Source organism: Erythrolamprus reginae, chromosome 9 (genome assembly GCF_031021105.1).
Source record: "Erythrolamprus reginae isolate rEryReg1 chromosome 9, rEryReg1.hap1, whole genome shotgun sequence".
In the NCBI taxonomy this organism is placed as follows: domain Eukaryota; kingdom Metazoa; phylum Chordata; class Lepidosauria; order Squamata; family Dipsadidae; genus Erythrolamprus; species Erythrolamprus reginae.
Window position 1 is genome coordinate 10,299,382 of NC_091958.1, and position 71,800 is coordinate 10,371,181.

A 71,800-nucleotide genomic window follows, 5' to 3' on the forward strand; every position below is an offset into this window, starting at 1 on the left:
AGGTTGGCAGCAGTTGTTTTTTCTGCAGTTCTGATTCTCCTCTGAAGTCTGTGTCCGTTGCAGAACCAAATAAGACAGTTATAGAGGTGCGGATGACAGACTCAACGATTCCTCTGTAGAACTTGGGCAGTTTGAGCTTCCTGAGTTGGCGCAGAAAGAAGATTCTTTGTCGTGCTTTTTTGATGATGTGTTTGATGTTAGGTTACTTCCCAGCTTTTCTTCCTGCCTTGGTTAAATGACTTAAATAAGATTTTTTTTCCAGGCAGTGGACAGTAGACATACTACAGTAGACATACTGAAAGTCCTGTGAAGTTCAGTGGTCTCATCTAATAATGGAAGTAAATCATAGCCACGCACCAATTTCCACCAGTCTTACACGGAGTTTTAAACCTTCCTACATAAATATTCACCACTGAAATAAATCAGGCCCATTAGCAGGAGGCCTGCCAAATGAAACAGCAGAAGTCTTATCAAGCCAGTTAACAGAATAAACCTATTAAATAAATAAATTTGTTCTCTCCCCCCTCCCAATTTATGGCGGTGCTATACTTAAAGCGAAACCTTTTTAAATGAACAGATTTACTGTGCCCGGAGATCTCCACGGGGTCTGGATAATTATGCAAAAGCTAGGCGTTACTTTTAACAGGGAGGAATAGGGCTGGTACTTGTCATGATTTACGATCAGGCATTGGAAAAAAAATGGTAATGGCACAAAATAAGCTTTTGCAAACCTCTTTTGGCAGAGAGAAAATGCTTGATTTACCCAGGGCATCCATCAGGTTCTATGTTTTAGATTAAAGCAGATAGATAGCAAGGAATGTGCATGTGATTATCCTCCACGAATAGTTAAGGGCTGGTATTGCATTTGCTGTTCATATTGGTATGAAGAGGGAATTCTGTTATGTCTATGGAAGAGAATCAACCATGATAGGACAAGGAGCAATGGGTGGGAACTAAACAAGGAGAGAAGTAACTTAGAACTAAGGAGAAATTTCCTGACAATCAGAACGGTTGATCAGTGGAACAGTTTGCCTCTAGAAGTTGTGAATGCTCCAATCCTGGAGGTTTTTATGCAGATGTTGGATAACCATTTGTCTGAAGTAGAGTAGGGTTTCCTGTCCAAGTAGAGGGTTGGATTAGAAGACCTCCAAGGTCCCTTCCAACTCTGTTGTTGTTGTTATTGTTATGTCAGTACAACACAGCAAACGAGATCACTATGCTGGATTTCATATTTCATCATCAGTCGGGCGCTTCCCAAGCACCTAGGACTGCGTGATGTAGCGGCGAATTATGTTTGCTGATCCCAGTAAAGAGGCCTTTTGCAATTGACAGATGGAGATTTTGTCAATTCCGATGGTTTTCAAATGTCCACTGAGATCCTTTGGTACTGCGCCCAGCGTGCCAAGTACCACTGGGACCACTTTCACTGGCTTATGCCAGAGTCGTTGCAGCTCAATTTTTAGATCTTCGTATTTCACTAATTTCTCTAGCTGCTTCTCCTCAATTCTGCTGTCCCCTGGGATTGCGATGTCGATGATCCATACTTTCTTTTTCTCCACGATCACAATGTCTCGTGTGTTATGCTTCAGAATTCGGTCAGTCTGAAGTCGGAAGTCCCACAGTAGTTTTGCTTGCTCATTTTCGACCAGTTTTTCGGGCTTGTGGTCCCACCAGTTCTTTGCCACTAGTAAATGGTAGTTCCAGCACCAAAGAACTGGTGGGACCATAAGCCCGAAAATAATAATAATAATAATAATAATAATAATAATAATAATTATTATTATTATTATTATTATTATTATTATTATTATTATTATTATTATTATCTTCAAGCCTGGCATTGGAGAAACACGAGTTGTGTTCCATTCTGTCCTGTTAAACTGCAGGCCAGTTAAGAGAAGCAGCTGTTAGATGCAAGAAACCATATTCATTGCATGTAAGTATGAATGTAACTACTTTATTATATTCTGCCTGTTATACAGGGATCTTCCCAGGTCTCTGCTTTCTCCTGGGAATAGATAGATAATGTTCTAATCTAGGGAGCTTAAGCAGGGATCAGTCCTGGGTCTTTTGCAGCTGCACAAGGATGCCAGGCTAATTCGTTCCTTGAGTCTTCCTCTCTCTCTCTCTCTGTTTGGGTGTTTCTATCTATCTATCTATCTATCTATCTATCTATCTATCTATCTATCTATCTATTTATATCTACCTACCTACCTATCTATCTACCTACCTACCTATCTATCTATCTACCTACCTACCTACCTATCATCTATCCATCTATTTATTTATTTAAATTTCTAGGCCTCACTTCTCCGAAGACTCAGGGCAGCTTACAACATAAAATAGATACATACATATAAAACAGTAGAAATCGAAAATTAAAATTAAAAGTTTAAAAACTAAGTCCCTAAACATGCTAAAAACTCATTTATCAAACCTAAAAATCCCATATCATTTAAAACCATTCACTCATATTCATCCTTGAGTCTATCATCAGATGGGCTGGAACAGAGCATCTATATTCAACAGCCCCAAGCTTGCCGACAGAGATGTATCTTTAACATCTTCCGAAAGGCTAGGAGAATGGAAGCACCTGGTGCAAATCTCTGGGGGAGGGGAGTTGATTCCAGAGGGGCAGAGCTGCAACAGAGAAGGCTCTTCTCCTAGGGCCCGCCAGCCGGCATTGCTTGGCTGATGGGACTTGGAGAAGGCCAACTCTGAAAGCTCTGACCAGCCGCTGGGATACATGAGGCAAGAGACAGTCCTGTAGGTAGTCTTGTCCTAAGCCATGTAGGGCTTTATAGGTAACAACCAACACTTTAAATTGCATTTGGAAACTAATCGGAAGCCAATGCAACTCGCGGAGTGTTAATGAGGCATGGGCATACCTAGGAAGGCCCATGACAGCTCGCGCGGCTGCGTTTATTTATTTATTATTAATTATTCATTGGACTTTTTTTTAAAAAAAAATTTATTTATTGGATTTGTATGCCGCCCCTCTCCAAGGACTCTTGAGTTTTGGACTAACTGCAGTCTCCAAACATTCTTTCAAGGTAGCCCCATGTAGAGAGTAACCTTATATAACCCTATTGGATAAATAAATTTGTTTTCACCAATTTATGGCACTTCCATTGGCACTAACTATGGGTTTTTGGCCTCTCCATTTTCTGCTGCCCAAGTGGGACATCGCAGGCAGTGACAGAGTTCACTCATGGGGATGTGACATGCCTCTCTCTGAGAAGCTGGAAAGACCCTCATGTTGTATACACCATTCCCAACTCGCCTGGGACGATGTTAATCCTCTCCATTCATCGCACTGAATCTTCATAAGCTTCTAGAAGTGCACATTGTTGGCAAGAGAAACGGCAGGTCAAGTCATGGTTTGAGTTTTTGACAGTTTATCAAGGTTATAGAGTACAGATTTCCTTTGGGGGAAATTATTTCTTAAGTTTACAAAGTACTTGGCTGTAAATATCCATAAAAATGACAATTTGGTCAGCTATATTTATTTTCAAGTAGGTCAAAGGATGTTAGCATGTTCAGCTACATAAATCTGTTAGCCAGAGTCCAGAAATTCTCCTGCTTCTAAATTATATGGATTTTTCTTTCTTTGCCCTGAACTGGTATCATTTTATTACCGGTTCAGGCAAACTGGTCCGAACTGGTAGCAATTCACCTTTGACTACAACAGTGATGGGCTCCTATGGGTAAGGTCTGATACACAGAACCAGTAGAAAAAATTTGAATTTTTTTCTTTTTTTCCCTTCTGGGCTCTGGGTATGTTTTTCCTATCGCAGTAAATGCCTGTGTGTGTGTGTTTATATAGTAGATAATGTATATTTTTGTGTGCCTGTGTGTAATATGTATGTACACATATGGCATATATACATAGAATTAAATAGTATATTTTGGATGTTCAGTAATAGTAAATAGAGAGGGAAATTGTATCTCTTTGAGGCGACAAGAGGCCAGGCACCTTAACCCAAACCCTTAACGTGAGTGACGTCAAGTTGGCCACCTTTAAGCCAGTTACATGACCTTTAAGCCACCCCTCGGTCACATGATAATCAAGCCACTCCCACCTGGTCACATGGTCAGCAAGCCACACCCACAAAATAAGCCACGCCCACCCCAATTTTACTACGTGTGGTAGTAAAATTGCTTAGTGACCCAAAGAGAGAAAAAAGTTGTAAAATCAGATTCAACTCATTGAACAATTGCATCTCTTAGTAATGGAAGCGCCAGTTCAAATTTGTGGTTATAAATCAAGGATTTACCAGTACACATTGACAAAAAAACAACAACACTCCAGAGACTTACAGTCATGGCTTCCAACTAGGAGAGAAAAGAGATTAACCATACATTTTGGTTGATGATGTTGGGATGCTTATATCACGAGCTAGAAGTCATGGATTCAGGTTCAATTCCTTGGAATGACATGCACAAATGTTTTCTTTTCTGATTTACCTCTTGCAATAACTATAACTCTGCCAAGGACACACCCGTAATCTGTCTGATCTCGAATTGTTCGGCAGTCGATCAGTGGATTCCCAATTTAAGGTACTGTACAGTGCAACTTGATTTTTCACAAGGATGTAACAGACAAAATCGGAGTTCAGTCTCCAGGTTTACTGATAATCTGAAAAATATCTCTTCATTTTATTATGTACACGGATGACTCAAATTTACACAATAATTTTAAATGCAAATTATCAAATGTAAAAATAATCTAAGTATTTTTCCTTCCAATTGGATTATAAAGACTGAGGATTTATTGTTATATGGACACAGCAATTTTAATCAGTTTTTCATGTGATCTACTCTTATAATATTTTTCAGGACCGTTCTCCCTATATATTTTTCCTCCAGTGTCCCATCTAAAACAGGGGAGTGATTTTGAATTTTTTTTTTTTAAATCCTCTATCTTAATTATAAAAAGTCTTGGGAAATTGCAAGGTTAAAATATCTGGTGCAGTTTGTGCTTTGGTTGTAAACTCACAGCAGAAGCGAACACATTTACACTCTTACTTGGCCAATATAATCCATAAACCTCTTCACACGATCGAGATCGATGCCATTTGCCCAATGGCCTTCCTTCTTGAAATAGGAACCAATGATCAAGGCATTTGCACTTAAGTAGTCCTTCACATTATCCAAAGTCACCCCAGACCCGACCAGTACTGGAATCTTCACCGCAGATCTGACTTCTAGAGAAAGCAAATAAGAAGATTCATAATACAACTGAGAATGAAACTTGTGAGGCAGACTAGCTGAAGTTATGACGATTCTACATCAGGAGCATCCAACACTAGGCAACTTTAAGATTTTTGGACCTCAACTCCCAGAATTACACAGCTGGATGGGGAATTCTGGGAGCTGAAGTCCAGAAGTCTTAAAAGTTGCCAAGGTTGGACCCCCCTGCTCCGTTTCTTAACATCCTCTTCTTATACCAAGGAATAACTCTAGTATTGAGAGGGAGAGGGAGAGAAAAAGATGGAGAAGGAGAGAGAGAGAAAGAGGGAGGGAGGGAGAGAAAGAGGGAGGGAGGGAAAGAAAGGGGGAGGGGGAAAGAGAGAGTAAGAGAAAGGGAGGGAGGGAGAGAAAAAGAGGGAGAGGGAGAGAGAAAGAGGGAGGGGGAGAGAGAAAGAGGGAGGGAGGGAAGGAGAGAGAGAGAGATGGAGAGAGATGGAGGGAGAGAGAGAAAGAGAGAGAGAGAGTGCTGTCACTTAAACTGCAAATGAAAAGGCTGCACTTTCACGTTATTTTATTAACGTTTTACCGTCTCCAGCAAAACCACCAAGAACAGCCCGGGTGCGTTGACTCTCCTGCCCTGTGTCTAGTGCCAAAAACAGCATTAGCCATGCTGGAAACGAGATAATATAATCTCGCCCCTTTTCACAACGCAGCTCTCAAAGAAGACAAGCACGGAGATCAAAAAAAGCCCATCGGGCGTAAGCAGCTCAATGGGCTTATTCGGTTAGATGATGAAAGGAACCCAAACGGTCCACGCTTAAGCAGCTGCAGGAATTCTAAAGGCAGAGTCAGGATCAATTTGCTCGCGTAGAACGATTACATGGCCCTTCCTTTCTTTCCTTTTCTGAAAAAACCCTGGCCCAATAAGCCCTCTCTGATCTATTTTCATTGTATGGAATTGCAGCGTTTAGGGTTTCATATATTTTGGTTGCTTGTGAGATCATTCTTGTTGCTGAAGAAACAATGAATGGCCTCAGGCAGGTGTGTGTCTTTGTTTGTTTGTTTGTGTGTGTGTGTGTGTGTGTGAGAAGGGGTAAAATTCGATTCCCCCCCCCTCACCAGTTCTGTGGGTGCGGCTTGGTGGGAGTGGCAGGGAAAGGATAATAATAATAATAATAATAATAATAATAATAATAATAATAATAATAGAAGAAGAAGAAGTAGTAGTAGTAGTAGTCGTCTGCGGAGAGGGGCGGCATACAAATCTAATAAATAAATAAATATTATTATTATTATTATTATTATTATTATTATTATTATTATTATGTCAGTACAACACAGCAAACGAGATCACTATGCTGGATTTCGTATTTCATCACCAGTCGGGCGCTTCCCAAGCACCTAGGACTGAGTGATGTAGCGGCGAATTATGTTTGCCGATCCCAGTAAAGTGGCCTTTTGCAATTGACAGATGGAGATTTTGTCAGTTCCGATGGTTTTCAAATGTCCGCTGAGATCCTTTGGCACTGCATCCAGTGTGCCAAGTACCACTGGGACCACTTTCACGGGCTTGTGCCAGAGTCGTTGCAGCTCGATTTTTAGATCTTCGTATTTCACTAATTTCTCTAGCTGCTTCTCCTCAATTCTGCCGTCCCCTGGGATTGCGATGTCAATGATCCATACTTTCTTCTTCGGGCTTATGATCCCACCAGTTCTTTGCCACTGGTAAATGGTAGTTCTGGCACAAGTTCCAGTGGATCATCTGTGCCACGGCATCATGTCTATGCTTGTAGTCAGTCTGTGCGATCTTTTTGCAGCAGCTGAGTATGTGATCGATTGTTTCATCTGTTTCTTTACAGAGTCTGCACAGAGTCTATTATTATTTATTATTATTATTATTATTATTATTATTATTATTATTATTATTATTTATTAGATTTGTATGCCGCCCTCCTCCGAAGACTCGGAGTGGCTCACAACAACAATACACAATACAAATCCAATGATTAAAAACAAAACACTTAAAAACCCTTAATTTAAAAAAAACACTCATACAACCCAAACAAACCATACATAGAACAGGGCGGCCGAGGGAAATCAATTTCCCCATGCCTGGCAGCAAAGAGGGTTTTAAGGAGTTTTCAAAAGGCAAAGAGGGTGACGGCAGTTCTAATCTCTGGGGGGAGTTGATTCCAGAGGGTCGGGGCCGCCACAGAGGAGGCTCTTCCCCTGAGGCCTGCCAGACGACAGTGTTTGGCCGACGGGACACGGAGAAGGCCAACTCTGTGGGACCTAATCGGTCGCTGGGATTCGTGTGGCAGAAGACGGTCCCGAAGGTATTCTGATAGAATACCAAAGAAGCCAAAAAAAATGTTCTCCCACAGCCTCTGTTTCGAGGCAAAAAACATCTGGCCAGCACACACAAGCATGTTGGAGTTGAGCTAGGGCAACAGCTGGTGTGCCAGCAGATATGGCTCCACGTGCCACCTGTGGCATCCGTGCCATAGGTTGCCATCACTGATCTATGGTATCTACAGTATCTATGGTACCCATCTATGGTATCTATCTATCTATCTATCTATCTATCTATCTATCTATCTATCTCTCTTTCTCTCTCTATCCATCCATCCATCCATCCATCATCTAATTTCTATATATCCATTTTCTCTCTCCATCCCTATATCTACTTACCTATCTTTCTCTTTCTCTGTGTATCTCTCTCTTATCTCTTATCTGTATCTCTCTCTTATCTATCCATTCCCTCTCCATCCATATCTATCTACCTATCTATCTATCTATCTATCTATCTATCTATCTATCTATCTATGTATCTCCATCTCTCTTTCTTTGTATACTCATATGCACATGCATCTCTCCTAGCTACCTACTTACCTATATCCATCTATCTCTTTTCTCCATCCATCCATCCACGCATGTACCTATCTCTATCTCCATCTCCATCTCCGTCTCTATTTCTATCTCTATCCCTGTCCTCAAACAAGCATTTCCCTTATATATCTACTATCCCTTTCTCAACTATTTCAAAAGAAAAATAAACAAATACAATGAACCTCTAATTGAACTTGATCCATTGATGTTTAAATGCTGTTGCTGGAGCAACATGAAGATGTTGTTTTTCCTAACTGAGCATCTATTTCCGAACTTTATATGCTATTTTCCACCTTCTACACTTTAATGTTTTTATTAAGTCAAAACCTTTCACAAGACGGTTTTGAAAAAATTATGAATAGCAACGTTATTAATGCCTTACAGCTATTATCAGTAATTAAACCTTTCTATTTCCCCCCTTTTTATTTAATTAAAAAAATGAGAAATATATATACTCTATTATACAGTTATGTACTTCAAATTAAGTTCAAGCATTCAAAACTAACACAGCTGCCCCAACTGGTTATGGCCATAAAATGTACTAATAATATTTGTATTTAAATGAGCTTACCATACCATACCTATTATCTTGTAGACGTTTTGGCAAATAAATAAATAAAAATAAAATAAAGAATAACTACCAGAGCAGTGTCCTTTGAAGCAGGTGACATAGAAATGTCCTCATAGAATAAATAACCACCCAACCACCACCCAACCAATGGAATCCCTCTATGTGGTCTTTGCACTTCTTACCTTCTAGTTCTTTGGGGTCTGTCTCTGATCCAGTTGCAATTCCAGTCAACACAACCCCATCAGCAAGAAAGAATTCAGCAGCCTTTGCAGTTTCCGCCACCGTGACGTCAGCTGTCAGTGCATGAGCGCTGGGGAAGAACACGGATTCAGTCTTTACTTATTATGTCTTTCTTACATCAATTCACTATCATTTCCTTGATTTGATAAATCAGGGACAAATGCAAACAGAAACAACACCATACCAGAGCTTACAAAACTTTTGCCAGACCCATTCTCGAATACAGCTCATCTGTTTGGAACCCATATCGCATCTCAGACATTAACACCCTTGAAAATGTCCAAAGATACTTCACCAGAAGAGCCCTTCACTCCTCCACTCGAAATAGAGCGTAGACTTTCAATCCTGGGCCTAGAAAGTTTAGAACTAAGACGCCTTAAACAAGATCTAAGTATTGCCCACAAGATCATATGCTGCAACGTCCTGCCTGTCGGCGACTACTTCAGCTTCAACCACAACAACACAAGAGCACACAACAGATTTAAACTTAATATTAACCGCTCCAAACTTGACTGTAAAAAATATGACTTCAGTAACCGAGTTGTCGAAGCATGGAACTCATTACCAGATTCCATAGTGTCATCCCCAAACCCCCAACACTTTACCCTTAGATTATCTACGGTTGACCTATTCAGATTCCTAAGAGGTCAGTAAGGGGCAAGTACAAGTGCACTAGAGTGCCTTCCGTCCCCTGTCCTATTGCTCTCCTATATCTCCTATACCTTTCTTCTATTCCTATATCTCTTCTTCTATTCTTTCATTGATATGTTCTATTACTATACCTTCTTTTCTATTATTTCTTAGATATATTTTACTATGAGTATCTCCTCTATAACCTTCATCATGTATTTTACTATGTGTATATAGATATATACCCACTAAAACCCTCATTGTGTGTTGGACAAAATAAATAAATAAAATAAATAAATAATAGTAGTGCAGACTTAGTAAAAGGTTTGAGAAAATTATTTGTTTAGTAGGGAAGAAACTGTTCTTGTGTCTAGTTGTCTTGGTGTGCAGTGCTCTGTAGTGATGTTTTGAGGGTAGGAGTTGAAACAGTTGATGTCCAGGATGCAAGGGGTCAGTAAATATTTTCACAGCCCTCTTTTTGACTCCTGCAGTATACAGGTCTTCAGTGGAAGGCAAATTGGCAGCCATTGTTTTTTCTGCAGTTCTGATTATCCTCTGAAGTCTGTATCGGTCTTGTTGGGTTGCAGATAAAATAATAAAATGATAATGATAAAATAAATTTTAAAAAGGAACATTTAAAAGACTTTAGAAATTGAAACCACACCACCCAGAATACAGTATAAGGCGTATTGTTTTTGCAGAAGGGATCCCAATTACCTGTGCTTCTTTTTAATATCAGCAAAAACCTGGATGTGTTCCGCCCCGATTTGCTTGCGGTATCTTAGCAAGTTCCCGGCGCAAGCGTTCAGAATCCCTTCGTCAGCCACATGAGAGAACACGAAGCCTTCCACTCGAACAAAGTCTGTACCTAGAAATAGCAATAAACAAATAAATAATCAGTGCTGTTGATAAAGCTAATTAATTCTGCTTGGTCCCCAATTATGTCTAATTACGTTTCCCAGATGATGCCCAAAACAAAATAGGTTATGTTAGAAAGACCAGTGGGGTGTTTTGCAAGCTAAACACAAGATAAAGATGTGGTGGGACTCAAATGTCAGTTCAATCTTCCTCTTCTTTCTTGTCCGCATTCTTCTTCTTTTTCTCGTTCTTCCTCTTCTTGTTTTCTCTTCTTCTCCTCTCCCCTTCCTCCCCCACTTCTCCTCCTCCTCTTCTTTTTCTTCTTCACATTATTGCCACATGCAATGACAATAAAGTATTTATCAATTAATTAATTATCATTATTATTGCTCCTCCCCTTCCTCTCCCACTTCTCCTCCTCCTCCTCTTCCTTTTCTTTTTCTTCTTCACATTATGACTGCATGACTGTAACTTGTTGCTTGTATCCTTAAGATTTTTATTAATATTGATTGTTTCCTCATTGCTTATTTGACCCCTATATGACAATCATTAAGTGTTGTACCACATGATTCTTGACAAATGTATCTTTTTCTTTTATGTACGCTGAGAGCATCTGCACCAAGACAAATTCCTTGTGTGTCCAATCACACTTGGCCAATAACATTCTATTCTATTCTATTCTATTATTGTCACATACAATAAAGTATTTATCAATTAATTAATTAACATTATTATTTCTCCTCCTCTTCCTCTCCTTCCTTCCCTACTTCTCCTCCTCCTCCTCCTCCTCATCTTCTTCTTTACATTATTGTCACATACCATGACAATAAAGTATCAATTAATTAATTAATTATTATTATTATTCCTCCTCCTTCTCCTTCTATTTCCTCCTTCTCCTCTTCCTCTCCTTGCATCTCTCACCACATATTTTAGCAATGCATATGATAACCCCGCAATTCTGCATGTAATTTTAAAAGAACATCCCAAAAGAAAGACCTTTACACAACAAATGGCAGTAGGTTGTGTTTCTAGGATACAAACTGAAAAGAGTTGACCATGAAACCAGGGATATTTTATAACACAAGATTTTTTTTTCAGGAATGCATCTGAGGCTCCTCTTTAGCAGCTTGGATGAACAACGGTTTGCTGTTTTACTTTGTTAAAAAGTTGCTCTTTAGCACAACACATTACTGTGAAGTTTCAAAGAAAAGGAGGCTTTGGTATACTGTAGGTCCAGAAGTCTCATTTGATTACTGGAAACTTTAGGAAAGTCTCTGCGAACCTGTGGCACGCAGAGGTGTTGCCCTATGTCAGCTCCAGTGCGCATGTGCGTGCTGACCAGTTGATTTTCGGCCTTCCAGAGGGTAGTGGGAAGGTCATTTTCACCTTCCCCAGGCTTCAGAAACCCCCCCGGACCCTGTGGATGGTGACAAATGGATCCAACAACCCAACCAGAAGTTCAGAAACAAACTTCCGGTTGGGCTGTTGATCCATTTTTCAAGTCTCCCCAGGCTTCCAGAAAGCCTCCTGAAACCTGGAGAGGGTGAAAACAGCCCCGACGGCTTCAGTGAGTCCTGCATGAGCATGTGAGTCCTGCATGCGCAGTGGTGGCATGGGGGGTTGTGTGTGCATGCACACGGGCATTGCATTACGGGTGTGGCACACACGTGCTACTCTTTTGGCAGCCCAGCAAAAAAAGGTTTATCACTTCTTTAGGATCATTGATGAATTGATTGATTGATTGATTGATTGACTGTGCTTTTGAATCCGTTTTGAGCCAGGGTGACTTCAAGTTTCTGCTGTTTTCTTGGCAACGCAAGTTGTTTGTTTGTTTATTTATTTATTTACTTATTTATTTATTCAATTTTTCTCCTTAGACTCAGGGCAGCTTACAACATGTTAGCAATAGCACTTTTTAACAGAGACAGCTTATTGCCCCCACAATCCTCATTTTACCCACCTTGGAAGGATGGAGGGCTGAGTCAACCTTGAGCCGGTGATGAGATTTGAACTGCTGACCTACAGATCTACAGTCAGCTTCAGTGGCCTGCAATACTGCACTCTACCTGCTGCGCCAGTGTCTGACTGGCCCAAGGTCATCCAGCGGGACTAAAACTCAGAGTCTCCCAGTTTGGTAGCCCAGTGCCTTCATCATTACAAGTAGCCCTTAACTTACGACTGTTTATTTTGCAATGGTTTGAGGTTACAACAGCCTCAGCCACAGTGGCTTCTGGACCGAAGTTACAGCCATTGCCTCACCCTGATGGTCATGTCCTTATCACCTCAAGGTTCGACTACTGCAACACTCTCTACATGGGGCTACCTTTGAAGAACATTCGGAAACTTCAGTCATGGGCCTCCCGAGATACGCCTATGTCTCTCCAGCACTCCACGAGCTGCATTGGTTGTCAATTGGTTTCCAAACGCAATTCATGGCCTATAAAGCCCTACATGGCATCGGACCAGATTACTTATGGGATGTATCCCAGTGGCAGGTCAGGTCCCACAGAGTCGGCCTTCTCCAGGTCCCATCCTAAGTGGACAGTTTGATTTAACAGAAGTTTGATTTACTTGGAGTTATATTGTGTTGTTTAAGTGTTCTCTTTATTTTTTTGAGCAGTGTATATCAAACATATACAGTGATGCCTCGTCTTACGAACCCCTCTTCATGCGAACTTTTCGTGATACGAACCCGGTGCTTAAAGATTTTTTTGCCTCTTCTTCCGAATCCCTTCATTTTTGCCGGTGCTGCTTTGAATCCCAATGAGGGGAGCCCCAGGGGAATCCCTGTGCTTCGGCTGGCAATGGAAGTCTGGAGGTGGGGTTTCCCAGCGAGGGGAGCCTCAGGCGAATCCCTGCGCTTCGGCTGACAACGGAAGTCCGGAGGTGGGGATTCCCAGCGGCGCAAGGCAAAAAGGGTGACTTTTGGGATGGGGTTGCACGCATTATTTGCTTTTACATTGATTCCTATGTTGAAAATTGCTTCGTCTTACGAACTTTTTCATCTTACGAACCTGGTCACGGAACGAATTAAGTTCGTAAGAAGAGGTATCGCTGTATATGTTTTTCTGTCAAGTCACCAGGTGATAAAAGGGAGGAGAGCCTGTGGCTTAGAGGGTAAAAGCATGTGTAGCAAGACAAAAACAGTCCAGGTTCGAATCCTAGAAATGTATGTCTAGCTTACTTGTATACTGTTTAGGTTGCTGCAAACTCTGGCAAATTACAACATCAGCTGGGAAAGAAACAGAGAAGGGAAGGAGGAAGAACGAAGGTGTTTCTAAGAAACGGGACCTGAGTGCTTTACAGCATGATCAAGAAGATAATCCAAATAATAAAGCTGCTGAGCAGAAGACATTCGCAGTTGCATCTTTACCGATGCCAGAAATAGTCCGCGAGTCAATAACACACACCATTCTACGCAGCCTCAAACAGATGTGGTTAATTAAATCAGGAACTCTGTGCAAGAAATTATGCACTGCTGAAAAACACATGGTACACCTGTTAATAATGAAACAGTTGGGAAGACAGCTTGGCCAACGGTTCCAGACCCAGGAGAAACGCTCAGCGTGTTCCAGCTCAGAAACGAGAAGGGGGGAAAAATCAAGAGGAAACATACTTCCAGATAAGCCAGTGAGTTTAACACTTGAGTTTAAAGACAAAGTATTAACATTCGAGTTTAAAGACAAATGATTCCCTATAGGCATCCCTCAAGTCAAGAAAGAGAATAGGTTGCAGGGATCTGCGGTCCTTCAAACTGCTTGCGAGTGCAGCAGTTTTATAACAGCAGTCCATCCTTTATGGGCTTATTTCTTTATTCCTGTTCCTACTCTTCCTAGCAGTAGGATTGATCACTTTGTTCAGGATCGCAATAGAGCTGGGAGAGACCTTTGAGGTCATCTAAGCTAGATCGTGCGGAATGCAGCTGCGAGAGCTATCATGGGCTTTCCCAAAAACGCCCATGTAACACCAACACTCCGCAGTCTGCATTGGTTGCCGATCAGTTTCCGGGCACAATTCAAAGTGTTGGTCATCACCGATAAAGCCCTTCATGGCACCGGACCAGGGTATCTACGAGACCGCCTTCTGCCACATGAATCCCAGTGACCGGTTAGGTCCCACAGAGTGGGCCTTCTCCGGGTCCCGTCAACAAAACAATGTCGTCTGGCGGGGTCCAGGGGAAAGGCCTTCTCTGTGGCGGCCCCGGCCCTCTGGAACCAACTCCCCCCGGAGATTAGAATTGCCCCCACCCTCCTTACCTTTCGTAAGCTCCTTAAAACCCACCTCTGCCGTCAGGCATGGGGGAACTGAGATATTTCCCCCCCCCCCTAGGCCTTTACAATTTATGCATGTTATGTTTGTTTGTAGGGATGTTTGGTTTTACAATAAAGGGTTTTTTTTAGTTGTTTAGTATTGGATTTATATGTTTTTTATTACTGTTGTTAGCCGCCGCGAGTCTACTTTTCCGACCCTCTGGAACCAGCTCCCCCCAGAGATTAGGATTGCCCCCACCCTCCTTGCCTTTCGGAAACTCCTTAAAACCCACCTCTGCCATCAGGCATGGGGGAATTGAAACATCTCCCCCTTGGCCATGTAGTTTTTGTGTATGATTCGATCGTGTGCTTGTTTTTTATATATTGTGGTTCTTTTGGATTTTTTAAACTTAAAACTGTAATTTAGATTGCAAAATATTAGATTTGTTACTATGTTTTGTTTACCATTGTTGTGAGCCGCCCCGAGTCTACGGAGAGGGGCGGCATATAAATCCAATAAATCTAATCTAATCTAATCTAATCTTTAAAGGGTCACTAAGTGAACTGTTGTAAGTTAAGGACTACTTTACCTATACTAGAAGTTGCACAAATATGGAGAGAAATATTCAGAAGTTACCTTAATTCAGAGTAAATGAATATGAAGAGCCATCCCTAGGTTTAAAAAAAGAAGAGTGTTTCTTTTTTAAGTCTTTTAAAAATTATCAGAAGAATAGAATAGAATTATTTTATTGGCCAAGTGTGATTGGACACTCAAGGAATTTGTCTTGGTGCATATGCTCTCAATGTACATAAGAGAAAAGATACATTTGTCAAGAATCATGAAATACAACAATGATTATAGGAGTCAAATAAGCAATGAGGAAACAATATTAATAAAAATCCTAAGGATACAAGCCACAAGTTACAGTCATACAGTCATTAGTGGGAGGAGATGGGTGATAGAAATGATGAGAAAAAACTAGTAGTAATAGTAGTGCAGACTTAGTAAATAGTTTGATAGCATTGAGGGAATTATGTATTTGTTTAGCAGAGTGATGGCGTTTGGGGAAAAAACAGTTCTTGTGTCTAGTTGTCTTGGTGTGCAGTGACATTTTGAGGGTAGGAGTTGAAACAGTTTATGTCCAAGATGCGAGGGGTCAGTCAATATTTTCACTGCCCCCTTTTTGACTCATGCAGTATACAAGTCCTCAATGGAAGGCAGGTTGGCAGCAATTGTTTTTTCTGCAGTTCTGATTATATTAGAGAAAACATATTAGAGAAAACAAAACAGCTAAGGTATAAAGTGCTTTTTAATATGAAGACGTATCTGCTGTCTAATCAATTCTGCTTATTGACTGAAGTGCCTAATTGTTTAAGTATCATCTGCAACGCTAAAGGGGGAAAAAATGGCATTATCGTTTCCGAAAACAAAATGCAATAGAAAAAGTAGTGCCAAAACTAGGGAACAGATGTTAGGTATAATAGACAATTCATCCGTCACAGTCAACATCAAGATACATTAAAAAAATGTATAAAAGTAATATATGTCCTCAATATTAATCATCTTTTATACATACGCCATATACCGTACAAATGAAATACTTAAATTTTAATTCACTGTGCCAGCCAAGCACAGCCAAGGCTCTGTGGATAGAATTTTTTTATTATTAATGCTCCAGCCATAAAGAAAGTCGGCTTCGTTAAAATACGCATCCTTTCTGTCTGAAATACACCAAAAGCAAATTAAAGTCTAATTATTGGTTCGACAAAGGATGTCTTATTGGCATGGTGCCTTGAAATGCACGTTTTCTGAAGTGCTAAACATATTTCCATCAGCTCTATTAATAACCCTGTGAAAAAAGATTGATTTATTGTTCCCCTTTTACAAAGGCACAAGAGCTAAAAACTCTATCCGTAGCAGTAAAGGGCTGCAAAAATGTTTACTACCAACTGTGGGTGTGGCTTATTTTGTGGGTGTGGCTTGCCGGCCATGTGACCAGGTGGGAGTTGTTTGATGATCATGTCGTGACTGGGTGGCTTAAAGGTCATGTGACTGGCTTAAAGATGGCCAACTTGATGTCACTCACGTCAAGGGCTTGGGTTAGCGTGCCTGGTCTCTCCTTGCCTCAAAGAGATACAATTTCCCTATTACTGAACATCCAAAATATACTATTTAATTATATATATATATATGTTTTCGTAAATTTTCACGGGTATATGTATGTAGATTGTTCTGAGTTCGGGTTTTGTAATATTACACAATATTACACAGGGCAAAACCCGAACTCAGAACAATCTACATATATATATATATATATATATATATATATATATATATATATATATATATATGCCATATGTGTGCATACACATTACACACAGGGACACAAAAATATACATCATCTACTATATAAACTGTATGTGTATCTACACACACACACAGCTCTTCTAAAATTATACACATTCAACCTCATTTACTGCGATAGGAAAAACATACCCAGAGCCCAGAAGGGTAAAAAAGGAAAAAAGTTCAAAATTTTTCTACCGGTTCTACGCACCTGTAGGAGCCCATCACTGATCCATACCAAAGTCCACCTCACTGAACAGGTTATATCAGGTTATAATGAAATGCGGTCATATTGTCCTGGTATATGTACAGTATGTGTGCAGACATCAAAACTCCAGAACCGGGTCATCAGTAGCTTTCAGGGGAATCTTTATAACTTGGAATAACAATAAGCAGTTATATACTGCTTTAGAGTGCTTTGCAGCCCTCTCTAAATGGTTTACGGAGTCAACATATCGCCCCCAACAATCTGGGTCCTCATTTTACTGAACTTGGAAAGATGGAAGGCGGAATCAATCTGGCGCCAGTCAGGATCGAACTCCTGGCTGTGGGCAGAGCTAGCCTGCAATAATCATTATTATTTTATTATTTATTATTATTTATTGGATTTGTATGCCGCCCCTCTCCGTAGACAATGATGCATTCTAACTGCTTATTGTTATCCCAAGTTATAAAGATTCCCCTGTGCCAGGAAGGAAGGAAGGAAGGAAGGAAGGAAGGAAGGAAGGAAGGAAGGAAGGAAGGAAGGAAGGAAGGAAGGAAGGAAGGAAGGAAGGAAGGAAGGAAGGAAGGAAGGGATCTTCGGGACCGCCTTCTGCCGCACGAATCCCAGCGACCGGTTAGGTCCCACAGAGTCGGCCTTCTTCGGGTCCCATTGACTAAACAATGTCGTCTGGCGGGACCCAGGGGAAGAGCCTTCTCTGTGTGGGCCCCGACCCTCTGGAACCAGCTCCCCCCTGAGATTAGGATTGCCCCCACCCTCCCTGCCTTTCGTAAACTCCTTAAGACCCACCTCTGCCATCAGGCATGGGGGAAGTAAAACATCTCCCCCTTGCCCATGTTGTGTTGTTGATTGATTGACTGTGTGTCTGTTTTTTATATATATTGGGATTGTTTTATGAAATTACTAATTTTAAATTGTAATTAGATTGGTGGGCATTGGATTTGTTATTATGTACTGGTTTTTTATTATTGTTGTGAGCCGCCCCGAGTTTGCGGAGAGGGGCGGCATATACATCCAATAAATCTAATCTAATCTAAACTAATCCTCATATGTGCTATTGCTATTGTTCTTTCTTTTCTTTTTCTCTTTCTTTCTTTTTCTTTTCTTCCTTTCTCTGTTTCTTTCCCTTGTCCTTCCTTCCTTCCTTCCCACAGTGGCACAGGGGTTAGAGTCCATTACTGCAGGCTACTTCTTCTGCCTGCAATTTAGCCATTCAAATCTCACCAGCCTTGACTCAGTCTTCATCCTTCCGAGGTGGGTAACATCAGGACCCAAAATTTTGGGAGGCAATAGGCTGACTCTGTAAACCGCTTAGAGAGGGCTGTGGAAAGCACTGTGAAGCAGAGTATAAGTCTAAGGTCTATTGCTATTAACAACAGGGGCAAGAAAAGTCGTTAAAACAGGGACAAATTCACCCAACAATTTTTTTTCCACTTCACAAGATAAATGTTGGGCTTAATTGTGGTTGCAAGTTGAAAACTACCCCAATGCCTTCAGTTCCCCTCATTGTTTTCCATCCTCAAAGGAAGAAAAAAGCTCCATTACACTACTAGTAGCATTCATGTTAATATTATCTGCGGCCAGTTCTGAAATGCACCAAGAAGAAACTACCTTTGATGTCCCAGTAAGACTTATTGACGCTGAGCTTTCAATCTGCTGCCAGTAAAACTCCCGCGTGAAAATTGTGCAAAGCTGTGTGCGGGAGGGAAGAAGGAGTAGGGATCAGAAAGCTGATGGCATAATCCAGGCCTTTGAACTGGGTGCTCCTAGGGCTGATTTTTCTCTGATTTTTATTTTGGGTGGTGGTGGTGGTAAAGTTACATTTAAATATTTTAAAGGGTTAAATAAGGTTCAGGAGGGAAGTGTTTTTAATAGGAAAGTGAACACAAGAACAAGGGGCCCAATCTGAGGTTAGTTGGGGGAAAGATCAGAAGCAACATGAGAAGATATTATTTTACTGAAAGAGTAGTAGATGCTTGGGACAAACTTCCAGCAGACGTGGTTGGTAAATCCACAGTAATTGAATTTAAACATGCCTGGGATAAACCTCCATCCATCCTAAGATAAAATACAGGAAATAGTATAAGGGCAGAGTAGATGGACCATGAGGTCTTTTTCTGCCGTCAATCTTCTATGTTTGTATGTTAGGAATTATGTCAACATCAGGAGAATAGAGAGGCTGGGAAAACGAGCATTAAATAATCACAAAGAGAAAGTCGGGGCTCTCAAGTTGGTGCTATAACGTAATTTATTTCATGAAAAGACAGCAAAATGTGTTGCAACTTGCGTCTTTCTGGGGGGACAAAGTTGATATATTATTTTAAGTGAATTGCTTTCGTTGCGCCGAAAAATAAAAAGGGCTCCGGAAGAAGAAGGAGGAGGAGGAGGAGGAGGGAGGGTAGAAACGCGACAAACGGCGATAATAAATACAACTTTGTAGCTATTCCATCTGTCACTCCTTAATGGATTTTTCTTTTGTTTTGCTGGAAATAATAATAATAAAAAAGAGGCCACAGTGGTAGAAAAACAAAGGTTAGGAAATGAAAAACGACCCTGCTCGTGTCCCTCTGGTGTATCATGCTTGAAGCAAGCAACTGCTCCATAAAAGCCATAACGGGAAGCGTTTGAATCATATGGAAACTTGGCCCTCTAAGGAAATCCACAGTAAAATAAAAATTAAATAAAAATCCAGGCGGTATTTATGAAATCACAAGTTTCCGTCATCATTTGAGATCCATCAACTCTTCCTCCCTCCAAGTGGTAAAGTTAAAACACACATGATAGATACTCAGAAAAAGAATAGAGGTGGATAAGGGAACTTGGAGGTCTTCTAGTCCAGCCCCTTGCTCAAGCAGGAGACACTAACCATTTCAGACAAGTGGCTGCCTGGCCTCTGCTTAAAGATATAAATACTTTATTGTCATTGTCAACCCAAGGGAATTGTCATTTACAACGAAAGTCGTGTGACGTCCAGAGACTAATCCCAACACACATAACAATCTCCACCCCGCCAACACCCCCCCCCCCTCCAGTGATGAAGCACCCACAACTTCTGAAGGCAAGTTGTTTCACTTGAAGGTCCTGGTGGAAGAAAAACATCATTATGGCTTCAAAGTCTAAGAGACTAATGGGATCGCCAACATCTGGCAATGTATATGGAAGAAGATGATGAAGAAAACAAAGAAGACAAAGATGATGAAGAAGAAGACGATGAAGAAGAAGAGGAGGAGGAGGAGGAGGAGGAGGAGAAGTAGAAGAAGAAGAAGCAGAAGCAGAAGAAGAAGAAGAAGAGGAGGAGGAGGAGGAGGAGGAGGAGAAGTAGAAGAAGAAGAAGCAGCAGCAGGAGCAGAAGAGGTAGAGGAGGAGGAGGAGGGAGAGGAGGAGGGAGAGGAGGAAGAGGAAGAGGGGGAGAAGGAGAAGGAGAAAGAGGAAAAAAGAACAGGAGGAAGAGGAGGAAGAGGAGGAAAAGAAGAGGAAGAGGAGGAGAAGGAGAAGGAAAAAGAAGAGAGGAAGAAGAAGAAGAGAAAGAGGAGGGGGAGAAGAGGAAGAGGAGGAGGATTGGAGGAGGATCCTTCACTTACCTGATGCAAGGGCAACAGCTAAAGCTTGCTGGTTTGCAGCACAAAGTATCTGAACCCCAATGGGGAGCGTGGGACACGCCTGTTTCACGGAGGCACAAACCACGGCCATAGCTGCTGTAACCTCTGCACCGACATCGAATGTGTAAGGCCGGTCGTGCATATTTTCAACAATCAAGCCGTCCTGTGGGTAAAAAATGCATAAGATGCTATTCAAGTCAGAAGAGCTTCGGGAAAGGAAGGCTGGAGAAAAAGGAATCCAAACGATTACGAAGCAGACAGGGCAGATATTTCCTGGCTTAGGACCGTAACGGAGCCTACTTGTTATGTGAATGCGTGGTTGTTAAGCAAACGGCATGGTCTTTAAGCAAAGCGATTGATCACTACTATGGCCAAAGTGGGAGTTCAATACTGGGTGTTTCAAGGATCCCGTCCTCACTTAATAAGGTCTTAATAAAGACTTAATGTGAACAAGGTTTTTTTTTTGGTTAGACTTGTACACGTTGCTTTTTCTCATTCCTCCTTTCGAGCATGTAATAATTAACCTCTGAAATTCTCAATTAGCTAAACGATGGTTCCTGGATTCAGAAATAGGAAGAATTTGGAATCTTCATCTAAGTTCCCTGGTTTAAGATCCTGATGTATTTCCAAATTATTTTCCAGTTCAGGCATAACAAAAACTATTAATGGAAGCCTCCATTAATTATTTTAGTAAAATCAGGTCTTGGGGGTGGGGATTATTTTTAATATTAGATTTGTTTACATTGTCTTTTTTATTGTTGTTAGCCACGCCGAGTCTTCGGAGAGGGGCGGCATACAAATCTAATAAATAATAATAATAATAATAATAATAATAATAATAATAGCTACAGTGCATAGAACATCATCTGTTCTCCTACTCAGCTTAAAATCAAGCATAAGAAGAAAGGATAACTGATATTAAATATAGGTGATCCAAGGAGCGGATTCCTATTACTGCTGCTACTGGTAATGCTAGAATTTGATTTGGGATGGAATTCCATGCCTAAAAATGGTATTGCTTGATGTTTTAAAAAATTGAGCTTTTTTGGTGCCTGTGGAAGAAAACGTGATGCTGTAGTCAGAAAAAAAAAGTTGCAGAGTGTTCTGTCGGGCTCTCTGGCAGACTCCTCCCGAAAATTCACAGGTACAAATTTCAGACACACACACGTTTGAAAATTCAAAACAATGTTCTTTATAATGAAAATTCACTTAAACTAAGCCCTCTTTTGATATAGCAAAGAGCACTGGTCTCCAAACAAACTGGTAATTTGTACAAGTCCCTTATGAGTTCTGTGATACTTAGCTTGCAGCTGTGAGGCAATTCACAGTCCTTCTTCTTTCACAAAGTGAAACACACTTTGCTCTGGTTTAGTTTAGTTTAGGGGAAAAATCAGCACACAAAAGGTCAAAGTCAGCAAAGCAGGCACGAAACACAACGATCAGATAATCCTCCACAATGGCCAAACCCACAGGCTGCTATTTATAGCAGCCTCACTAATTACCACAGCCCCACCCAACCACAGGTGGCCTCATTTTCTTTGATAATAATCTCTCAGTTGTTGTTGCCTATGCATCGCTCTCCACATGCGTGGCTGTATCATTAACTCTTGTTCTGAATCCAAGGAGGAGCTAGATAATTGATCTCTTTCTGAGCTGTCTGCCACACTCTCCTCCTCCCTGTCACTCATGTCTTCTTGGTCAGAGGAGCCTTCATCAGCAGTTCCACCGGGGAGGGGGCAAAACAGGCCTGCAGCATGTGGATGTCTCCCCCACATCCACAGTCCTTGGGGCAAGGAGCTGGGCCAGAGCTAACCACAACACCGAGAAGAGAAAGAAAAATTTCATCTCAAAAGCAAAAATAGATGCCAGAACTTGATACAAAGTAGAATTCCATGTTTAAAAAATGGTATTGCTCGCTGTTTTTAAAAATTTAGCCCTTTTGGTCCCCTGGGAAGAAAACGAGTGATGCCAGGTTCAGAAAAAAGTTGGGGAAAAGAGTGGGGGAAATTTCATCACAAAAGTAAAAAATGGATGGTAGAATGTGATTCGGGGTAGAATTCCATGTCTTAAAGTGGTATTGCTTGCTGCTTTTTTCTAGTATCCATTTTTGCTGTTAAAATGAAATCATTTTTCACTTAATAGTTAGTATTACTATTAATGAATCGAAAATGATATTAACAAACCTAAGACATTAAGGTAGGGAGGTATATTATATTAGCATCTGTGTCCCAAACAGAGAACACCAGCACCAAACAGAGAACACCAGAACCCCAATGTCATCAGTAATACTCATCTTCAAAAATGTAACTTTACGCAAATAACCCCGACCAATGTATAAACATAAAGAAATTCAACACAGAGACACTTATAAATTATGTCAACCGCATCTCTTACAAAGTAGTAGCCCCAAAACAATTTATAAAAATAGTACACTCCAGCCCATCGACACTTAATTATATTGCTTGCATCTTTCCGAAGAAAAGATTAAACTCTGTTGGTCCTGAATTATAGCTGCCATTTTCACTAATAGTAATCCCTCCTCTTCACACTATGGGTAAATTTCGAAGGAAGAATTAGGGCTGAATAAAGATACTTAGGGACAATACGTCACCGACAACTGAAGTTATAGCTTCTCCAGTAGCATTAATGATGAGTTACAGATATTTTACAGATGAATATTAGTAATACTATTAAAAATGCCACTCTGTTTCTTCCCCTCCCCACCATTCCTTTTAGAACAACAATATCAGAATCTGGGAAAACAGAGCGCTGTAAAACTCCTTGGGATCTGTCACCGCATATAATCTTGTCATGGCAATTTTGATTGTGTTTGGCAAAACAAGCACAGAGCAGCTATAATTTTTCGGCACAGATGGCATCATGTCTGAGCATTCACTTGTTTTCATTTATGCGCTCCAACATTATAAATCTTCCATATTTATTACGTTCTTTTTAAAAAGAGTCACTAATGCATCAAACGAGGCACCTTTTTAAAAAAAGGAACTGAAGATGTGCTTTCATCAGTCATGTCTGCACACTCTAAAAAAAAACAAAACACCAAAGCATGATGCTCATGTGATTTATTTTGAGGAGGGGGAGCTAGTTATTTTTTCTACTTCAGTTTCAGCACTCCTTGTCCCCAAAAGAGACTAAGAAAGAGCCCAGGATAGCTGCGAAAAGACATGGACCAGAATATCTCCGAGACCGCCTTCTGCCGCACGAATCCCAGCGACCGATTAGGTCCCACAGAATGGGCCTTCTCCAGGTCCCATCAACTAAACAATGTCGGTTGGCGGGCCCCAGGGGTAGAGCCTTCTCTGTGGCGGCCCCGACTCTCTGGAACCAGCTTCCCCCAGAGATTAGAACTGCCCCTATCCTCCTTGCCTTTCGTAAACTCCTTAAAATCCACCTTTGTCATCAGGCATGGGGAAACTGAGATATTCCCCCCGGGCCTATACAATTTATGTATGGTATGCTTGTATGTATGTCTGCTTAATAATAGGGGTTTTTAAAATATTTTAAATAGTAAATTATTAGATTTGTTATGAACTGTTTTATTGTGTTGTGAGCCACCCCGAGTCTACGGAAAGGGGCGGCATACAAATAAATAAATAAATAAATAAATAAATAAATAAATAAATAAATAAATAAATAAATAAATAAATAAATAAATAAATAAATAAATAAATAAATAAATAAATAAATAAATAAATAAATAAACAAATCAATCAATCAATCAATCAATCAATAAATAAATGGTTACCAACTAAAATGTGATAAAACTGGAGGCAAGATTCTGAGTTCTCCAAAAAACCCATAAAGCTAAATGTTAAACAGAACAGAGTTTGGGGAAATACAGTGGTTCCTCTACTTAAGAACTTAATTTGTTCCATGACCAGGTTCTTAAGTAGAAAAGTTTGTAAGTAGAAGCAATTTTTCCCATAGTAAAAGCAAATAATGCGTGCAAACCCATTAGGAAAGAAATATAAGCTTAGAATTTGGGTGAGAGGAGGAGGAGGAGGAAGAGGAGGAGGACAGTCGCTGCCCAGAGCGAAGGGAGTGTTTCTTTTTTCTGGGCGCTGGCAGAGGTTTATTCCCTCTCCAAGCGTCCACAGAAAAGGAAGACACTCTGTTCGTTCTGGACTGCCAAAGCCTCCTTAAGCGCCACCAAAAAGGCTCCTCTGGCAGTCCAGAAAACCCCGAGATGGACAGGATTAAAGGGGGAATGGCAGGAAACTGGCCGGCCTTTGTGCTGCTCTCAAATTTCCTGGGAAATTTTTCCAGGCACGGGTTCTTAAGTAGAAAATGGTTCTTGAGAAGAGGCAAAAAAACCTTGAACACCCAATTCTTATCTAGAAAAGTTCTTAAGTAGAGGCGTTCTTAAGTAGAGGTACCACTGTATTAAGAATTATGGACTTGCATCCCAAGTCTGAAAATTACAGGTGTGTTCCAGTGAAAAACGGGATAAACTGCAATATTACAAGAGAAAGACCTCAGAGCTGCTTTTTCCAAAGGCAACTGGAGTTGATCTGTGTTTCTTTTTAAAAGATGTTTCACTTCTCATCCAACAAGCATCTTCGATGCTTCATCTTTAGAGAACTGAAGATGCTTATTGGATGGGAAGGGAAAGATTTTCAAGTAAAATCCAGGCATGGGGGAACTGAGATACTCTTTCCCCCTAGGCCTTTACAATTTTATGCATGGTGTGTTTGTATGTATGTTTGGTTTTATAATAAGGGTTTTTTAGTTGTTTTAGTATTGGATTGTTACATGCTGTTTTTATTATTGTTGTTAGCCGCCCCGAGGCTGCAGAGATGGGTTGCATACAAATCCAATAAATAAAATAAAATAAATAAAATAAAAACACAAGTGTGAAAGCAAAAAGCTTACCCGATTGTCGGCACTTTGCAAATGCAAGTTTATAGCAGATATATGTAGGACAAAGGTCATATATCAAAAGAGCATAATTCTGGCAAGAATTGCAATATAAAATGAAAATACTAAATACTCAAGGCATAGCCCAGCTTCCTCAGCACCATCCGGTTTTTTTTAACATGATTTTCCCCTGACTTTTAAATATTTTAATATTGTTTGGTTTTTCCCTCTGATTTATTCTGGGTTTTTTTTTCAAATTCCCTGATAATTTCCTAATATTTCTCGAACCGCCGATTTCCCTGATAATTCCCTGATTTTCCTGTTTTCCAGGTTTGTCGGACACCCTGATTGTTAAGTGCAATTATCGCTCTGGGATAAAAACTATTCAGAAAACGTGTGGTCCGAGTTTTAAGTGTTCTGTATCTTCCGCCAAAAAGCAACAGTCCAAAAAAGATTGTAAGCAAGATGGAAAAAGTCTATGAGAATGTTGTGCACCTTCCTAGAACAGCGAGATGTGAATATAACATCCAAGGTTTGTAGCTTGAGCTCAATGATATTCTGGACAGTTTTAATGATTCTCTGTAGAGCGTTTTTGTCCGCTAGAGCAGTGTTTTTCAACCAGTGTGCCGGGGCACACTAGTGTGCCGTGAGACATGGTCAGGTGTGCCGCGAAGCTCAGAGAGAGAAAGCGAGAGAGAGAGAAAGAAAGCAAAAGAGAGAAAGAGGGAGAGAGAGAGAAAGAGAACAAGAAAGAGAGAGAAAACAAGAGAGAGAGAAAGTGAACAAGAGAAAGCAAGCAAGAGAGAGAGAGAAAGCAGTAGAGAGAAAGAGAGGGAGGGAAGGAGAGAGAGAGAAAGACAGAGGGAGGGAGGGAGGGAGAAACAGAGAGCAAAAAAGAGAGGAAGGAAGAGAAAGAAAGAGGGATGGAGAGAGAAAGAAGGAAGGGAGAGAAAGAGGGAGGGAGAGAGACATAGAGCGAAAGGGAGGAAGAGAGAGAGAATTTTTTTGTCCAAACTTTTTTTAGCCCCCACCCTCCCCCCGCTCAATGTGCCCCAGGGTTTCATAAATGTAAAAAATGTGCCGCGGCTCAAAACAGGTTGAAAATCATTGCGCTAGAGAGCTGCTCCCATGTCATGCTAGAATGCCATATGTCCCAACACTCTCAATGGTGCTTTGATAGTAGGACAGCAGTAGATGCTGAGATAGATTTATCTTCTGAGCATTCTCAAGAACTACAGCCTCTTCTGTGCCTTCTTCACAAGCGTGTTAACATTCATAGTCCACGAGAGGTCCTCTGAGATATGAATACCCAGAAGTTTAAAACTACCAACCCTCTCCCTTTGTTATTCTGAATGCTTTGCACTCACATCTATGGAAGAACTAAGATTAAGAATAGAGAACATTCAAAACCAGGAAACAAAGTAAAAGAAAGGACTTACAACACCAGCAGCCCTATACATTTCAGCCTCTCTACAAGCTTCTTCAATGATCCGAGCCAAGGGCAAGGTACCACATGGTGATCCTGCAAAGACAAAGATGCCACTTCAGAAATACACAAGCGCAAATCGTTAAACTTTGCCATACTCAAAAACAAGTCTTAGATCATGCGAAGACCATAGTAAGGCCACATTTGGGATACTGCATTCAGTTTTGGTCTCCATGATGCAAAAAGAGGTACAGTGATACCTTGTCTTACGAACTTAATTGGTTCCGGGACGAGGTTCGTAAGATGAAAAGTTGGTAAGACGAAACAATGTTTCCCATAGGAATCAATGGAAAAGCGATTAATGCGTGCAAGCCCAAAACTCACCCCTTTTGCCAGCCGAAGCACCCGTTTTTGCGCTGCTGGGATTCCCCTGAGGCTCCCCTCCGTGGGAAACCCCACCTCCGGACTTCCGTTGCCAGCAAAGCGCCCATTTTTGCGCTGCTGGGATTCCTCTGCAGCATCGCAAAAACACGGAAGTCCAGAGGTGGGGTTTCCCATGGAAGGGAGCCTCAGGAGAATCCCAGCAGCGCAAAAACGGGTGCTTTGCTGGCAACGGAAGTCCAGAGGTAGGGTATCCCAGCGGCATCAGCTTGGGTTCGTGAGGTGAAAATAGTTCAGAAGAAGAGGCAAAAAAATCTTAAACCCCGGGTTCGTATCTCGAAAAGTTCGTATGATGAGGGGTTCGTAAGACAAGGTATCACTATATACCCATGACAGCTCTTGCAGCTGCATTCTGGACTATTGGCAGTCTCTGAACACTTTTCAAGGGTAGCACGTTGATTCCGGAGGCCCAGGGCCAACACAGAGTAGGCCCCGCCAGACTGTGGGACCTGATTGGCCACTGAGATAGTGGGAAAACTACCTTCTACCGCTTCCACATTTTAGCCCGATGTCTTTTAAAGATAAACAACAGCCAGAAGGCATTTACCTGGTAATGCTCTGACGTGGACCATGCCAAGGACAACTGACTTCAGCCGCCCGAAAAGCTGCAGAAACTTCTGCATCTGGGGGAGAAGAGAAACACATTGACATCAACTCCTGCCCAGCCAGCTGCCTTTATAGGGTCTATATCAGTGGTGGGTTCCTGTTGTGGTTAGCTCTGCCCCAGCTCCTGCCCCAAGGACTGTGGATGTGGGGGAGACATCCACATGCTGCAGGCCTGTTTTGCCCCCGGTGGAATCTGCTGATGAAGGCTCCTCTGACCAAGAAGACATGAGTGACAGGGAGGAGGAGAGTAGGGCAGACAGCTCAGAAGGAGATCAATTATCTAGCTCCTCCTTGGATTCAGAACAAGAGTTAATGATACAGCCACGCATGCGGAGAGCGATGCATAGGCAGCAACAACTGAGAGATTATTATCAAAGAAAATGAGGCCACCTGTGGTTGGGTGGGGCTGTGGTCATTAGTGATGCTGCTATAAAGAGCAGCCTGTGGGTTTGGCCATTGTGGAGGATTATCTGATCCTTGTGTGACTGCTTTACTGACTTTGACCTTTTGGGTGCTGATTTTTCCCCGTTTTGAAACTAAACCAGAGCAAAGTGTGTTTCACTTTGTGAAAGAAGGACTGTGAATTGCCTCACAGCTGCAAGCTAAGTATCACAGAACTGATAAGGGACTTGTACCAATTACCAGTTTGTTTGGAGACGAGTGCTCTTTGCTATACCAAAAGAGGGCTTAGTTTAAGTGAATTTTCATTATATTGTTTTGAATTTTCAAACGTGTGTGTGTGTGTCTGAAATTTGTACCTGTGAATTTTTGGGAGGAGTCTACCAGAGAGCCCGACAGACCAGTTCCACTTACTTTCCCTACCGGTTCACATCGCTTTGCTCACTCAAACACGCGCCTATGTTATGTCGGGGAAATGACCCTCTGCGTATTTCCTTTGCGTATGCGCAGAGGGTTCTTTGCCAGCTGCTTTCAAGGAGCTGGGACTGTGGTTCAGGTTTGGGGCCATGGCCGGCCAGCCATCACTGCCAGTTCGGCGTGAGGGAGCAAACCAGGCAGCAACCCACCACTAGCCTATAAAAGAGATTTCTCTCCTATTACTACATACTCTAGGGATACAAAGAGGGAAGTGTGTGTGTGTTTGTGTGCTTGTGTGGGTATATTATATCTGATTACTATTGTACACTGTTTTGTTGTTGCTGTTAGCCGCTCCGAGTCTCCGGAGAGGGGCGGCATACAAATCCAATCAATCAATCAATCAATCAATCAATCAATCAATCAATCAGTGTTCCAGAACTTGTTTTCAAGATTTACAACTTTCCAGGATTCTTGTTTCTACTGAAATTTCCCCCTGCCCCATCCAGATTTGGCCACTGTCATGTAATTACAATTGATCAAAGAAGTAATTGTCAGTTATCGTCCAAAATAATCAGACAATGGTTTTATGCACTTAACAATGTACTAACTAGGGCAGGGGTAGGCAAAGTTTTCTATGACATGTAGACTTCAATTCCCAGAATTCCTGAGCTAGCAGGATTGGGTCAGGAATTCTGGGAGTTGAAGCTCACATGTCATAGAAGAGCCAACTTTGCCTACCCCTGAACTAGGGGGTCACCATCAATGAACTGCTGGACAATAGTACTTGGTCTGTTGTGTGGATGTTGGATGCTTCAGGTGGAAATTGTGGCAGGTTGAGCATTGTGATGTGATGCATTTTGAGATTGGTCTTTGGCATCATACGAATTTCATTGCATCGGTATACTGTATATATACATACAAGCGCAATAAAGTATGTCTGTCTGTCTATCTATCTACCTACCTACCTACCTACCTACCTATCAGCCCACTAGCAAGTAATCCTTCGGACAAAGCTTTTAGGATGATATGCATCCAGATAAAATAAAAGGTAATAAAAATGGAAGTCAGTTAAATGTAATTTAACAAAGAACAGTCATGGACAAAACTTAGTACAGGTAATCAGTCCATTTAGTGATTGTTCAAAATTACAATGGCCTTAAAAAAAAGCGACATATGACCTATTCTCACACGTTACCCTGAGGTTATGTGATCAAAATTCAGACACTTGGTTGCACAAAAAGGGCAACAAGAATGATCAAGGAAATGGAGCACCTCCCTTATGAAACCAGGTTGCAACGCCTTGGTCTCTTCAGCCTTGAAAGACGGCGTTTAAAGGGGTGACTTGATCGAAGTGTATAAAATCATGCATGGGATAGAAAAGGTGGTTAGAGAAAAATTCTTTTCTCTATCACACAATAATAGGACAAGGGGCCACTCCCTAAAGCTCACAGGTAAGAAAGTGAGGACAAATCAAGGGAAGTATTTCTTCACCCAGAGGGTCGTTGGTTTATGAAATTCCCTTCCAGAAGAGGTCGTGACAGCTGTCAGCATGGATAGCTTCAAGGCAGTACAGTGATCCCCCGCTCGTTGCGAGGGTTCCGTTCCAGGACCCCCCGCAACGAGCGGGTTTTCGCGAAGTAGCGCTGCGGAAGTAAAAACACCATCTGCGCATGTGCAGATGGTGTTTTTACTTCCGCAGCGCTAGCGAGGAGCCGAAGATTGGGGGCGGCGCGGGTGTTTTAAAACGTCCCCCGCCGACATGGGGGGCTCGCTAGCACCCCCCTAACCCGGGTTGGGGGTTCGGGGGGGGTGCTAGCGAGCCCCCCATGTCGGCGGGGACGTTTTAAAACACACCCGCGCGACTTTCCAATGAGTCCCGAAGACAAACGCGTTGTCTTTGGGACTCATTGGAAAGTCGCGTGGGTGTTTTAAAACGTCCCCGCCAACATGGGGGGCTCGCTAGCACCCCCCCGAACCCCCAACCCGGGTTTGGGGGTGTGCTAGCAAGCCCCCCATGTCGGCGGGGACGTTTTAAAACACCCGTGCGACTTTCCAATGAGTCCCGAAGACAACGCGTTTGTCTTCGGGACTCATTGGAAAGTCGCGCGGGGGTGTTTTAAAACGTCCCCGCCGGCATGGGGGGCTTCCTAGCAGCCCCCCAAACCCGGGTTGGGGGTCCGGGGGGTGCTGGCAAGCCCCCCATGCCGGTGGCGACGTTTTAAAACAGCCGCGCCGCCCCCAATCTTCGGCTCCTCGCTAGCGGGCAGGCAGGCGGCTCCTCGCTAGCGGGCAGGCAGGCGAGAGCTAGCGCCAGCGAACGGCTTGTCCGCGCTCGCTCTGGCCGCTTTCGAGCTGAGTCCTGAAGCGAATTCGCTTCAGGACTCAGCTCCAAAGCGGCGAGAATGAACGGTGTGGGTGGGCGAAGGGCGGGCGGCAGCGAGGAGTTTGTGTGGGCGGTGGGGAAACTCCTTGCTGATGCCCGCTGCTCGCCCTCCCGCCAGCAAGAGGGGGAAGACCCAGGGAAGCCGCCCAGCAGCTGATCTGCCGGGCACCATCTACGCATGCGTGCCCATAGAAAAAAAGGGCACGCATGCGCAGATGGTGTTTTGACTTCCGGGTTGAAAAATCGCGAATTACCCTGTTCGCAATGGTCGGGGACGCAATAACCGGGGGATCACTGTATTAGACAGATTCATGGATGCCAAGTGTATTGATGGTTATTGAAACGGATGTCCATGTGCCGCCTCTATGTTGGTTGAGACAGGCAGGATTCCCTTGAGTGCCATTTGTTGGGGGTCAAGGGAAAGGGAGGGTCTTGCCTTCTCTTTCTGCTCAAGATCCCTATGGACAATTGGTGGGCCACTGTGTGACACAGAATACTGGACTTGATGGGCTTTGGCCTGATTCAGCCTGGCTCTTCTTAGGTTCTTATGTTCACTCTCCTCGGTTACTAACTCATCAACTGCAATGATTCACATATGGGGGGGGGAGGAAGAAAGGTCATAAATGGGGCAACACTCCAGTGGTGAGTTTCAAATTTGTTACTACCAGTTCTGTGGGCGTGTCTTGGCTTGGAAGGCATGACAGGGGAAGGTAACTGTAAAATCCCCATTTACTCCCGATCTGCTGAGACTCGGGAAGCACAGAATACATGGGGAGGGGGGGCAGGGCCAGTCAGAGGTGGTATTTACCCAAAGTACATAGAATTTCTGCTAGCGGTTCTTCGGAACTCGTCAGAACTTGCTGAAACCAACCTCTGCAACACCCACTTAACAAATGTTACTCATAACCACAGAAATTTGGGGCTCAATTATGGTCCTAAGTCAAGGATTGCTTGTATAGCACACCATTTGAATTTTAAAACTAAGCCAGGCTAGGGGAAAATCTGACAAGTAAAATATACTGTACACTGCTCAAAAAAATAAAGGGAACACTCAAAGAACACATCCTAGATCTGAATGAAGGAAATATTCTCATTGAATACTTTGTTTTGAACAAAGCATGTGCAATTGATTGTCAATACAGTTTGATTTCACAGAAGTTTGATTTACTTTATTTATTTTTATTTATTCATTTGTCCAATACACAAATACATAGGAAGAAAAATAGACAAGTGATAATATAAAAGAGGGTGAAAGTGAACTTAGAGGAGAGGATATATGAAAGGGAGAGAATATATAAGATAGGTGAAAGAGAGGAAAGACAATTGGACAGGGGACGAAAGGCACACCAGTGCACTTATGTACTTGGGAGTTATATTGTGTTGTTTAAGTGTTCCCTTTATTTTTTTGAGCAGTGTATATACCAGTTGCAGCCTTAAATATGCAGAGGGCTAATTCCAGCCCCGAAAAGGAACTGGGAGCTGCTGGTCTATTTTTGGAGAAATGATGACTGGCATCTCCCGCCAACAGATGGGCTGGGCTGGGGGTGCAATTCCTAAACCCAATTGAACAGATTTGCAAGGGAGAAAACCGGGATCTCTCAAAAGTCTGCGCCCAGGAATGCAGTTTGGCAGCGCCCCCCCTTTTTTTCCTTCCACGGGATCCCCCACATAACTGTGGACCCAATTTCCTACCCCCCCCCCATTCGGGGATTCCCCCCTCCTTCCTTCCCACGCGTGCTCCCCACCACCGCGTCCCCGCAGCTCATCCGCGCGCTCAGCCCCAACTTTACGCACTGGCTCCTCCGCGCCCCGCCTCTTCAAGAAGCCCCGCCTCTCCCGGGGGGCTCCCTCCTCCTTCTCCCCCCCCCCTCCCCGGGATCCGTGCGGGCCGGTTCCCTGCGTTCACCTGGATGGGGGGTCCCTCCGCCCTCCACCTGCCGGAGCCCCGGCGCGGAGAAGAGGAAGAGGAGAAGGAGGAAGAGGCGTCGGTGAGCGCTGCTGGTTCTCTTTGGAGAGACCCGCGCAGACTGCGGGCGCTGCGTAAATGCCCTCGCTCGGGGCCTGGGCCCGCCCTGTGCGCCAAAAAACCGCGCTTTGCGAGCCGCGCTGGGGCTGCGAGCAGGCGCCCAAAACGCAGGCCCGCCTTCCTGCCTCCTGCCCGCCAACGCCGCAAGGGCGCACGCCAGCGCCGGCAGCCAGAAAGGGCCTCCTTCCCTCCCTGCGAATTGGGGAAGGGGCTTCTCTGGGGCTGTTTGCAGAGGTATCTTTAACGAGTGGGAAAGGGGTGGTGGTGGTGGCAAGGCCTGCCCTAGCCCACCCCCTCCCTTCAATTATTGCATTTTTGTCTATTAAATATATTATGCTTGGATAATGGGATGGGGGGCGCTTTATCTACCGTCCATCGGGGACACATGTTGGCTGAGCAATATTTGGGGAGAAGGGGCTTCTTTTGGGCTGGGGGAAATGTTGCAGAGGTATCTCTAAAGAGGGGAAGGGGGTGCCATGGCCTAATCCTACCCCCACCCCCCCTTATAACCATTTATGTATTATGCCTGTTAAATGGTTTTGATTGAAGGCTGTTGAAGGGGTTGGCTTCCTAGCCACCACGAGTGCTGGACACATGTTATGGGGAGGGGGAGCTCTGTTTGGGGAGAGCGGAGGGGGTTCTGGAGTTGTTTTCAAAGGTATCTTTAAAGGAGGAGAAGGAAGTATTATTAGGGCCTGTCCTAGCCTTCCTTTCCTTATAACCATTTATTGCATTTATTATGCCTAAGATATGGTAGTGCTTGGGGCAAGGGGTTGGGGGTCTTCCTGTTCCCCTTCAGTCACTGGCACATGTTGGGAAAGTTGTGGCTGGGCCATATTTGGAGGGGGGAAGGGATTTATCTGAAGTGCCTAATTTTTCCTATGGGATTTGGATTGCTTTGGAGGGTCCTTGGGGCTTGCTGATTTTTTAAAAAAATACATACATAAATAAATGTAACCTTTTAACTATAGATACATGGTTTCTGAGCAGTTTCCTTGTTTTTCTCTTGCTGTTTTCAGTCTTTTGCTGTTGTAAGGCTTCTGGCATTTCTTGTTAGGCCTGTGTTTGTGTGTGTGTGTATGTGTGTGTTAGGCTACATATATACATACATACATACACACACACATACACATACATATACATGTGTGGCCTAATAAGAAAAGCCAGAAGCTCTACAAAGAACTGAAATCAAGAAAACAACATAATATTTGGAAAGATAGATATATATATGTTTTCGTAGATTTTCACAGGTACAGGTATGACGGTCTTGGTATATTCGGGTTTCTTCCCGTGTAGGATTTGGAAATTTCTGGTGACGTTTCGACGAGGTCCCACTCGTCATCTTCAGGCTGGTGTCCTTAGAACAAGGACAGAAACACCAGCCTGAAGATGACGAGTGGGACCTCATCGAAACGTCGAGTGGGACCTCATCGAAACGTCGCCAGAAATTTCCAAACCCGAATATACCAAGACCGTCATATATATATATATATATATATATATATATATATATATATATATATATATATAGATATATGGATGTATGTATGTATGTATGTATGTATGTATGTATATTAGCTTTCCTATTTTTTTTTCCTCCTGGCGATGCTAAGAATCATATCAGTGGTCTCTAAAAAAAAAATCCATGTTTTGGCTTTGCATATTTGCATCTAGGGATGTTTGTTCTTTCTCTTCCTTTTTTTCTTCCTTTTTTAAAAAAAATCAAGTTGCCTTAATAGCTTTCAATGCTTTTACAACTGATTTAGTGAAGAAGAATAAAAAAAATATCTGCAACCATTTTTTTCTCTCTCTTTCAGTTTCTGGCTGGGGCCTTATCTTGATTTCTCCAAGCCACCATGCCTGGTGAGAGGTGAGTTGCATATTTGTCAATGCTCCACCCTTCAGAAGGTTGGTTTCTGAAACTAGACCTTTTCCACTCTTCAGTAAATTAGAAAGACTCCAATTCAATAATGAAGATTCAGCTTATTGCTCAGTGTGGTGGCTCCCTCCGCTTGTTCCTTGCTTTATTTGACTTCTATCTCACCTTTATTACTTTATTAGTAACTCAGGACAGTAAGAGTCTTTCCTCCTCCTATTTTCCTTACATCAACCCTGTGAGGTGGAGAGTTGGGCTGAGAAAGTGACGGGCCCAAAGTTACCCCTAGAAACATAGAAGTCTGATGGCAGAAAAAGACCTCATGGTCCATCTAGTCTGCCCTTATACTATTTCCTGTATTTTGTCTTAGGATGGATATATGTTTATCCCAGGCACGTTTAAATTCAGTTCCTGTGGATTTATCTACCACGTCCGCTGGAAGTTTGTTCTAAGGATCTACTATTTCAGTAAAACAATATTTTCTCATGTTGCTTTTGATCTTTCCCCCAACTAACTTCAGATTGTGTCCCCTTGTTCTTGTGTTCACTTTCCTATTAAAAACACTTCCCTCCTGGACCTTATTTAACTCTTTAACACATTTAAATGTTTCGATCCTGTCCCCCCTTTCCCTTCTGTCCTCCAGACTGAAAAGTAAAAGTAAAAGGTTCTCCAGCATGTGCCTGCTAGTCATTCCTGACTCTAGGGGGCAGTGCTTTTCTCTGTTTCTAAGCTGAAGAACCAGGGCTGTCCAAAGAAGTCTCTGTGGTCATGTGGCCAGTGTGACTTAACCACGAAGGCCTACCACCAAAGGTGGTCCCTATTTTTCTATTTGCAATTTTTACGTGCTTTCAAATGTAAAAATTGGCAGAACCTGGGACAAGTAACAGGAGCTCACTCAGTTTCGCAGCACTAGGGATTCGAACTATTGACCTTCTGAACAACACGCTCCGTGTCTTAGCCATGGAGCCACCGCATCCCAAGGATTATGATTAATTTAGGTCTGTTTATTTATATCAGCCCTACAGCCACCTTTTTCACACAAGTGATTCTGGGTGGCTGACAAGATTCAAACAAACCAGCCCCCAGCCACAATCCCTCCCAGCTCCCAAGTTTGACCCTCCCCACGCACCTCCAATAGAGCAAAGCTCATTTAAGTCCTTTCCTGGGGGTGGGGAACAAATGCCTGGGGGAACAGCTGGGTTTTTCAATGAGAACGACTTAACAGGGTTGGGCCATCTGAGCCTCCACCATACTTCAACAGAAGACTTCACCAGAAGAGCCCTTCACTCCTCCACTCAAAATAGAATACCCTACGAGACTAGACTTTCAATCCTGGGCCTAGAAAGTTTAGAACTAAGACGCCTTAAACAAGATCTAAGTATTGCCTACAAGATCATATGCTGCAACATCCTGCCTGTCGGCGACTACTTCAGCTTCAACCACAACAACACAAGAGTACACAACAGATTTTAACTTAATATTAACCGCTCCAAACTTGACTGTAAAAAATATGACTTCAGTAACTGAGTTGTCGAAGCGTGGAACTCATTACCAGACTCCATAGTGTCATCCCCAAACCCCCAACACTTTACCCTTAGATTATCCATGTTTGACCTATCCAGATTTCTAAGAGGTCAGTAAGGGGCGAGTACAAGTGCACTAGAGTGCCTTCCGTCCCCTGTCCTATTGCTCTCCTATATCTCCTATACCTTTCTTCTATTCCTATATCTCTTCTTCTATTCTTTCATTGATATGTTCTATCCCTATATCTTCTTTTCTATTATTTCTTAGATATATTTTACTATGTATCTCCTCTATAACCGTCATCATGTATTTACTATGTGTATATAGATATATACCCACTAAAACCCTCATTGTGTATTGGACAAAATAAATAAATGTTGTACCACAGGACAGAAGACAAAAGTGACCCTAGAGTCCAATAAGATTAACATTATTGAGAAGAAGGGACCCTCAGCATGCCATCTCTACTACATTTAGTGGGGTGAACAGAAACTAAAGAAGAAAGGGGGGGTGTCAAACCAATAGTTTTGGATGTTACATAAAATGAAGCTTCCTTATTTGGCCTCGGTAGAAAATCCAACAAGATGACCTTGGTTGGAGCAGCGTTAGATTGGTAACATATGCCTAGACCAGTGGGGTTTTTTGGCCATGCAAGATGGATGAACAAACTTCCAGCAGACGTGGTTGGTAAATCCACAGTAACTGAACTGAAACATGCCTGGGATAAACATAGATCCATCCTAAGATAAAATACAGGAAATAGTATAAGGGCAGACTAGATGGACCATGAGGTCGTTTTCTGCCGTCAATCTTCTATGTTTCTATTTCTAAAATCCTGCCCCATAATATATAATTCTTGCTATTCAAAAAGGGAAGGAAGCCTAAAAGACCATTAACTTGGTTTAAACATTTGCCCCCATTAAAAATCAAATTGCCCCCTGTGGGGTGTGGGCCCCACATTGGGAACCACTAACCTAGACTAAAGAGTTATATGCGTAGAAATGATATAAAAATAATCATTTCAGGAAAGGCACCGATAGCCTGGTGTTCCCTCAATTTTCGCGGGGGATGTGTTCCGAGACCGCCCGCAAAAGTCAAATTTCCGCGAAGTAGAGATGCGGAAGTAAATACACTATTTTTGGCTATGAACAGTATCACAAACCTTCCCTTAACACTTTAAACCCCTAAACTGCAATTTCTCATTCCCTTAGCAACCATTTAGATTATTACTCACCATGTTTATTTATTAAAGTTTATTAAAAAAATATTTATTAAAGGCGGACAAAAGTTTGGCGATGACCTATGACGTCATCGGGTGGGAAAAACCGTGGTATAGGGAAAAAACAGCAAAGTATTTTTTTTAATTAATATTTTTGAAAAACCGTGGTATAGCTGTTTCGCGAAGTTCGAAACCGCGAAAATCGAGGGACCACTGTATACTATCAGTCTATTAAATCTATTAAAGCCTAGTTTGGAATATACTATCAATCTATTAAATATGAGATGAGCTAGGATAAAAAACACAGTGAAGAGGGAGGAAGAAGAAGTAGAAAGGTAAAGGGAGAGAGAAAGTGGAAAGAACAAGGGGGATAGAAGGAGGAAGAAAGCAGATGGAGATGGAGGGGAATGTAAGTGAAAGAAGAAATACAGACCAATGAATAAGAGTTGAAAATAGGTACAAAATAAGATATTGATCGTTGACTGATTGAATTTAAATGCATAAATATGCATGTTATTGAAATATTTTAAGGTATGTGTGTATTGATATATAAATGGAATTGTGGAAAAATTAAAATGTGTTTTTAAAAAAGATGACCTTGGTTGATGGAAAGGATCTGGAGCATTTTGGCGGTACCAGATCTAATAAGAGAGGCAGAAACCACTAGTAGAACGATTGTCTGATACAGTGATCTCTCGATTAGCGCGGGGGTTACGTTCCAAGACCTCCCGCGCTAATCGATTTCCGCGTTATAGTGGTGCGGAAGTAAAAACCACCATCTGCACATGTGCGCCATTTTTTTCATGGCCGCACATGCGCAGATGGTGGAGTTTGCGTGTGGGCGGCGGGGAAGACCAAGGGAAGGTTCCTTCAGCCGCCCAACAGCTGATCTGCTCCGCAGCGCGGAAGCAGCGAGGAGCCGAAGATGGGGTTTCCCCGTTGCCGCGCTGCGGAGCGGATCAGGTGTTGGGCGGCTGAAGGAACCTTCCCTTGGTCTTCCCGCCGCCCAGGCAAAGGGGAAACCCCAAGATCGCTTGCCGCTTGCCGTATTGCAGCTTGGAGCCTTGCTTCGCCTCCTTCGCTGCAATACGGCAAGCGGCAAGCGATCTTGGGGTTTCCCCTTTGCCTGGGCGGCGCTGGGGCCATGCGGAGCCGCTCATCTAGGGGGGCGTGGACCGGCAAGGTGCCCTCCGCTCTCTCTCTTTCTCTCCCTGTTACCGGTGTGGTATAAGAGAGAGAAAGAAAGAGAAAGGAGGGCGACTTGCCAGTCCACGCCCCCCTGGATGAGCGGCCCCGCATGGCCCCAGCGCCGGACTCCGCCGTTGCCTCCGCCCTTGTTCGGCTCTGCAGCTGAGAGGCCACGTCCACCCCCCTCCTCGGTGTCCCCGGCACCCAGCGTCCCCACGCCGCCTCCACCTCCCGGTAATGCGCCCGACCTCTGCCTCTCTCTTTCTCTCTCATATACCACGCCAGCAACAGGGAGAGAAAGAGAGAGAGAACTAGCGTGGACTTATTTTTTATTTTTTAATATTTTATTTTTTTAATTAATATTTTTTGAAAAACCGCGTTGCAGCGTTTCGCGCTAATCGAGACCGTGGTAATCGAGGGATCACTGTATATAACTTGGTTCTATGCCATGGAGGACTTTACAAATGATGACAGCACCTTGAATTATACCTGGCAGCCAATGTAGCTTGCATTAATGGCATAATGAAAAAATGCCCAAGACTGCTTATTGCAATATTCTGGACCAGCTGTGGCTTTTGAACGCTGTTCTTCAAGGGCAGCCCCATGGAGAGTGTGTTGTTGTAATCCAAATCTCTCTTGTAGTGACCGCAAGGACGGGAAACCTGAGAAAGCCGAGAGGGACGGTGCTCCCGAGTTTGTTGTTCGGACCCGCAAAAGGAAATCTGACGTAGTAGTAAGTACCCATTTGTAATGGATCGTCCTCTGTTGTAAAATAAGCACATGGTTGTCTGAGCTGAGTAAAATGGGGTTGTAATCTGGAGTAGGACGCAGGGTTGATGGAAATGATCGCTGATTGAAAAATGGCTCAGAGGGAGGGAGAGGGGGAAAGAGAGAGGGAGAGAGGGGGGGGAGGGAAGGAGAGAGTAACACACACACAAAAAAACACCTTTATTGGCCACTACCCGCTATCCACACCACACCAGGCTTCTCATCTCCCTATTTTAAGCAGAAGGATCCTAAATTCATGGTAGGTAGCAGTATTGGGTTCCTATCTGGACGGGGCAGAGAACGGTGCACCAGTAGTGGAAAGGGAGCTCCATGCTTAGATCTGGGTGGCCAGTGGGCGTTTACACACATCAGAGCGAGATTTTGCTTCTGCGCATGCTCAGGAAGCAAAATCTTTTGAGAGGACATGCGTGCGCGTGAGATTTTGGCGGTTTTTTGCTTCTGCACATATGCGAAAGCAAAAAATAATCGCTGAAAACTTGTGCACCCACACATCTTCTCGTAAAATTTGTTTCCTGTTCAGGCATGGCCACCCAAAGCTCCACGTGCAGCAGGATCGGTAGTGGCAGTAAGTTGGAACCACCACTAGGTAGGTAGCTAGGTAAGGTAGGGTTGGGTGGGAGGAAGGAAAGAAAGAAAGAAAGGGGAAGGGAGGGAGGGAGGGAGGAAGGAAGAGAGAAAGAAAGAAAGGGAAAGGGAGGGAGAAAGAAAGAAAAGAAAGGGGAAGGGAGGAAGGAAGGAAGAGAGAAAGAAAAAAGGGAAAGGGAGGAAGGAAGAAAGAAAGGGAAAGGGAGGAAGAAAGAGAGAAAGAAAGAAAGGGGAAGGAAGGGAGAAAGAAAGAAAGAAGGAGGGAGAGAGAGAGAGAGAAAATAATAAAACTAAACCCTATTTTTAATCATACATTTGACCTGGCAATTATTCCACCGCAGCCCAATATTTTTTTTAAAAAACCCTACTGCATAGATGAAAATCTGGTGAGCTTTGTTTCATCCCTAGGATCTGCCCAAGGTAATTCTACTAGGAGTTGTGACCGATTAGTATTTGGAGGGCCTGTAGGTTCCCCTGTAACTTGTGGGTGGGAGATCTTTCTAATCGGTAGAAGCTCAAGGAAGAATCTTCTCCAAATATTTCTGGAGATAACCACGGATTGGAGGCAAAAACTTTCCCCTCTTGGCATCCATTTTCTTTGCCATAGACATGAGGGGCTGTTTTCTACCTCTGCTGTTGATCTACTCTGTGAAAGATTTGATTCCAGTCTAGAAACATTAACTTCTTAATAGTTAATGTTGCTGCAGGCTATTGAGTTTGTTTTGCTACTTGGAGAAAGAAGCAAGTCATCTGAAGTGAGGCAATACATACCAAAGTAGTAACAGTAATTAAAGTAACTACTTTTTAACTATGATAACAAGTGGTGTTACGAAGACAGCTGAAGGGCCTTAGTTCAATTAGAACAAAATTAACTTCAGTAGTACATCTGTACTATTTTTGCACTGCAAATCTTAGTCCTGAATTTCTCTTTTCTTTCAGTTTTTACAAGATCCAGACGAAGATACTTCCAGTATAAATACAACCAACAGGAAATCAAATGAAAGTCAGGTAACTAGCACTTTAACATCACCGGACATATTATGATGAAATTTTCATGAATGGAAAGTTACTTCATAGGCATGAAACCCTATCCTTTTTCTCTGCATAAATCTGCAAAATAATATTTTTGTTCCATTTTTGTGCCTGTCATTTTTCTTATATCTGATTTATTTATTTACCGTATTTATTTATTTATTGGATTTGTATGCCGCCCCTCTCCAGAGACTCGGGGCAGCTAACAGCAATAACAAGACAGCGTACAATAATAATCCAATACTAAAAACGATTAAAAACCCATTAATATAAAAACCAAACATACAGACAGACAGTCATACCATGCATAAAATTGTAAAGGCCTAGGGGGAAAGAGTATCTCAATTCCCCCATGCCTGGCGGCAGAGGTGGGTTTTAAGAAGCTTACGAAAGGCAAGGAGGGTGGGGGCAATTCTAATTTCTGGGGGGAGTTGGTTCCAGAGGGCTGGGGCTGCTACAGAGAATGCTCTTCCCCTGGGTCCCGCCAAGCGGCATTGTTTAGTTGACAGGACCCGGAGAAGACCCACTCTGTGGGACCTAACTGGTTGCTGGGATTCGTGCAGCAGAAGGCGGTCCCTGAGATAATCTGGTCCGGTGCCATGAAGGGCTTTATAGGTCATAACCAACACTTTGAATTGTGACCGGAAACCGATCAGCAACCAATGCAGACTGCAGAGTGTTGGTGTAACATGGGCATATTTGGGAAAGCCCATTATTGCTCTCGCAGCTGCATTCTGCATGATCTGAAGTTTCCAAACACTTTTCAAAGGTAGCCCCATGTAGAGAGCGTTACAGTAGTCGAGCCTCGAGGTGATGAGGGCATGAGTGACTGTGAGCAGTGACTCCCGGTCCAAATAGGGCCGCAACTAGTGCACCAGGCGAACCTGGATGAACACCCCGCTCGCCACAGCTGAAAGGTGTTTCTCTAATGTGAGCTGTGGATCAAGGAGGACGCCCAAGTTGCAGACCCTCTCTGAGGGGGTCAGTGATTCTCCCTCCAGGGTAATGGACGGACAGATGGAATTGTCCTTGGGAGGCAAGACCCACAGCCACTCTGATTGTTTGGCTTGGCATGACTTTTAGGTTATCTTCACTGTTTTCCATTTGCATTTTCTCTTGCTGGTGGTAAGCTGCCTAGAATCTGCCACAAATTAAGTAGCGTGTGCTACTATGGAGAATTTATTAATAAAATGCTCTTACAGCAAAAAACAAAAAAAAAGTTCTTGGTTATGGATTGACTTTGATCAGGATAAACTGGTCTAATTGTCAATCAGCCTTTAAAATATTAACCTCTTGAGTTTTCTCAAATGAAAAGAACACTTTCCGATGTTCAGCATCAGGTAATATAGATTTCATTTTATTTGAAAAGAGGCTGTGAGATATCTTTCATCTGAAACAACTATGCCTGTTTTATGAGTAGCAAAATGGGCCAGTTCCTTTCCTAGCCTATTTTGCTACTCATAAAACAGGCATAGTTGTTTCAGTGGATATAATCAACTTGTGTCTTAGTATATTACCTATCGCTGTGTATCTCAATATTGCAATACTGAAGCCCAAGTTGCTCATTTTTTATTCCTTAAAAAAGGCAATGTGTAAGAATAGAATAGAATAGAATTTTATTGGCCAAGTGTGATTGGACACACAAGGAATTTGTCTTGGTGCATATGCTCTCAGCGTACATAAAATAAAATATACATTTCTCAAGAATCATGTGGTACGACACTTAATGATTGTCATAGGGGTCAAATAAGCAATGAAGAAGCAATATTAATAACAATCTTAGGATATAAGCAACAAGTTACAGTCATACAGTCAACATGGGAGGAAATGGGTGATAGGAAGGATGAGAAAAACTAGTAGAATAGAAGTGCAGATTTAGTACAAAGTCTGACAGTGTTGGGGGAATTATTTGTTTAGTAGAGTGATGGCGTTCGTAAAAAAACTGTTCTTGTGTCTAGTTGTCTTGGTGTGCAGTGCTCTGTAGCGACGTTTTGAGGGTAGGAGTTGAAACAATTTGTGTCCAGGATGTGAGGGGTCAGCAAATATTTTCCCCGCCCTCTTTTTGACTCGTGCAGTATACAGGTCCTCAATGGAGGGCAGGTTGGCAGCAATTGCTTTTTCTGCAGTTCTGATATGTATGTATGTATGCATGTCATCTAATAAACAAACAAATCTAATAAATAAATAAATAAATACACATGTGCAATACATTTATAAGGAATATGTGTTTTAAAAATAGTGCTATTTGGGCAGCTGAGTTCTTTGACTATAGCAATGAATGTTTGCTACAATATGTTAGTTCACTGCTTCTTACAAGTACAGTGGAACCTCTGGTAACGAACATAATTCATTCCATAACTTTGGTCGCAAACCAATTTGGTCGTGCCCTGAACCTAATTTTGGAAATTTGGCCCTTACCAAAAAAAAAAATGGTGCACAGAAAAAAAATTGGTGACATTTTTTGGTCGGAAACCAATTTGGTCATAGTCAGAAGCATTTGTGACCAGAGATCTGCATTACTGCACTAAGTCTTCACTACTATTAATCTTCTCATCGTTCCCATCACCCATCTCCTCCCACAAATGACTGTATGACTAACTTTGTTGCTTGTGTCCTTATGTTTTCTGTGCTTGTGAAACACGTAGATAATATGTGGCAATTATAGAAATGGCTTTCATAACTTTTTAGACCTTCTGTTTCCTTCAGTGTACAACGTACAAAACTAAGGGTTGCATCAAACATCCTAGCCTTGCAACTCTTAAAAGATTACATGGCATCTTTTGCTACACTTAAAAGTGCTTTGCAGTAACAGTATGTCATCTTGATCACTTTGTATGCTTGTGATGTCAAAGTTTAGATAGCTTGCTACTCTATAGGAATTGCTGCCAGATCTTGCAAAAACGGAAAAGGCTTTAAAACAGTGGTTCTCAGCCTGGGGGTCGGGACCCCTTTGGGGGTCGAATGACCATTTCCCAGGGGTCGCCTAAGATTATGGGAAAAGACAAATTTCCCATGGGGTTAGGAACTAAACTTCTATTCTGGCGCCTTGGAGCATATTTTTACAATCTGACCAATCAGGTGGGAATGTCCCTCTAACCTTCCTGCCAATGAGCTTCAAGCTCTTTTGGGAGAATCGGCACTCGAATTATGGTTGGGGGTCACCACAACATGAGGAACTGTATTAAGGGGTCGTGGCATTAGAAAGGTTGAGTACCACTGCTTTAGAAGAACACATTTGAATGGCAGACTGAAATGCAATATTTATTAATTTAGCATGCCTTGCTTGATGGCTAAAGTTTATCAAGAGGCCAATGAAGTGATCTGGAGTTTTAGGTCACTTTCATTGAGTATCTAAAGCAGTTACAAGGTAGAAATGTGAAATGTTCTTTCTTTTAAAATAAAATAAAAAAATATTGGATATCCTTACAACTTAAATTATCAGGGGTTTCTGTGTTTCATTGGGGTTACAAAGGCATCTAGTTTATTTAAATCCTTTGCAAGAGTTAATGTTAGTCCTTCAACTCCTTGGCATGCTACTAGCACATAATGTATTCAGAGCATGTATTTTCAGAATGTAAAGATTAGTGTAGATGCTGGATTACAGTTAGGACCTACAATTCCTTCGGTACACAGCAGCACTATCATCTTGAGATGGCTAAATTCATATATTTTGTGTCTGGTTTGTACATGCATTGAATGGAAACAATCTTTTTAAAAAGAGAGAGAGAGAAGAAGGAATTACGTTTTTATTTCTTCAAAGTTTATTTACCATTAAAAATATCAGAAGTAGCAGTTTGGAACTTTCATGTTTTCTTTTTTTTAACTTTTTTTTGTAAAAAGAATAGGTGAATAGTAGAAGTATGAATACGTTTTAAACTTTGTGTTGGATGTAGTTTATATATGAAGATTTACTATATGAGGTTTAACAAATTTCTTCTTTTCATTTAAAGTAATAAGTAGATTTAAAGTATTAATAATGTATTTTTTTTCTGTATTGAAATTTATCTTCTAAAATAAGCGGGGAAACTGCAACCCCACTTTTATGTTAAATGTATGTTTGTTTGTATTGTCTATTTTATGAAAATTAATACAATTTATTGAATTAGAACTTTCATGTTTTCTTTCCATCTGAATCCCTCTGTATCTTTATTTTTCTCCACCACAAGGGAACTTTTGCCATCAGATAGAAAATAAACAGGTGAGATTCTAAAGCAAAATCCCTGTTTTCCTTCTGCAGAATATAATTTTCTCTGGTGAAGCAACTCCAAGCATGGGAAATTCTCTTTAACTATACTAACTGCAGTTCTGGTGACCATTTACTTGTTCTCTTGAAGTCGTCAAAGTTTTTGAGATGGGATCATAAGCAGAATAAACTGCCTTGTAAACAATCGTGCTGGAGAAACAGTTATAAAGAGGCAGGGTGGAGAAAACCCAATCTTTAACTTGTAAACTTGTTGGAACTTGTAATTGTTGGAAAATTAATCTGCAGTTCAGTAAACCTCTTTGGGACTTTGAACTTTGACTCTCTGCCGTTGTTTTTCTTTCGATAGTCAAATTATGCCGTGTGTCCTTATTCGCACTTGCTGATCCCTACGCCAGAGAAAGATGAAGAACTTGAGAATGTCAACTTTACAACTTCTAAGCATCGGAGGCTGGTTTCGGCTAAGGAGACGCCGTTACCTGTTTTGGGGTAAGTTTCTCACCCTTTCGATATACAGTGATACCTGGTCTTATGAACCCATCTTCATGTGAACTTTTCGTAATACGAACCCGATGTTTAAGATTTTTTTGCCTCTTCTTCCGAACTATTTTCACCTTACGAACCCGAGCCGCCGCCGCTGGGATGCCCTGCCTCTGGACTTCCATTGCCAGCCGAAGTGCGGGGATTTCCCTGAGGCTCCCCTCACTGGGATTCAAAGCGGCAAAAATGAAGGCAATCGAAATCCCAGAAATGAAAGAACGGGCACTTCGGCTGGCAACAGAAGTCCGGAGGTGGGGTTTCCCAGCGAGGGGAGGCTCAGGGAAATCCCAGCACTTCGGCTGGCAACAGAAGTCCGGAGGTGGGGTTTCCCAGCGAGGGAAGGCTCAGGGAAATCCCAGCACTTCGGCTGGCAACAGAAGTCCGGAGGTGGGGTTTCCCAGCGAGGGGAGGCTCAGGGAAATCCCAGCACTTCGGCTGGCAACAGAAGTCCGGAGTCGGGGATTCCCAGCAGGCAAGGCAAAAGACTTTTGGGACTTTTGGGATGGGTTGCACGCATTATTTGCTTTTACATTGATTCCTATTGGGAAAATTGCTTCATCTTATGAACTTTTCTGCTTACGAACCTGGTCACGGAACGAATTAAGTTCGTAAGACGAGGTATCACTGTATGCTTTTGTTGTTTTTTCCCCTTGATAGTTATGAAACCGCTTAATTGAGATGATGAGAAACTGAGCACTTTTATTTTTCATTCTGGGGTGGCATTACGAGAGCGAGGAGGAAGTAAATTATCACAAGAGTTGAGGGGAATCATAAGCTTTTAAACTACCTAAAGCCTATCTGGTGGCTTGTAAACCCGTTTTATTTGCCTCTGATAATCATATGGCAAATTTTGCTTCCATTCAGCGATTGGCAGTACCGTCTCAAATTCCTTTGAGTTGCTCTAGGGGAGATTCAGAAATGGTGGGAAGTTTAATCCAGCTCTGTTTTCATGTTTTTTTCTTTTTGGTAGTTGGGCAAATAGAGATGAACTGTGGCAAAACATGCTCAGTAAGGAACAGAAGTACGCAACAGATAAACTTTATATGGAAAAGCATCCACTCCTGGAACCTAAAATGCGAGTGATTCTCCTAGATTGGCTAATGGAGGTGAGACGTTGTTTTGCTCATGCAAACATGCAATGCTGATTGAATTGTCTATTTTGCGCTATTTTCATCATCTGTCATTCTCACCGTATAATTTTATCTCTGAGGCTTGCAACCTTGTTTTGTTCTCGAAAGGTGCCTCTGATCAAACTCTTCAGCTCATAAAGTTGATCATTCAGCCAGAAGCATTTCTTATATGAAACTAGTAAGATTATATATCAGTCATGTTTACCTTGACGATTTTTAAGACCTGCAGAGTTTATTTTTATTTAGTTTGTTTGTTTGTCAAATACAAGTTAGCAGGTATAAGTATCAACATGAAGAGGAATACGGTAAATATGGAGTACGAATAAATGGGGACCATAGGACAGGAATAGTAGTCATAGACCCTCATACAGACCTCTCTTAGGAATGGAGCAGTGAAGGGCTACCAAATTCTTTACTACCACACTGTGGGCACGGCTTATGCAGGATGCCCTGCATTTTCTTTCAACATCTTTCAGTGCAAATTGGATGCTCTGGGGTGGAGCTCCATTTTTGCTACCCCACTGTGTCCCTGTCCCCATCCAGGCAGTAGCCCACCCCTGGAATGGGATGAGGTCAGACGGTAGACGGTTTGCGGTTAAAGCTATGGGGGTTTGACTATGTAACAAAAATGTCAGGTAGCGCATTCCAGGCATTGATCACTATGTTGCTGAAGTCATATTTTCTTCAATTAAGTTGGGAGCGGTTTACTTTGTATCTATTGTGTACTCATGTATTACTGCGGTTGAAGCTGAAGTAGTTGTTGACAGGTAGGACTTCAGCACCAAGAATTCTCCAGCAAGCCATGGGAATTGAAGTTGAAGGGGTGTGCATAAGTGCACTAGCGTGCCTTCCGTCCCCTGTCCTATTGTCTCTCCTATATCTTCTCTTCTATCCCTATATCTTTTCTTCTATTCTCTCATTGACATATTTTAGTCCTATATTGTCTCTTCTCTTCTTTCTTTGACATATTTTACTTCGAGTGTATCCTCCATAACCTTCATTGTGTATTGGATAAAATAAAAAACTAAATAAATAATAAGTCCACAAGTCTTAAAGTGGCCAAGGCTGACTCCCCTCCTATAAATGATTATCTCAACAATAATATCATACTCGGGAGCACTTTTTGCTGTTGGCAAACGATTTCCAACTCTGGGTAACACTAGGTGGCCAGTAGCCATCTTATCTTCAGGACTTGGAGCTGGTGTGGAGTTCTCAGAGGCCTCCAAAGATTAATTGAGTCCTCCCATCATTTATTGACCCTCAACTCCTTGGACAGTCCCATTAAACTTAGGGTCTGATATTGGCTGTTTTGAGAAACCCTGATTTCATGATTGGTTGCAAAAGGAAATAAAAAGTTGGAGTAAGATTCTGGATGGTTTCACTGCCATTTAAAAAACAACAACATATGTGCATTGTTCATTTGTATATTGCAGGTTTGTGAGGTCCACAGACTTCATAGAGAGACATTTTATCTAGCTCAGGATTTCTTCGATCGGTTTATGGCCACACAACAGAACGTCGTAAAGACGATCCTTCAGCTGATTGGGATCTCGTCTTTATTTATTGCTGCTAAACTGGAGGTAAAATCTTAGTGTTTGAGCTGTAGAGCACTGTTTTTCAAATTGGCAAAGTTAAAATGTGAGGACTTCTATTCCCAAGGAGAAGAATAAGAGTAAAAAATGCAATCAGTTGAAGAATAATGTATCTTGGCTGTTTTAAGACATTTTTCTATTTGACGAGACCCAAGTTATATAAAGCTGCTATTCTGTGTTATTTGTCAATATGGTTGGCTTTAGTTGATTGAAGCTAAGAATGTTTAATTTAATTTAATTTAATTTATTAGATTTGTATGCCGCCCCTCTCCGAAGACTCAGGGCGGCTCACAACAACAATAAAAACGGTATAACAATGGAACAAATCTAATAATAAAATTACATTTAAAAAACCCCAACAATTTAAAAGCCATACAACACATACATACCAAACATAAAATATAAGAAAGCCTGGGGTAGATGTCTTAATTCCCCCATGCCTGGTGATATAGGTGGGTCTTGAGTAACTTGCAAAAGACAAGGAGGGTGGGGGCTGTTCTAATCTCCGGGGGGAGTTGATTCCAGAGGGCCGGGGCCGCCACAGAGAAGGCTCTTCTCCTGGGGCCCGCCAAACGACATTGTTTGGTCGACGGGACACAGAGAAGGCCAACTCTGTGGGACCTTATCGGCCGCTGGGATTCGTGCGGTAGAAGGCGGTTCTGGAGGTATTCGTTTCATTATCCAAAATGTAAATCCATGCAAGATAACCGTCCATCTTTATCTGTTTCCCATGTTTACAGACAAGGGTCATTCTTTGTCAAGTGGACCAGGTGAAATTGAAGCCTTATTTGAAAAGAAACCATCACAAAAACAACATACAGTGGAACCCCGACATAAGAGCTGCTCTACTTAAGAGCAACTCGAGATAAGAGCTGGGAGGGGAGAGATATTTTTGTTCTACTTACAAGCCCAAATTCGAGATACAAGCGCCAAGGAGCTGTCTCCTGAAGCCAAACGCTAACTTCCGCGTTCGGCTTCAGGAGACAGCTGCGAAGCGGCGCGCGTGTTTTAAAAGGTTGCAGCCGGCCTGGGGGGCTCGGGGGGGTGCTTGCAGCTTTCTTTCTTGCTCTTTTTCTTTCTCTCTTTTACCTTCCCTTCCTCTATTTCTTCTTTTCTTTCTCCTTCCCACCTTCTTCCCTCCCTCCCTTCACTCATTCCTCTCTTACTCTCCCCTTTCATAAGTTTCCTTGCTTCCTTCCTCTGTTCCTGTCCCTTCCCTCTTTCCTTCCTTCCTTCCCACCCTCCGTCCATTCATTCACCCATTCCTCTCTTGATCGCTTAAAGCCGGTCCCTGGTGCAAAAAGGGTTGGGGACCTCTGTCCTACAGGATTGGGTGGCAGAGAAGTTGAACATATGTAAATTTAAAAGTTTAAGAAAGTTTACAAGTTAAGTGAAAGAAACTTCATTATTCATTTATATGTACATGTACATTTCTTCATTAAAAACATGTCTTTCTGCATAATTTAGACTAACTTTGTGAGTTTTTTGAGGGCTGGAACCAATTAAAATTATTTACATTAATTCCTATGGGGAAAAGTCGTTCGAGATAAGAGCTGCTCGACTTAAGAGCCCAGGTCCGGAACGAATTAAACTCGTATCTCGAGGTACCACTGTATATGATAGGAAAAGACACGCTCTTTCCAATGAATTTAAAATGAAGATGATTGAAGGTGATGAAACAGCTCTCTGTTTTCTCACCTTCAATCACCTTCATTTTTATTTCACTAGAAGGAGCATGCTTTTTTCTGTCATGTGTGTTGTTTTTGTGATGGTTTCTTTTCAAATAAGGCTGCTAAAATCAGTCAAGTGGACACCTGGTCCACTTGACAAAGAATGACCCACAACCGAATGCGCCAGTGTATTGATTCCCTTCTCTGTTGCAGGAGATCTACCCTCCAAAGCTTCATCAGTTTGCCTATGTCACCGACGGTGCTTGCACAGAAGAAAACATTATCGGCATGGAGCTCATTATTATGAAGGTTGGTATGGCTGTATGTTCTCTTTTGAAAGAAATGAAGAAAAGCAACTGTACCGATTGTTGTGGTTAGCTCTGGCCCAGCTCCTGCCCCAAGGAATGTGCAGGTGGATGTGGGGGAGACATCCACATGCCCCAGGCCTGTTTTACTCCTGATGGATTCTGCCCATGAAGCCTCCTCTGACCAAGGCAGCATGAGTGACAAAGAAGAGGGGAGTTTGGCAGACAGCCCAGGAGGAGATCAATCATCTGTATCATCCTTGGATTCTGAACAAGAATTAATGACACATCTACGCATGCGTAGATTGATGCATAGGAGACAACAACCAAAGGATTATTACAAGAGAAAATGAGGCCACCTGTGGTTGGGTGGGGCTCCAGTAATTAGGGCTTCTGCTATAAATAGCAGCATGTGGGTTTGGCCGTTGTGAAAGAGTGTCTGATCACAGTTCTTCGGGAATCGTGTGTTGTGGTTTTCTGGACTTTGTTGATTTTTTCACGTCTTTGAAACCAAAGCAGAGCAACGTGTGTGTCTCACTTCCTTGGAAGAAGAAGGGGTGTGAAGTTTCTTCACAGCTGCTAGCTAAGGACTTAATGACTGCTTAAGGGAAATTGTACAGACTACCCGGTTGTTTTGGGATGAGTGCTCTTTGCAATACAAAAAGAGTGCTTGGTTTATTTTGAATTTTGTGACAAAGAACATTGTTTTGAATTTTCAAACATGTGTGTGTCTGCAATTTGTACCCTTGAATTTTCGGGAGGCTCCTACCAGAGAGCCAGGCAGAACACCGATAAGAATATTTTGTAGCTCAGGTTGAACTGTGGGGCCATTGTTGCTCTCTGAGGTTGACTGCTTTCTTGCGGGCATTTCATTACCAAACTAGGTAACATCATCAGTTTTAGGGTTTGGTCTTATTCGGGGAAGGGTTGCCGGCTCCTGCCATTACCCACACACTCTGCACACCGCTCTGTGTTTTTGGTGGGTGCGCGTGAGCAAAATTTTGCTTCTGCGCTTGCGTGTGAGATTTCAGCAGGGTTTTTGCATGCACACTCCATTTTCCCTACCGGAATACCACTACAGACCCCTCACATCCTGGACATAAACACTCACATCCTGGTCACCACACTTCAAAAGAGACATTGAAACTCTGGAGAAAGTGCAAAAAAGAGCAACGAAGATGATTAAGGGACTGGAAACCAAGACTTACGAAGAGAGACTGAGAGAACTGGGCCAGAGCGGACATGATAGCAGTCTACAAGTATACGAGGGGATGTCACAGAGAGGAGGGGATCACTTTATTCTCCAGGGCACCAGGGGGCTAGACGAGGAACAATAGCTGGAAGCTGACCAAAGAGAGATTCAACATGAAGATAAGGAGGAACTTCCTGACGGTCAGAGCGATCAACCAATGGAACAACCTACCAGCGGACGTTGTGACGTTGTCTAGACATTTTTAAGAGAAGATTGAAGTGCCACATGACTGGTGTACTATAGGGTTCCTGCTTGGGCAGGGGGGTGAACTCGATGGCCTTATGGTCCCTTTCAACTCTAACAATAAATAAATAAATAAATCAAACAAACAAACAAACAAACTGTTTCAACTCCTACCCTCAAAATGACGCTATATGCACACCAGAACAACAAGACACAAAAACATTTTTTCCCCGAAACACCATCACTCTGCTAAACAAATAGTTCCTTCACCGCTGTCAAACTATTCACTAAGGCTGCATTGCTATTACTGTTAGTCTTCTCATCGTCCCTATTCCCCATCTCCTCCCACTTATGACTGTATGACTGTAATTTGTTTGTATCCTTACGATTTATATTAATATTGTTTCCTGATTGCTTATTTGCACCCTATGACAATCATTAAGTGTTGAACCGCATGATTCTTGACAAATGTGTCTTTTCTTTTATGTACACTGAGAGCATATGCACCAAAGACAAATTCCTTGTATGTCCAATCATACTTCGCCAATAAAGAATTCAATTTTTTTTCTTTTCTTCCAGGCGTTGAATTGGAACCTGAGTCCCCTGACGATTGTGTCCTGGCTAAATGTATACATGCAAGTCGCGTATCTCAGTGAGATTTGTGAGATGCTGATGCCCCAATATCCCCAAGATATATTCGTGCAAGTAGCAGAGGTAATGATAGAACCTGAAAGGTTTCCTCTCTCTCTCTCTCTCTCCCCCTCCCTCTCCCTCTCTCTCTCTCTCAGCCTGAAAATTCTATCTCTCTCTCTCTCTCTCTCTCTATCTCTATCTATCTATCTATCTATCTATCTATCTATCAATCATCTATCTATTATCTATCTATCTATCTATCTACCTATCTATCTCTATTATCTATCTATCTATCTATCTATCTCTATTATCTATCTATCTATCTATCTATCTATCTATCTATCTATCTATCTACCTACCTATCTATCTACCTATCTATCCACCTGTCTGTCCATCCATCCATTCTTCCATCCATAAAAATATGTACAAGATAATAAGTATGGTATAAACATAAACAAAAGCAAAGTAGGTATAGGTAAATTTGGACAGTCGGACAGGGATGGTAGGCATGATGGTGTACTTATGCACGTCCCTTATAGACCTCTTAGGAATGGGATGAGGTTGACTGTAGACAATCTAAGTTGAAATTTTTGGGGGTTTGGGGAAGAAATCCCAAAAGTCAGGTAGTAGATTCCATGCATTGATCACTCTGTTGCTAAAGTTGTATTTTCTGCAGCAGAGTTTCGAGCAGTTTACATTGAATTTGAATCTATTTTGTGTTGTTGTGGTTGAGGCTGAAGTATTCATTGACTGGTAAGACACTGCGGTAGATGATTTTATGAGCTGCATTTAGATCAGATTGAAGGCGACGTAGCTCTAGGTTTTCTAAGCCCAAAATTTAAAGACTAGTGAAATAAGGTATTCTGTTGCGAGCAGAGGAGTGGAGGGCTCTTGTGAAATATTTCTGGACTCTCTTAATTGAGAAGAGCTGGGGTGGCGCAGTAGATAGAGTGCTGTACTGCAGACCACTGAAGCTGACTGTAGATCTATAGGTCAGCGGTTCAAATCTCATCACCGGCTCAAGGTTGACTCAGCCTTCCATCCAGGGGGTAAAATGAGGACCCGGATTGTGGGGGCAATAGGCTGGCTCTGTAAAAAAGTGCTATTGCTAACATGTTGTAAGCCGCCCTGAGTCTAAGGAGAAGGGCGGCATAAAAAATTAGATAGATAGATAGATAGATAGATAGATAGATAGATAGATAGATAGATAGATAGATAGATAGATAGATAGATAGATTGTATTAACGTGTGAAATGCAGTGTGGGTTCCAGAAAGGTGAGCTGTATTCGAGGATTGGTCTGGCAAATGTTTTGTATGCTCTGGTTAGCAGTTTAATATTGAGTCTTCGGAGTCTTTGGAGAGGTGTGGCATACAAAACTAAATAGTAATAATAATAATAGTAATAATAATAATAATAATAATAATATTACTATAATTATTTATTATAATTATAATTATTGCTGGGCGCAGTACCAAAGGATCTCAGCGGACATTTGAAAACCATTGGAATTGACAAAATCTCCATCTGTCAATTGCAAAAGGCCGCTTTACTGGGATCGGCAAACATAATTTGCCGCTACATCACTCAGTCCTAGGTGCTTGGGAAGTGCCCGATTGGTGATGAAATACGAAATCCAGCATAGTGATCTCGTTTGCTGTGTTGTACTATAATAATAATAATAATAATAATAATAATAATAATAATAATAATAATAATAATAATAATAATAATGGTCGTCTGATCACTGGCCACCTTCTTTTCTCAGCTTTTGGACCTGTGTGTCCTTGACGTGGGCTGTTTGGAGTACACATATGGTGTCCTGGCGGCTTCGGCGTTGTACCACTTCTCCTCACTCGAGTTGATGCAGCGGGTTTCAGGTACGATTATCTACATTCAGGACTGGGAAGTTAAAAACAGTGTGAAAGATGCAAGAACATTGTTTCTGGGTTGTTGTTTTTCCAGGATACGAACTGAGCGACATAGAGAAGTGCGTGAAATGGATGGTCCCCTTCGCGATGGCTATCAAGGAAGTGGGGAGTTCGGCGCTGAAGCAGTTCAGAGGAGTCCCCGCTGAAGATTTGCACAATATACAAATGCACATAAACACCTTCGACTTGCTGGTAAGTTAACACGGACCCACAAATGTTGTTTGCCTTGTTAATTACTGATAGTCCTTGACTTATTATTATTATTATTATTATTATTATTATTATTTATTGGATTTATATGCCGCCCCTCTCCGAAGACTCAGGGCGGCTGACAGCAATCATAAAACAGCGTACAATAATAACCCAATACTAAAAAACGATTAAAAACCCATTAATATAAAAAACCAAACATACATACAGACATACAATGCATAAAATTGTAAAGGCCTAGGGGGAAAGGGAATCTCAATTCCCCCATGCCTGGCGGCAGAGGTGGGTTTTAAGTAGCTTACGAAAGGCGAGGGTGGGGGCAATTCTAATCTCTGGGGGGAGTTGGTTCCAGAGGGCTGGGGCCGCCACAGAGAAGGCTCTTCCCCTGAGTCCCGCCAAGCGGCATTGTTTAGTTGACGGGACCCGGAGAAGACCCACTCTGTGGGACCTAACTGGTCGCTGGGATTCGTGCAGCAGAAGGCGGTCCCTGAGATAGTCTGGTCCGGTGCCATGAAGGGCTTTATAGGTCATGACCAACACTTTGAATTGTGACCGGAAACAGATCGGCAACCAATGCAGACTGCGGAGTGTTGGTGTAACATGGGCATATTTGGGAAAGCCCATGATTGCTCTCGCAGCTGCAACTGCATATTAACAGTTTGTTTAGCAAATATTGGAAATTACAACAGCGCTTACAACAGGTACTCGCCAATGATGGGTTCCCACCACACCGGTAGGCAGTGATGGCCTTCTACTGGATTGTATCCCTCTGTTAATGCAATTTAGGATTGCATTGGCTTTTTTTTGGTTGCTGCCGCACATTTCTGGCTCATGTTTAATTGGTTCTTCACTAAGATTCGTAAGGTCCCTTTCACAGTTCCTGCTTTTTTTAGCTTCTTGGATGAGAAGCGAAATGTCTTCGAAAGAAAAACCAGAAAGTCCATTTGCCTCTTGAAAAAGAAAACAAAACACCTTTGGAACGACCTTTTCATTTGTATATGTAAAGCAAAGCCGCTTTGCAAATCTCATAGCTGTACAATCAATGTGTGCACTTGAATGGATGACTTAATATATATTATATATATTTATTGGATTTGTATGCCGCCCCTCTCCGTAGACTAACAACAGTGGTAAAAACAACATGCCACAATCCAATACTAAGACAGCTAAAAACCCTTATTTTAAAAACCAATCATACATACAAACATACCATACATAAATTGTAGAAGCCTAGGGGGAAAGAATATCTCAGTTCCCCCATGCCTGATGACAGAGGTGGGTTTTAAGGGGCTTACGAAAGGCAAGGAGGGTGGGAGCTATTCTAATCTCTGGGGGGAGTTGGTTCCAGAGGGCTGGGGCCGCCACAGAGAAGGCTCTTCCCCTGGGTCCCGCCAAACGACATTGTTTAGTTGACGGGACCTGGAGAAGGCCCACTCTGTGGGACCTAACTGGTCGCTGGGATTCGTGCGGCAAAAGGCGGTCCCGGAGATAATCTGGTCCGGTGCCATGAAGGGCTTTATAGGTCATAACCAACACTTTGAATTGTGACCGGAAACTGATCAGCAACCAGTGCAGACTGCGGAGTGTTGGTGTGACATGGGCATATTTGGAAAAGCCCATGATTGCTCTCGCAGCTGCATTCTGCACGATCTGAAGTTTCCGAACACTTTTTTAAAAAATACTACCTTTTGTAAAAATAATCCCGTTTGGTATTCTTAGAAACATAGAAGATTGACGGCAGAAAAAGACCTCCTGATCCATTTAGTCTGCCCTTATACTATTTCCTGTATTTTATCTTAGGATGGATATATATGTTTATCCCAGGCATGTTCAATAAATTTAGTTCCTGTGGATTTACCCACCACGTCTGCTGGAAGTTTGTTCCAAGCATCTACTGCTCTTTCAGTAAAATAATATTTTCTCACGTTACTTCTAATCTAATTCTTCTCTTCCAGGACAAAGTTCGAGCCAAACAAGCTATGCTAGCCGAGAAGAACAGATGTTCTCCTTTGCCCACCGGTGTGCTCACCCCACCTCAAAGCAGCAAGAAGTTCTCTCGGACCTCGAAATAGCTAATACTGCTGCTCCTTCTCCTGATCGGCTGCTTTTTAAAAACACAACTTCCCCTTCCTGTATTTTTATTTTCACCGTTGTGCATTTTTTGCGCGATGCTGCCAATGACTCCAGATTAAGCTGAGAAAAAAAATCCTTTATGTATTTTTATTGAAGGAACCGACCCGATTTGGAAAACGGGGGATTTTTTCCCCTTTTCTTTTTTAAATATGGAATGTCTATCTTTGAATGAACTCTTCGAATATACCAGCCACCTCGAAGGGGGATGTGCTTGGATTGCTGCTAAGGAAAGAGTTACTTTCGATGTGCTGAGGTTTTTGCCGTCTGGTGTTGGGAAGCTCCAATGATGCGCTGGTTGCAGTTTAGCCATGGGAGGCAAGCCTGTTCACAGATTTGAGTTTACAGCCTTTGTAAATGCTCTTATGTATCTCTAATTTTTTTTTAAATAAAGTGCAGTCTTTGATAATGGCACTTTGTATTAATGTCACAAGGGCCGAAGGCTGGGAACGGAGAGGATTTATGCAGAGGTTGTAAGAGCTCCAACACTTGAGACTTTTAAGAGGAGATTGGACTGCAGTTTTGTCTAAAATGGTGTAGGGATTCCTGCTTGAGCGGGAGGGGGGGGTTGGACTAGATGACCTGCAAGGTCCTAATCTATGAAGGTTATCCAGAAATTAAGGTTACAAGGCACGTAGCTCTCATGGGGAATGTTTACAGGGGAAATTGGTATTACTATTGTGTAGTGGGAAGCCAGCGGAAGAGAATGAGCAGTGCTAGTGGTCAGTAGATTTATTTATTTATTTATTTATTTATTTATTTGATTTGATTTGATTTGATTTGTATGCCGTCCCTCTCCGTAGACTCGGGGCGGCTAACAACAATAATAAGACAATATAAACCAGTGATTTTCAACCTTTTTTGAGCTGCGGCACATTTTTTACATTTACAAAACCATGGGGCACATTTGGGGGGGGGGGGCGGCTAAAAAAGTTTGGACAAAAAAATTCTCTCTTCCTCCCTTTCGCTCTATTTCTCTCTCCCTCTTTCTCTCCGTCTTTTTTTTTCTCTCCCCATCCCTCTTTCTTTCTCTCTTCCTTCTTTCCTCTTTTTTTGCTCTCTTTCTCCCTCCCTACTTCCCTCTATGTCTTTCTCTCTCCCACCTTCCCTCCCTCTCTTGCTTTCTTTCTCTCTTGTTCTCTTTCTCTATTTCTTTCTTTCTCTTGCTTGCTTTCTCTCTTGTTTTCTTTCTCTCTCTCTTGCTTGCTTTCTCTCTCTCTTGCTCTTTCTTTCTTTCTCTCTCTCTTTCTCTTTCTTTCTCTCTCTCTTGTTTCCTTTCTCTCTCTGAGCTTCGCGGCACACCTGACCATGTCTTGCGGCACACTAGTGTGCCACGGCACACTGGTTGAAAAACACTGATATAAACAAATCTAATACAGTGATACCTTGTCTTACAAACTTAATTGGTTCCGGGACAAGGTTCTTAAGGTGAAATGTTTGTAAGACGAAACAATGCTTCCCATAGGAATCAATGGAAAAGCAATTCATGCGTGCAAGCCCAAAACTCACCCCTTTTGCCAGCCGAAGCGCCCGTTTTTGCACTGCTGGGATTCCCCTGAGGCTCCCCTCCATGGGAAACCCCACCTCCGGACCTCTGTGTTTTTGCAATGCTGCGATTTCACTGAGGCTCCCCTCGCTGGGAAACCCCACCTCTGGACTTCCGTTGCCAGCGAAGTGCCCATTTTTGCGCTGCTGGGATTGCCCCACTGGGATTTCCTTGCAGCATCACAAAAACATGGAAGTCCAGAGATGGGGCATCCCAGCGGCGGTGGTGGGTTTGTAAGGTGAAAATAGTTTGTAAGAAGAGGCAAAAAAATCTTAAACCCCAGGTTTGTATCTCGAAGTTTGTATGACGAGGCGTTTGTAAGATGAGGTATCACTGTATTTAAGTTTAAGTTAAATTAAAAAACCCTAATTTAAGAAACCAATCATACATACAGACATACCAAGCATAAATTTTATAAGCCTAAGGGGAAGGGAATATCTCAATTCCCCCATGCCTGACGACAGAGGTGGGTTTTAAGGAGCTTACGAAAGGGCAAGGAGGGTGGGGGCAACTCTGATCTCTGGGGGGAGCTGGTTCCAGAGTATCGGGGCCGCCACAGAGAAGGCTCTTCCCCTGGGTCCCGCCAGACGGCATTGTTTAGTCGACGGGACCCGGAGAAGGCCAACTCTGTGGGACCTAACTGGTTGCTGGGATTTGTGCGGCAGAAGGCAGTCCCGGAGATATTCTGGTCCGATGCCATGATCATCGACTGGCATTGTGGTGAAGGTTAGAAATGGGCGTCCTCATTCATTTCCCTCCAAGTGTGAAGTGTGCGCAGTAATAGAATAGAATTGTATTGGCCAAGTGTGATGGGACACACAAGGAATTTGTCTTGGTGCAGACGCTCTCAGCATACATAAAAGAAAAAAGATACATTTGGTACAACACTTAATGATTGTCATAGGGGTCAAATAAGCAATGAAGAAACAATATTAATAAAAATCTTAGGATACAAGCAACAAGTAACAGTCATACAGTCCTAAGTGGGAGGAAAAGGATGATGGGAATGATGAGAAAAACTAGTAGAAATAGAATTGCAGATTTAGTAAAAAGTTTGACAGTGTTGAGGGAATTATTTGTTTAGCAGAGTGATGGCGTTCGGGAAAAAACTGTTCTTGTGTCTCGTCTTGGTGTGCATTGCTCTGTAGCGATGTTTTGAGAGTAGGAGTTGAAACAGTTTATGTCCAGGGTGTCAGGGGTCAGTAAATATTTTCCCCGCCCTCTTACGCTACCTGAATGCTGCTACGATGGGTGCCCAAGATGCTTACTGAGGCGCAGAAAAACGACAGAGTGTGTGCTGCAAGAGAATTTCTTGTCTGTTTCGAGATTGAAGGTGAAGCTTTTCTCAACTATAGTGACGGGAGAAACTTGGGCTTATCACCCTATTCGAGAGAGCAGACGTCAACCAATGCAGTGGCGCCATACCCATTCTCCTTCAGCCAAAAAATTCAAAACTCGGCAATTGGCAAGAAAAATCTGGGGCCCCCATCGCGCACCAATCTTTGGCCCCCATCGCAGCAGCGTTCATGGCCGTAGCGAATTACAGCACACACTTTGCACTTGGAGGGAAGTGGAATGAGAAACATAGAAACATAGAAGTCTGACGGCAGAAAAAGACCTCATGGTCCATCTAGTCTGCCCTTATACTATTTCCTGTATTTTATCTTAGGATGGATATATGTTTATCCCAGGCATGTTTAAATTCAGTTACTGTGGATTTACCAACCACGTCTGCTGGAAGTTTGTTCCAAGCATCTACTACTCTTTCAGTAAAATAATGTTTTCTCATGTTGCTTTTGATCTTTCCCCCAACTAACTTCAGATTGTGTCCCCTTGTTCTTGTGTTCACTTTCCTATTAAAAACACTTCCTTCCTGAACCTTATTTAACCCTTTAACATATTTAAATGTTTCGATCATGTCCCCCCTTTTCCTTCTGTCCTCCAGACTATACAGATTGAGTTCATTAAGTCTTTCCTGATACGTTTTATGCTTAAGACCTTCCACCATTCGTGTAGCCCGTCTTTGGACCCGTTCAATTTTGTCAATATCTTTTTGTAGGTGAGGTCTCCAGAACTGGACATAGTATTCCAAATGGGGTCTCACCAGGCGCTCTATATAGCAGGATCACAATCTCCCTCTTCCTGCTTGTTATACCTCTAGCTATGCAGCCAAGCATCCTACTTGCTTTCCCTACCGCTTGACTGCACTGTTCACCCATTTTGAGACTGTCAGAAATCACTACCCCTAAATCCTTTTCTTCTTAAGTTTGAGGATGCTCATCTCTAACCATCACCACAACACCGATTGATGACCACTGCTGGTACTGCTCATTCTCTTCCGCCAGCTTGCCACTATACAATAGTAATGCCAACTTCACCCGCAAACATTGCCCGCAAGAACTACATGCCTTGTAATCTTACTTTTTGGATAACCCTTGTAATTTTACTACCCGAAAGAAACACTTCATTGTAGTGTTAGCGGCATGCATTTAAAATCGAGAGGGCTGGATGTGCCTGGACTTTAGGATAAATCAAATGATGGTTGTCTGTATTCATTCATGACTTGAATGTATCCCAACTCTTCTGAAATTTATTTATTTATTTATTTATTGGATTTGTATGCCACCCCTCTCCGGAGACTCGGGGCGGCTAACAGCAACAGTAAAACAGTGTACAATAGTAATCCAATACTAAAAACGATTAAAAACCCATTAATATAAAAACCAAACATACATACATACATACCATGCATAGAATTGTAAAGGCCTAGGGGGAAAGAGCATCTCAATTCCCCCATGCCTGATGGCAGAGGTGGGTTTTAAGTAGCTTACGAAAGGCAAGGAGGGTGGGGGCAATTCTAATCTCTGGGGGGAGTTGGTTCCAGAGGGCCGGGGCCGCCACAGAGAAGGCTCTTCCCCTGCGTCCCGCCAAGTGACATTGTTTAGTTGATGGGACCCGGAGAAGATCCACTCTGGGACTTAACTGGTCACTGGGATTCATGCAGCAGAAGGGGGTCCCTGAGATAATCTGGTCCGGTGCCATGAAGGACTTTATAGGTCATAACGTTCACTTTGAATTGTGACTGGAAACTGATCGGCAACCAATGCAGACTGCGGAGTGTTGGTGTAACATGGGCATATTTGGGAAAGCCCATGATTGCTCTCGCAGCTGCATTCTGCACGATCTGAAGTTTCTGAACACTTTTCAAAGGTAGCCCCATGTAGAGAGCGTTACAGTAGTCGAGCCTTGAGGTGATGAAGGCATGAGTGACTGTGAGCAGTGACTCCCGGTCCAAATAGGGTCGCAACTGGTGCACCAGGCAAACCTGGGTGAACGCCCCCTTCGCCACAGCTGAAAGATGTTTCTCTAATGTAAGCTGTGGATTGAGGAGGACGCCCAAGTTGCAGACCCTCTCTGAGGGGGTCAATGATTCTCCCCCCAGGGTAATGGACGGACAGATGGAATTGTCCTTGGGAGGTAAGACCCACAGCCACTCCGTCTTGTCTGGGTTGAGTTTCACTCGAAAGTATCCCAACTCTTCTGAAACCAACTCGCTTAACAGAAATGTGGAGTTCCATTGCAGTTGTAAATTCAAAAACTACCTGTAATTTCTCTGGGCCCTAAATACTTTTTTTTAAAAAATAGCTTTGCAACTTCTCATCTTTCTAGGGGATGTAAAATTAGGAGTACGTGTAGGTTTACGTTTGTGTGGTACAGGGAACCAGCTGGAGTTTCCGATTTGTGGGAAAAGGAGTCGGCGGTGGAACTAAGTATAGCCTTGGCTGAGAATTGGACTGCTCGCTCGCCGCTGTGAACGTAAGCGGCAGAAGCCAAAGCACTTCCACTTCTTTTGAAAACGTGAGAAGCGGCTCCAGCTGCTTTCTGGAAAAGGCTTGCAGAGTGATGGGTTGTCTCCCAGTTGAACAACTTGGGTCGTGTCAACAGTTCTGCAGATTCTAAGCTAAAAGTGTTTTGGGGGGTTTTAAGGTTTTTACGCCGCAGGGTTAGATTGATGTTAACTTCCAGCAGTTTTTAAGGGAGGGCAGAGTGAAGGTTATTTTTATAGATTCCATACAAAACTCTTACTATAAGAAGGCTGTACAAGCCCAGGGCTCTTACCTTCCATTGTGTAAATAAGGTTATGGGGATTGGTGGCCATCGGCCAACATTTGTGAATATTCTTCAGAAGAGGATACTACCCTTCTGCAGAGTAGTAGACAGTGCCCAGACAATCCAGTAACAACTAGTAGTAGAATAGTAGGCCTAGACAACCCAGTAGTAGGTAGTAGACACCTAGACAATTCAGTAGTAGGTGGTAGACTACTACCCAGACAATCCAGTACTAGGTAGTAGAATAGTAGGTCCACGCAATCCAGTAGTAGGTTGTAGAATAGTAGACCCAGACAATCCAGTAGTAGGTAGTAGACTACTACCAAGACAATCCAGTAGTGGTAATAGAATAGTAGGCCAAGACAATGCAGTAGCAGGTAGTAGAATAGTAGGTCCAGACAATCCAGTAGTACATAGTAGACTACTACCCAGACAATCCAATAGTAGGGAGTAGAATAGTAGGCCCAGATAATCCAGTAGTACATAGTAGACTACTACCATGACAGTCCAGTAATAGGGAGTAGAATAGTAGGCCCAGACAATCCAGTAGTAGGTAGTAGACTTATCCAGACAATCAAATAGTAGATAGTAGACTACTACCCAGACAATCCAGTAGTAGGTAGTAGACTACTACCCAGACAATCCAATAGTAGGGAGTAGAATAGTAGGCCCAGATAATCCAGTAGTACATAGTAGACTACTACCATGACAGTCCAGTAGTAGGGAGTAGAATAGTAGGCCGAGACAATCCAGTAGTAGGTAGTAGACTTATCCAGACAATCAAATAGTAGGTAGTAGATTACTACCCAGACAATCCAGTAGTAGGTAGTAGACTACTACCCAGACAGTCCAGTAATAGGGAGTAGACTACTAGGCCCAGACAATCCAGTAGTACATAGTAGACTACTACCCAGACAATCCTGTAGTGTCGGGTGGGTGTCTTATAGTCTGAGAAATACGGTAATTAAAGGACCGCCGAGAAAATTAGAAGCAACAGGATGAGATTGGCTGCATGCTTCGTTTGTTACCCGTCTTAAGATTCTATCTCTGCCTTCCCGCCTCGCACTGCGAAAGCTCACACAAGCCAGCTTCTTGCCATACATTCACAAAGATTTCACTAAAATATTTCTTGTTTTCTCAAGTTTACATCTCCCAGCCTTTCACGGTTGCTATGAGGCAGTCTGCCTGGGAGATGAAAATAAATCTGTGTCATTTTTATTTCCATTCCACCCCACCCCCACCCCCACCCCTCTTATGTGCGAAGTTCATTTCCGCTTATTTCTCCCACACATATATATACGGCGATGCCGGCTTTGTAAACTGCCTGCATTCTTCTAATGCTCTTTCTGTGAACGGGCACATATGCACGAAACTCTGTTCTTGGAAGACCATATGCTCAGGTCTGTCAGCTTAAAATACCCATGCCAAGTGATGCTTTTAATTCCAAGAAACTTCGCCTTTTGTCACCGCCTATCTTGCAAGGTTAATTAATCGGCCTTAAAATATTTAAAAGTTGATAGGCAGGAGCGAGAGCTTCCAACTTGTCCAAGTTCCTGGCTCCTTCAATGCTGTACTTTCCTTCCAACTGCAAGATTTGGCGCTGCCTGATTCGACTGCTGTTTTTCGTTTTATGCTGCAGGGCTGAAAAATCAATTTTTAGCCTTGCTGATATAAAAAAGGGCAGGGTTCAAGGATGGAGGCAAGGCGTGGTTCACTGCTGGGGAGGGGCATCTCCTTCAGTAGCCTCGTTTTGGTGAGGTCAGGAGTCTCCCGGAGCTCATAGTTCCCTCTAAGCTGAGCAGTGAGCAATCGCTCACTTAAAAATCATCATCAACTCAGAGTTTTCCAAACCTGCCCAGAAGCCGAGAGGGAAAGTGTGAGAGGGAAGGAGAGAGAGAGGAAGAGAGAGAAACAGATAGAAAAGAGAGGAAGGAAAAGAGAAAGAAAAAGAATGGGAGTAAGGTAGAGAGAAAGAAAATCAAAATCTATTTTGAAACTAGCTCAACTATTTAAGTGGCATTTTGATATTGATAGAGTTGCCCTATTATGAGCTCACTGTTATAGACACACAGTACAGTATTTTATTTTGAAATTCTCTGAGGCAAAACAGGGTGGGTTTTTTATTTATTTGTTGGTTGGTTGGTTGGTTGGTTTGTTGGTTTATTTATTATTTCTGTGCCGTCCAGTCCCGAAGGGACTGCTGCTCAGACACTATACTTTTCCGCCCACCCCCCAAAAAAATTAGAGGGAACACTGCCGGAGCTTGTCTCTTTTTGTCTCTTTTGGGAGAAATGGAAGATTCAGGATAAAAGTTTGTACTTTGAAGTCCAGATAGGATAGGATAGAATAGAATAGCAGAGTTGGAAGGGACCTTGGAGGTCTTCTAGTCCAAACCCCTGCTTAGGCAGGAAACACTATAGCATTTCAAACAAATGGTTATCCAACCACTTCTTAAAAACTTCCAGTGTTGGAGCATTTACAACTTCTGGAGGCAAGCTGTTCCACTGGTTAATTGTTCTAACTGTCAGGAAGTTTCTCCTTAATTCTAAGTTGCTTCTCTCCTAGTTTAATTTCCACCCATTGCTTCTTGTTCTACCCTCTGGTGCTTTGGAGAGTAAGTTGACTCCCTCTTCTTTACGGCAACCTCTGAGATATTGGAACACTGCTATCATGTCTCCCCTGGTCCTTCTTTTCATAAGACTAGAGATACCCAGTTCCTGCAACCGTAGGAAGTCTCATGGTGGGACGCAATTTGGGGATGGTAGGTGGGGTGTGTGGGGCATGTCCTCCCATTTTCCCAGATAATAGTTGGGGGGCTTATTTTAGGGGGGGGCTTATTTCAGCTTGAAAAGTCCTGTTGGACTTCCCATTGTCAGGGAAACACAGTAATTTAGCAACTCGATCCTGTCTAGCTTTGCCATCAGTTTGCGCGACTTTGCTGCAAAAGTTGAAAAAGTTTCAACTTCATCATTGTGAAAGTCGGCAGTTGGATTGTTAGTGGATTTTTGCATCTTTGCTTTCATGGCATTAGTTTGTAGTGCTTGTTCTTGAGCAGTGAGTATTAAACTTTCCATTTCTTCCTTGATGGTTCCCATTTTATGCCATGTCCATGTAATAATAATAATAATAATAATAATAATAATAATAATAATAATAACAACAACAACAACAACAACAACAATAATAAAATAATAATAATTTATTAGATTTGTATGCCGCCCCTCTCCGAAAACTGTCATCACATTTTCCTTCCACATTTTTCAAGTATTGTCCATGCAGAGCTTTGCTTTTCCATATATTTAGTCTGTCGTCCTGCTGTTTTCCCTTATATTCTGCCTTTGTATTATCCCCTTATATAGAGCGCTGGTGAGACCACATTTGGAGTACTGTGTTCAGTTCTGGAGACCTCACCTACAAAAAGATATTGACAAAATTGAACGGGTCCAAAGACGGGCTGCAAGAATGGTGGAAGGTCTTAAGCATAAAACGTATCAGGAAAGACTTCATGAACTCAATCTGCATAGTCTGGAGGACAGAAGGAAAAGGGGGGACATGATCGAAACATTTAAATATGTTACAGGGTTAAATAAGGTTCAGGAGGGAAGTGTTTTTAATAGGGAAGTGAACACAAGAACAAGGGGACACAATCTGAAGTTAGTTGGGGGAAAGATCAAAAGCAACGTGAGAAAATATTATTTTACTGAAAGAGTAGTAGATGCTTGGAACAAACATCCAGCAGACGTGGTTGGTAAATCCACAGTAACTGAATTTAAACATGCTTGGGATAAACATATATCCATTGTAAGATAAAATACAGGAAATAGTATAAGGGCAGACTAGATGGACCATGAGGTCTTTTTCTGCCGTCGGTCTTCTATGTTTCTATGTTTCTATGTTTGTTTCTGTTGTTTGTATGATGTGCTCCTGTTTTCACAGCCTGCAGCAATTTTTCTGTATTTTGGTTTATATAATCGTTCAAACTTTGTTTTCCTCCTCCTCCTCCTCCTCCTCCTCCTCCTCCTCCTCCTCCTCCTCTTCTCCTTCTTCTTCTTCTTCTTCGGATTGTTTTATTTTATACTGAATACCCCTTCCCTTCCTGCAGTCTGTTAGACATCAGGGATTACAGCCTCATCAACTAATACTGTATATCTTATGAATGTGAGAACCTCATCTGTTTCCCCTTGCTTTATTTCCGCACCTACCAGGAAGTATTTGCATTTTTGCCTAATATTAAGGGTAAATTTGAATAATGATTGGATTGTATGTTTTCTGCAAGGACTGATTGACACATTGTACTAATCTTAGCACAGTTGGGGACCAGCACCTATTGTGTGAAAGCAATCATTGAATGATTTCCCCCCTCACCCCACAACAATACAAGAATAGTTGAAATTTGCCCAATATTTAGCAATACCTAACCCAGCTTGTGTCTCCTCTGGTAACTTTTAGCAAGTTCTAGCAACTTTTGTGGCATTAAAATTTCCATAGTTTCTTCCCCATTCCTTCTTTTTTAAATTGCTAACAAACTACTAGAAATAGACAGGTTTGAAAAGAAATGTGTGGAAGATCGAAATCTGGTACTTAAGATCCATTCCTGGGAAAAGTTTGTAGATCATTTTGTTACTTCGTTGGAATGTGGCTCTGTGCTAGGATTCATGGGCTAACCCCTGGGATTTTGGAGTCAATTTTATTTTAATTTTTTTTGCAGTAGAAGGTTTAATTAGGGGGTCTCCAAACTCTAGAAAGAGTGCAGAGAAGAGCAACAAAGATGATAGGGACTGGAGGCTAAAACCTATGAAGAACGGTTGCAGGAACTTAGAACTAAGGAGAAATTTCCTAACAGAACAATTAATCCTTGGAACAACTTGTCTCCAGAAGTTGTGAATGCTCCAACACTGGAAGTTTTAAAGATGTTGGATAACCATTTGTCTGAAGTGGTGTAGGGTTTCCTGCCTAAGAAGGGGGTTGGACTAGAAGACCTCCAAGGTCCCTTCCAACTCTGTTGTTATTATTATTATTATTATTATTATTATTATTATTATTATTATTATTATTATTATTAACTTCACACCTTTAAGCCTTGTGGACTTCTGCTCCCAGAATTCCTCAGCCAGTTATGTTGTTGAGTTCAAATCTGCAAGTCTTAAAGCTGCCAAGTTTGGAGCCCTCTGCTTTAAAATTTTTGTGGGGCTTTTTAATTAAAAAACAACAACAATAAGTTGTTTTGCACTGCAGGAAATCTTTCCTGGTTTGTTTACCCTTTGGGTTTGCATGCTCAAAAGAAACCGTGTCTCCTCTTTGTTATTTATACAGAAACACCTACAATTCAATCATGTACGCAAGAAGAGAGAAGGTAACCTCTTCATTTACCTAATCTTTTGTCTAAATCTTCTTGTTCTTCAGCTTAACATTGTTTATCTCTAACTGGATTTGCATCAGAGAGCATTTAAGTAACAGGATTACCCCAAAAGGATTTTCAAACTGAGAACTATCTGTAAAGTAAGGACACATTTCACGTAGAACCTGGCCGAACATTTCTACTACATTCTTTAAAACTGGTTGTTCATTTTTTCCCCCAGTGAAAAAGAAATTGCTTATATACTGCTCCAAAAAATAAAGGGAACACTCCAAGAACACATCCTAGATCTGAATGAATGAAATATTTTCATTGAATACTTCGTTCTGTACAGAGTTGAATGTGCACAACAGCAGGTGAAATTGATTGTCAATCAGTGTTGCTTCCAGTGAAGGGCTACCAAAATTTTTATTACCACACTGTGGGCGTCCTGCATTTTTTTTCATCTTTCAGTGAAATGGCCTGTTTCCAAGGTATAGGAGATATAGGAGAGCAATTATCTCAGGGACCGCCTTCTGCCGCACAAATCCCAGTGACCAGTTAGGTCCCACAGAGTGGGCCTTCTCCGGGTCCCGTCAACTAAACAGTGTCGGTTGGCGGGGTCCAGGGGAAGAGCCTTCTCTGTGGTGGCCCCGACCCTCTGGAAGCAACTCCCCCCAGAGATCAGAATTGCCCCCACCCTCCTTGCCTTTCGTAAGCTCCTCAAAACCCACCTCTGCCGTCAGGCACGGGGGAACTAAGATAATCTTTCCCCCTAGGCTTCTACAATTTATGCATGGTATGTTTGTATGTATGATTGGTTTTATAACAAGGGTTTTTTAGATATTTTAGTATTCGATTTTTACATTCTGTTTTTGTCACTGTTGTTAGCCGCCCCGAGTCCACGGAGAGGGGCAGCATACAAATCCAATAGATAGATAGATAGATAGATAGATAGATAGATAGATAGATAGATAGATAGATAGATAGATAGATAGATAGGACAGCGGACGGAAGGCACTCTAGTGCACTTGTACTCGCCCCTTACTGACCTCTTAGGAATCTGGATAGGTCAATTTCCAAAATTCTGGTGGGCTCAGTAGGCTCGTTTTTCGCCCTCCCCAGACTCCAAAGGCAGAGGAGGATAAAAACACCCTCCCCCACCCCCCTGGAGGCTCTATAGAAGCCAAAAACGCCCTCCAAGAGCCTCTGTGTCAGCCAAAAATCAGTTGGCCGGCACACATGCGTGTTGGAGTTGAGCTAGGGCAACGGCTCGCGTGCCAGCAGATATGGCTCTGCGTGACACCAGTGACATAGGTCACTGATCTATAACATCTAACGGCACTCTGGAAAAAATGCAGAGAAGTTGGAGCATTCTTCCAAGGGGGCTCGGGGTGGAAAAGTTTTCAGGAGAGTAGATCTTGGCACGGTGCTAAACCTAGCAGGGAACGGGAAGTTGGCTGCCTAACTTTTCAACGACAGGGCCCACCAATTCATCTTGTGTGCATCTCATCAGCCGTCTGGATCGGAGTCCACTCGCGTCCACCGGAGGGACATTAACATTTCCGTTAATAGGACGAGGCTAGTTGATGCCGAGCCTGGATCTAGCTTTGGTTACTTATTAATGAGGCTGCAAAGTGCCTCCACTTTAGACTTCACTTAGCTGGGGGGGGACTGGAGGGGGATGGGGGGGGCCTTCCGCACATCAATTTGACTTCTATTAAATGACTAATGGCCACCGAGGCAGAATGTCCTCGCAGTGGAGATCACGTCCTATTTAGGATTTAATGTTTAAATATTTAATTAATTTAAACACTGCCAAATATTTAATTAAATGCCATCAAAGCCATCCTGACAATTCTGCTCTGCAAAAGTGGGGAGTGGGGAAGGGAGAGACAAAGAGAGAGAGAGGGAAAGGGGAATGAGGGCTCCAACAGAATTGGGAATCTCGGGGTGTGATAACGGCACATCTGGAAAACAGCAGGCAGGGGGAGATTGCAGGGACCACAGAGCAACAGGATGGGGCTCTTTTTAGGGCAGCCACATTCCCAAAATGGCAAATTCCTTGTGTGTCCAATCACAACATTCTATTCTATTCTATTCCATTCCATTCTATTCTATTCCCTTTTCTATTCTATTCTATTCCCTTTTCTATTCCACTCTACTCTACTGTATTCCACTCCACTTCTGTCCTGTCCTGTCCTATGCTATGCTATGCTAAGCTATGCTATGCTATGCTATGCTATGCTAAGCTATGCTATGCTATGCTATGCTATGCTATGCTAAGCTATGCTATGCTATGCTATGCTATGCTATGCTATCCTATTCAGTGTAAACAATGCTCCAATCAAGGAACTGCCCAACAAGCCAACAGCCCCACCAAAGAACCTCTAAGACCAGGACAAACCATTAGAATATAAACTGAGAGCAAACCCCACTTACTAGCATAATGTTAGCCACAATGGCCAATGAAACATCTGATTAACAATTGTAATTGTATGTATACAAAAATAACAGTCTGGTGGTTTATTTTATTTTAGTAAAAGATTGAAATAAGATATATACGAAAATCAAACCTATCTATTTATAACTTTTCTGCTATTTCATACTCAACTTTATCTCTTATTTATATACAATGTAATTATTTAACTATACTATATCGGGATATTGAGAATATTCATAGCACAACTTATTATCATAGATCTGCCGTTCACCCGCCCAACCTTTTAAATGTATTTTCCGTTGTTATTGTCTATTGTCTATTGATGTTTATATGTTGTTATGTTTCTTGTATACAGTCTTGTAAATAAAAAATATTAATTAAAAAAAAAAGAAACATCTGCAAGAGAACAAATAAGCTCAGAGAAGAACCAAGGACCCGTCATCTCAATCCTGAGCTACAGATATTCTTTATTTGATCTCTCTCTCTCTCTCTCTCTCTCTCTCTCTCTCTCTCTCTCTCTCTCTCTCTCTCTCTCTTTATAATCAAAGCTGGAATCTCAAGGGCTGCACACAAAAAAATCAGAGAATATCAAGGATGGTGCCAGGGCTGGGCTTCTGCTGCAGCTATTCACAAAAGCTGCTGGAAGATGTTGGGGTTGGGGAATGGTTAAAATCAGAGGAATGCCTTGTGCTGTGAATTGGGGTCCAAAAAAGCATGTAACCTAGCCAGGAGGCATTGAGTTCTGCTTGGGAAGGAAGCGCTTTTGGCAGAATACGGGCTTTTAAATATTTAAAAGCAAGTGGATGCTCCTTGCTAGAGGAGACCTGCCAAGAGTTTACGCTAGTCTCACTTAAATATTTACTTGGCTGTTTGTTAAAATACAAAGTGAAATTATTTACTTTGCGGTTGAGTAAAAAATGAATTCGTTAAGGGAGTAGGCGGAAGACACATTGTAAGACCATGGGACGACCTGAAATCTCACCACCGGCTCAAGGTTGACTCAGC

General features: G+C 42.4%; 2 protein-coding genes across 4 annotated transcripts; one reads left to right on the forward strand and one right to left on the reverse strand.

Moving 5' to 3' along the window:
- Window positions 1-4,627: 4,627 nt before the first annotated feature.
- Window positions 4,628-33,504, reverse strand: LOC139171835 (uncharacterized protein F13E9.13, mitochondrial-like). The gene is made up of 7 exons (XM_070760280.1): window positions 33,254-33,504; window positions 28,090-28,165; window positions 27,115-27,197; window positions 20,783-20,963; window positions 10,241-10,391; window positions 8,836-8,963; window positions 4,628-5,207 (listed from the first exon to the last, which is right to left on the reverse strand). Exons 2-7 carry the CDS (start codon window positions 28,163-28,165, stop codon window positions 5,017-5,019), a joined length of 810 nt encoding a protein of 269 aa, XP_070616381.1. The 5' UTR covers window positions 33,254-33,504; the 3' UTR covers window positions 4,628-5,016.
- CCNE1 (cyclin E1) lies at window positions 33,163-57,770 on the forward strand. 3 transcript variants are annotated; one of them, XM_070760278.1, is made up of 12 exons: window positions 33,163-33,335; window positions 35,191-35,243; window positions 39,823-39,913; window positions 41,494-41,562; window positions 46,137-46,276; window positions 47,298-47,433; window positions 48,891-49,037; window positions 50,933-51,028; window positions 53,039-53,173; window positions 54,859-54,970; window positions 55,056-55,213; window positions 57,187-57,770. In XM_070760278.1, exons 2-12 carry the CDS (start codon window positions 35,230-35,232, stop codon window positions 57,301-57,303), a joined length of 1,215 nt encoding a protein of 404 aa, XP_070616379.1. In that variant the 5' UTR covers window positions 33,163-33,335; window positions 35,191-35,229; the 3' UTR covers window positions 57,304-57,770. The 3 variants fall into 3 exon arrangements, with proteins under 3 accessions (XP_070616379.1, XP_070616378.1, XP_070616380.1); XM_070760277.1 differs by having other exon boundaries at window positions 33,222-33,607; XM_070760279.1 differs by lacking the exon at window positions 33,163-33,335 and adding an exon at window positions 33,518-33,607 and having other exon boundaries at window positions 41,494-41,553.
- Window positions 57,771-71,800: the final 14,030 nt, after the last annotated feature.

Bases quoted from the DNA above. Each gene is read 5' to 3' on its own strand.
- LOC139171835 (XM_070760280.1), bottom strand. From the start codon at position 28,165: ATGCAGAAGTTTCTGCAGCTTTTCGGGCGGCTGAAGTCAGTTGTCCTT. The intron at 20,964-27,114 runs GTAAGTCCTTTC...TTTTACCCACAG, and splicing joins TGTATAGGGCTGCTGGTGTT to GACGGCTTGATTGTTGAAAA. The intron at 10,392-20,782 runs GTAAGTGAAGGA...TGCTATTTCTAG, and splicing joins AGCTGTTGCCCTTGCATCAG to GTACAGACTTTGTTCGAGTG.
- CCNE1 (XM_070760278.1), top strand. The intron at 47,434-48,890 runs GTGAGACGTTGT...TGTATATTGCAG, and splicing joins TCCTAGATTGGCTAATGGAG to GTTTGTGAGGTCCACAGACT. The intron at 54,971-55,055 runs GTACGATTATCT...TTGTTTTTCCAG, and splicing joins GTTGATGCAGCGGGTTTCAG to GATACGAACTGAGCGACATA.